This window comes from Rhipicephalus sanguineus, chromosome 10 (assembly GCF_013339695.2).
Source record: "Rhipicephalus sanguineus isolate Rsan-2018 chromosome 10, BIME_Rsan_1.4, whole genome shotgun sequence".
Taxonomy (NCBI): domain Eukaryota; kingdom Metazoa; phylum Arthropoda; class Arachnida; order Ixodida; family Ixodidae; genus Rhipicephalus; species Rhipicephalus sanguineus.
Window position 1 is genome coordinate 59,464,820 of NC_051185.1, and position 72,089 is coordinate 59,536,908.

The 72,089-nt window shown below is 47.0% G+C and overlaps 2 protein-coding genes across 2 annotated transcripts; both read left to right on the forward strand.

Moving 5' to 3' along the window:
* The first annotated feature begins 23,236 nt into the window (after positions 1 to 23,236).
* Positions 23,237 to 28,889, forward strand: LOC125760250 (uncharacterized). Its single transcript, XM_049420089.1, has 2 exons — positions 23,237 to 24,091; positions 28,617 to 28,889. The coding sequence occupies exons 1-2, from the start codon at positions 23,237 to 23,239 to the stop codon at positions 28,887 to 28,889; spliced, it is 1,128 nt and encodes a 375-aa protein (XP_049276046.1).
* A 5,181-nt stretch (positions 28,890 to 34,070) lies between these two features.
* LOC125760251 (endothelin-converting enzyme 2-like) lies at positions 34,071 to 45,670 on the forward strand. The gene is made up of 6 exons (XM_049420090.1): positions 34,071 to 34,195; positions 35,334 to 35,616; positions 40,223 to 40,384; positions 41,377 to 41,604; positions 43,086 to 43,427; positions 44,141 to 45,670. Exons 1-6 carry the CDS (start codon positions 34,071 to 34,073, stop codon positions 45,668 to 45,670), a joined length of 2,670 nt encoding a protein of 889 aa, XP_049276047.1.
* The last annotated feature ends 26,419 nt before the right edge of the window (positions 45,671 to 72,089 follow it).

Here is a 72,089-nt window from a genome sequence, read left to right on the forward strand (position 1 = left end):
ATAGAATTAGTTTATATGTTACTTTTAGGTAACAGCTGTCACGCGTTTGTCTTCCAAACGCCACTAGCGACCATGCGTTGAGGAGAAGCCGACACTCAGGCCAATTTATGCATTTCTCGAGGCCACCGCTGCAGCGAACTGGATTGACACTAGTCATCGACAGTCAAGTTAACCACCGGTCTTCGACACGCCGAAGACGTCGATCAGCGACACGGTAGGCATGTCGCCTGCAAAAACAGAGTGCGGCTTCGCCGCATAGCTGTGGTTGGTAGCCAGATTCACGCGCAACTCTGCTGACTGAATGTAGCATAGTTCAGCACGCACTCGCGTGGTCGCTAAACTTTTGCGGTCGACTGTACGTACACGGGTGATGGAAAGAAACGCGAACAGCGCGGAGCGCTCTCCAGATCACGCTCTGAACTTGACGGCAATAAAGAGATACTAGATGGTTCTGGATTGTATCATGGATGACTCGGCTTTTGATCACCATCCAGGCTACAACCGCTTGAAAATGAGTGCGAAACAGCAGCGAATGCAGATGCCGCATGTTCGCGTTTCTTTCTATACCCTCTGTACAGTCGGTGCGTCCTTATGAATGAAAACACTTTTGGGAAAAAAATCACATTATGTTTGGCGCAGGAAATACTGAAGAATTATACTGGTAAAATATGTAATCATGCTGATGAGTTAATGAGAGCGTCTTAATAACGGCACTACTTGTAAGAAGAGCGCTGTGCCATTATCAGTATTTCAGTACAGCTTCCTTTTGAATAGCTCCGTAAAAAGCACGCAATTCCCATTACTTTTTTTTTGCCAATTCTAAAGGCGTCGTCCTTATTACTCCTTTGCGACACGCCTTGTGATGGACATGCCATAAATGCGTGAAATTGACGTAACTTGACGCCAAAGTTCTAGACACCCAATTTAAAGCTGGTGAAAGAGTTGGAATGAATTATTTAGTATTTTGTAGCACTTGCTTGTATCTATAGAGTAATCAATTATCTAATTATTGTGCCGTCAGTCATGCCATATTTCCTCATAACGCGAATTGAACGGCCCGCTCAAGTTTCATGCGACAGTTATCTGATGGCGGCAAGCATTCCTAAAAAGGAAAAAAAAACATATATATATATATTACTGTAAATTCCTGTCGAAACGCCCCACGTCCCGCGTCTCGTGACACAGCACTTTCTTCAACAAAGCGATCGTGTGTAGCAAGAAGAAGAAGAAGAACAAAACTTTATTTTGAGGGAAGGGGTATAGAAAGGGGTACTGAGGAGCATGTCGGTTTTGGCCCCAAGTCCAGGGCCCCACTGGTTTGCGCCACTCGCCTAACTTGACTCAGAAGCGCTAATTGCACCTCTGGGTCCGAGCTGGCAAGTTGTGCCTCCCACTGCTCCAAACTTCCTACAATTTTGTTGCCTAAAAATGAGTAAGCAGCGTGGAGAGTTGGGCTAGTTGGTACGAGTTCATTTGTCTTGCCTTTCTTCGTGTCCCGTCGTATTGCGCAGTTTCGACCAGCCTAAAAATGAGTTAAAATTCGCTGGCTTTCGGTCACAGTCCCAATAGATGTGATATAAAGTTAGCAAACCGCCGCACCACGGACAAGCATCCCGGTACAACGTGGGGTATATTTTACTGAGCCGCGATAAATTTGAAAAGACTCCCGTCCGCACCTTGCGGAGATCCGTAGCGTCTTCCCCTTCAAGCAATTTATGCTGGTAAGCGAGAATGCCTTTTGGGGCCATTAAATCGAACCCCATTTAATGGCCCCAAAAGACATTCTCGCTTACCAGCGGAGCACACGACAAAAATATAGTGTAGCAAGAGATTTTACCCAGAAGTGGTATATAAATGAACTTCAGGTAACACGAATGTTTAGTTTACCGTTAAGCCCGGCGTTCGTGGTATCTTCCTTGCCAATAGTGCGCGATGCGTCCCGGTGGTACAGTATTTAGGGTGCTCGCTTGCTGACCCGAAGGTCGCGGGTTTGATCCCGGATGCGGCGATCGCATTTCGATGGAGGCGAAATGCTAGAGGGTCGTGTACTTAGATTTAGGTGCACGTTAAGGAACACCGGATGGTCAAAATTTCCGGAGCCCTCCACTACGGCGTCCATCATAATGACATCGTGGTTTTAGGATGTAAAACCTCAGAGATTACATTATTTGCCAACAGTTCACGGAAATTACAAAACGAAGTCGCGTCTCCAAATGAGGAAGCCGTGTCGCAAAGGGTTCCCTTCTGCCAAACTGAAGCTACACCCAACATATTTCGCCTCATATGTCACTCTTCCTTCATTAACATACGCGCGCCGCCAACGGACATGTAATAAGAAAGAGAAGAAGGACCTTTCTCCAGAAGGCTGACAAACCCCATCTTAGGTTCCCATTTACTGTGCGCTGCTGTCAGATCCTGAGAGCTTCTATATCCCGAACGGTCTCCTGTAATCCGAACCTCCCTTGCGACTTCTAGCTTCGTATTCATCAATGTCAGGCGCAGGATCTTTTTTTTACTCCCTATTTCCGCTGCGGTTCCGAGCAATCCATCCCGTGTCTTTGGCTAAAGTCGACGCAAGCCGTCACAGCAGGGACACAGAGTAAGGACAGGAGAGGGCTTGCGTCAGGAAACGGATCGGTGGGCTTATTCTGACCAATACTAATAGCACCACTGCTGTATTATAGCGGAACGTAGTTTGATTGGAAATACGAGCTCTGGGGTGCCATTCTAGACATTGCTGAATTCCGCCATTACCCGCCACAGTGGTCTAGTAGTTATGGTGCTCGACTGCTGACCCGCAAGTCACGGGATCGAATCCCTGCCGCGCCGGCCGCATTTTCGATGGAGGCGAAAATCCTCAGAGGCCCGTGTACTTAGATTTAGGTGCACGTTAAAGAATCCCAGGTGGTCGAAATTTCCGGAGCCCTCCACTACGGCGTCTCTCATAATCATATCGTGGTTTTGGGACGTAAAACCGCAGATATTATTATTACAGTGATATAACGATGTGGCAGGAACCCCTGTGTGTGTGCATGACGAAAGAACATGCATGTGGTGCTTTGATAAGATCAATGTGACATCGCCATCCTCGAGTCCCATCGTGCTAGTGCTCCAACAGGGCGGTTTCAGTGACGTCAATGCAAGCCATCTATAGGCTGCGATATCAACTACAGGCCGGAGCATTTATTTGGACGTTATGTTCCCAGACAAAGCGAGAACATAGCTTTCCCGAGCACTTCGGGTACCGAGAACGTTTGCTGTTTGGTGTACTAACCTCGAAGCATCGGCGAGTTCCGTTTCGGCGACTTCTGAAAATAAACATGGAAATAAAGGAGTGCACCAGAGAATCATTTTCTTTCTTTTTTTTTTTGCGCACGTGCCCAGAATGTTTTCTTACTTGAAGTAAAGTCGTTTTTACTGCACAGGAAACATTTGCGTTACTTTTAAGCAAAAGGGTTTCTGCGCATAAACGAGCGCTTATCAAAAAATGACAAGAAAAGAATAGAAATCAGAGTGAGTGAGAATAAACACCTTTAGCGGAGGGCCAAGAGGTGGCCTTGGTCTTGATACTCTGGTTCATGACGCCTTGAATAACTTATCAATTTACCACACAAAATAATCAGTCCCACAAACAAGATCGCTGCCTAGGACTCGTCAACAGTAATTACAGTTAAAAAACAAAGGTTAAAAGGTGCCTAAAGGAAATACAGTTAAAGATATCGAAAGCTCACGTCGGTACAAAGCAAAATAGTGCGCAATAACTTGATAGAATGCAAGGGGATCCGGAGAAGTTGTACCGCAGTGATAATGAATATTAGACACTTGATATTCGGCATGCCAGAACCGCGATATATAAAATTAAATCAAAAGCACTGAGATGAAAATTTGTACAAAACAGCCACAGTGACCACATTAGGTTGTGACAAAAGTGACATCTTCGGGACAGAAACAGTTAGCGAGTGGAAACGAAGCATTGGCCAAGAATATGTTTACCTAGGACAATTACTACCAGGGGGAGCCTAATCACGAAAAGGAAGTTCACCAAAGAACAAGAATGGGCTGAAGCGTATTCGGCAGGCATTCCCAAATAATCGCAAGTAATCTGCCGCTGTCATTAAAGCGAAAAGTACACAACCACTGTATACTGCCAGTTTGAACATATGGGGCTGAAACCTGGAGGACAGCAAAGAAACTAGAGGAAATGTTAGGGACCACGCAGTGGGACAGATAATGGTAGGAGTAACATTAAGAGATCGGAAGACAGCAGATTGGATCAGGGAACAAACAGGGGCAGTAAATGTCCTAGTTGACATCAAGCGAAAGAAATGGACCTGGGCTGGCCACGCGATGCGTAGGACAGACATGTGGACAGTAAGAGCAACTGAATGACAACCGAGGGATGGGAAACGCAGTCGAGGTAGGCAGAGAGTCAGATGCAGTGACGAAATTAAAGCCAAGAGAACAGACTTTTGGGCTGGTTGATTTGTGGCGTTCATTGAATCCAGTGCTGGGCGGTATCGAAGATACGTGTATCTTAGATACTATCTTAGATACTCTATGTGTATCTTGTATCTGTATCGCGATACTTCTCGAAAAACGAGTATCTGTATCTGTATTTCCAATATATTCGATAATGTATCGTGTATCTTAAGATACAAGATACTTCTATCGCTACACAACCGTGCGAAACAATAATCGCTGGCCAAGCTCCGCTTCTCAAGCTGGTACTGGTGCCACTAAGCCATCTGAATAAGTCTTAGGGCAGTGAGGCAATTTTATTTTTCCGCCAGAGTAGCCCAGTAAGGGCAGAAAATGAGGAAGACAAGCGCGCGGACGTGCACGCCCAGCCCACGTACTTTTTGTTTGCTCGATTTCTTTTCTTTTTAGTTGCGCCAATGCCGTGACACTTGCTCTTAGCCACTGTCCTGCGCCGCGTCTATCGCGCAAATTCTGATGTTGCTACAGTGTCGTTATTGAAGATTCTCTCGCGTCTTGCGTCTTGCTCCGTAACTAAATGTGATGCGTGCAAAAATGGGGTTCCTCTGCGTCGCGTGTGTTTTACATATCAACGATTTGAAGGATCTCGTGGATGTAAGTTTGACTTGCATGCCATGAATTAACTGATATGCAAATAAGAATCTAACAACGTTAGCACCACTGGTACTGATGCTAGATCTGAAAGAGCAAGCGTTTACCTAACAGAAAATATCTTCGCGTACCGTGTTTTTCACTTCTTGCTACATTTATTCAAAGAATTTATGAAATCATAATTTTATTATTAGCACAAGTGCTTTCTTAGCCGTCATTTTGCATCCCTTTCATTACCTAAGTCTGTGCAGTGTTTTTCCGGTCTGGTCACTGCAGTATGTCTTTTGTAACGCACTCCCAAAATAAGATCTCTGCTTTATTGTTCTATCTATCTACTTTATTTCCACTACTGTTTCCACAGTTACACGTTGCCAAGGCGATGTTGAAAACAAGTATATAATTATGTGGGCGTACCTTGAGTAAACAGTACAAAACATTCTGCTTACCGATTAGGAAAATAGCGAAATTGAGTTTGCAATATATTATTGGAAATCATTAGGAGCCATCTTAAAGATGTTAGGAAGGGGATTCGAGAAACTTCGTTTTTCTGAATGCTCTGTTTTGCTCATGAGCATCCCAACGAGCCGTTTCAGGCAATTTTCCATAGGCACTGAATTTTCTATTGTCTCAACATTTAAGATGACAATACTTCATGCTCACAGCTATTAAGGGCGCCGTCTGCATTGTGTTTCTGTACTCATTCAATGTGAATGTTTGATACACAACCACCTCTCTATTTAACTTATATTTGTTTTCCTGTTTTAGGCTTTCTTAAATATTTTTCGCATTACTAATCGCCACGTAATGGGAGCTACAAGTGGCAATAGCGCGAATAGCAGTGGTGTCCTGCGACGCTTTGTGGAACTATACAATACGTCTGAGACGTTTCTGTGTTGCACGTGTTCTCTCGTTGAAGAAAAATTGCTAAAAGATTGCACGTTATTGAGTATATCAACAAAGAATCCTTTACGCTGGCAGATAAGTAGAATATGAAAATTCATTGCAGTTTTATGTCATCTACGTATACACCAGGGGTCTCAATCTGAGCTTATAGCCAGCGGGCCGCAGTCGCGAACTTTAGTTGCAAGGTCCGGGAGAGTGAAGATGGTGGGAGAGAGTTTGAACAAAATGACATATGAAAGGAAGCCTTTCCTATATCTCATATATAGATCATTTCAGAAGGCGATTTGGAGTCAGGACTCGAGAAACATCGATACCGATGTACAGAATGAGTGATATCTGGACGCTGATTCTCAAATATAAAGTTTTTGTTCCACGGTTATGTTTTAGTACATGGTGATCACATGTTCCTGACGAAAGGAATGCTTGAGACCAGTCATGCCTGTGCAGCTCACGAACATACTTATTTAGAAAATAAAAACAAATGAGACGAAGACAGTCATGTGTGCGGGCCGGGCCGCTAGCGAAAGGTCTCAAACCCCTAGTATACACCATGCGTCACCCCCCCTCCCTCCCCCCCCCCCCCCCAAAAAAAAAAAGAAAAATTTCGCTACCAGCGTCGTTGCTGCTGTACACCTGTCCGGATATACGGTATTTTGCAAGCTGTCTTTTACAGATAAGGGAAAAGTCCTCACCGGTATTTGCGCCGTCGTGCGAAGGCTTCTTTTGAAGTTACTGCGTTTATATGGCAACCTGCTAGATGGTTGGCAAGCTGTGCAAAGCAAGTACCGCTGTCAGCGAAGTGTAGAAAGAGTTGTCCTGTGAGGAAGCTAAAACAAACCCCGATAAGTTGTTTTGGAAGGAAACTAATGTTTCCTTCCGAAAACTAATGCTTTGAGCAAGAAGGGCAAGATGTTTGAGATACTAGCAGACATTTCATTCAAGTGAAACAAAATAGGTCACAGCAAAGACATTTTCGTGCATAGGCGTTTGCTGCTGCATTATATGAATCTATAACAACAAATTTGAGAATGTATCGAAGTATCTTAAGATACAATTGCCAAGTATCGTATCGGATACAATTTTTGCGGCAGTATCTTGTATCTGTATCTCCAATACTTCTTGCCTGAGTACCTTGTATCGTATCGCGATACAATTTCAAAGTATCTTTGCCCAGCCCTGATTGAAGCCATACACAGTAAACCACTTTACACCCTTAAAGGGGGTTTTGCCGTGTCTATAACGAACACCTTTACACCCTAGGGAAAGGGTGTTTTCACGTATCAAAAAACCCATACTATAGCGTGTTGCCACTGGCCTAACACCCTTATCATGGAGTGTTTCCAATTACCTAAACACCATTATCACTGAAAAATGTCAAAAATAAAATCTACCAGTCAGGGAACACGAAATTACAGATGACATCAGCATAGAAGGTGCACGCACGCGCCAAACCGCACACACAACAGAGCGCATTGTAAAATACCACTTGGACGGAGTGCTCGTGCTGCACAGCCTTACACTGACCATCTGGTATATATAGCCATAGTATCCTAAGCCACCATTCAGTGCCGGTGGAGATATTCGTGTTCCGTATAAATGAACATTAAACATTAAGAGAATAGGCGTAAATTTATGGTACGCTTGTAGATAGCCCCAAAAGAGACATATCTTTTAATCTTAACTCGCCTAAGATCCAACGACATTTAAATTAGCGAGTCCTAGTTATCATCTGGCATGCTGTGGTATGCATGGGTGTTTCGATAACCCATAACACCCGTAACTCCTAAAGGGTGTTTAGTTGGAGCATTACCCCTTAAAGGCTATTTTGGGGAAGAAAAAACCCTTACACCCTAATTTTTGCAAATTTTGGTTAGGCAAAAGGATGTTTTGCTTGCTTGAAACCCCCTTAAGGGTGCAAAGTGGTTTACAGTGTAGCGCTGGAAAGACAGGGACGTTTTGTCTTCTACCTCGGTCTCTGTCTTTTCAACGCTATGGCTTCAATGAAATTAATGCGTTCGCAATGATAAAATAGAATCGGCTTGCACAGGACAGGATAACCAGGAGCTCACTGGGAGAGGTCACCGTCCTGTAGTGTAGCTAAATCGGCTGAACATGATGATTTTGATATCTGGGGCAACTTTATATTGAAATGAAGCCGACAATAACTATCTAGAAAATTGTCAACCTATGGCTTTCTCCCATATAAGCACGGGTCACGGAGCCGTCGTTCACGCCCTTGTATCTCATCCGCTGTTTGAGTATCGCGAAATTAATTGAAAGTCTCAGTGTAAACACGTAACCTGGAAGATTCCCGTGTGTTTACCAAGCTCGAGCGAACCTCGTTTTGTCGAACGACGAGGCACCCATGACGAGGCAGCATAAAGTAACGCTAACAACGACGGGCGGGCACTGACAAGCGTCGATGACCCCGCACAGTGGCGGCGCTTCACCTTTACATGAAAAGCGGCAGAGACGAGACTGGTAGCATACGGGTATGGGAAAGACGCGCGAGGGACGCTTCGGCATAGACAATAACTCAACACCACTGCTATAATGAAGACGGACAAGCCTCTCCGGTTTCTCGGGTTATTGAGTTTAATGTAAAGGTCGTTATCTTCAATACTTGTTTGCATAGGCGTGCGAAGAGTTCACCGACAGGGGGGGGGGGGGGGGGGGCAAATTTGTCGCAGCCTCCGCATTGTTTAGTAGAGTCCGAAAGAGATCATGGTTCGCAATGGATGCAAAAACGAAAGTGAAGCGGTGACGTGCTTCTCACGACGGCTTGTCTTTGGTCCCCGACTTCGCGAGTGTAAAGGTGGCAACTATAGTCCTTGAAAGGCCAAATATCAGGGGTGCTCGGCCGGCATTACCGTCAAAAACCTGCTTGGCCATGACCCCTAACTTCAAACAATGACGGGACAGATCAGATTGAGTAAAGGTACGAAACATACATCACGCCTCCTCTTAATGATTAGGGGAGATCACCCCACCCCCATCCACCCTCACTGTGCGCGCGCCTATGCTTGCTTGTATATTTTCTGCATAAGTGGAGAGGTACCATTAGGCGCTGCAGCGGACCTTTTACAAATCCCAGCTTTCAGAAGCCCGTAAAAGAAACCTCATCAAAACCTTCCTCTGTGACTCCAGACTGGAATAACGACCCAAAGGATGGTAGGAGAGGCCAGGCGACTTGGTAAACTACGAGATGATACCATACTTTTGCGAGACATTGCGGGACCCTACGGCCGCCCCTGACACATGACACGCGCACAAAACAGCAAACGAACCATTCAGAGATGGTACTGAGTACTAAATTCTCCGATATATCTGGCGTTAGTGTTCGCATCTTTAGCTTGGCTATATGTTGCTCTCTTCAAACGATGGAGGCCGGCCCCTGCGCTGTGCCTTGCAAAAGAACAGGCGCAATGCGGCTGCGCTGAAGTAGAGACGATACTTTGCGTTGTTCGCTGTAACTTCCGGGCGCGCGCTCTTGAGCAATTACTGCCGCAGGGAGCTCTACAATAAAGTCACATCTGCTCAGTTGCTATGCGGTCTGCTGGTATGCTCAACGTCGACATTTTTCTAGTCACGGCCGCAGTGACTATATTTCTACGTGAACGAAATCCGAGAACCTTCTTGCGTTTAGGTTTTCTTGTACGTCAGGAAACCACGACGTGATCAAAATTATTTCGGAGCTTTTGACTACTACGATGTTTCTCATAAAAAACAAGTAAGAGCTTAACCAGAGTCAGCGATCTTTTGTGACGGAGCGAACTTCGAGACAATGTCGTTTCGACTTCTAGTATGACGGATGCAGTAGAGATCTACATCGAACGTATGGAGGATCAAAGCGTGGGTTCGGTCTAACTGGTAATCCCATGACGTGAACCTAACGTTAGGTGGAAGTTAGAGCTTGTGCGTTTCGCGTCTTTTTGTCCCTGGTGTGAATTCTGCGCTTAAGAAGACCACAGAAACGGAGGGCATTTTTCTGTTATACTAAACATCAGTTCGTTCCTGCAAAGTTCAAAGACGCCTCTTTGTCGAACGAACGAGAGAGAGAGAATAAGAGTGACACGGTTTCTTATAAATTGGCCTAAGACGACTCGAAAGCGAAAGCCACCTTCTTTGCTTTTTCCTTCGCAGTCACTTGTATTTGACTGCGAAAAAAGAGTGGTTTTGCATTGCTTCCGGGATAGAAGGGACCGAAAGCTTCACTGTAAAAAATTGTTGTAAATTTACAAATAAAATACATGAAATTTCTGTACCGCGAAAGAAACTTTCTGTAAATGTGCCATGAAGGAAATCTGTTAAAACCAGAAACCGAAATTTTCTGTTATTTGTGACCTTCAGCAAAACAAACGACTCAAAATTGAACCTCCACAGTTTTAAGTACCTGAAAGATTACAAATGTCCATGAAATAACATTTCATGTTTTTCTGGTTTCTCGTACAATGCTATCTTGATTGATTAATATTCAGAGACTTTTCTGCGGTTCTACGTTCATTCCTCGCGGGCCCCTACATTTACAAGATGGCTACCGCTCACGTCGAAGCGCGGCTACGCACGGCTGCAGTGTAAAGCGCGGCTACGGCACCCTCCTGCTCCTGCATTTTGTGCGTCTGTCATTGAAAGGTGGGTGGTTTGCTTCTAACTAGAGTTCCTTACAGCAAGGTCTCGTTGTTATGCCTGCCCGCTTTCGAAATTCGCTCTCGCGTAGTTTCTAATTCAGCTTTGCGTCGGCAGCGCGCGCGACCACAACGTTGTGCGAGAGCCGGAATTCCTGCCATGCTTTGGTAGAAATACTGATGAGGCTTTGTAAGTGGTGCTTGAGGGAACGCCTGCTGTTGTACCACATTTATTTCTTTGCTGGTAGCGGCAGCGTTTGTCAAAGTATGCGAATTTGTACTTGGACGGTTGCAGAGCGCTTACTACAGCGTTCGCCGCGCACTTCATGTGCGTTCTCTGCGGGCAGTCATTAACGAGGTTTCGCTGTGCAGAATAATGAGAGGTATTTGTTCACCTTACCCGCTTTGTTTCTTTATTACATAAAACCTTTGTATTCTGTGTTTCTGCACGTATCTTTTTCTTGTAGCTTGGCCCGACTTTCTCTAAAAACTAATGGAGTGCGTATAACTCATCTCAGCTAACCGAGCGACGTTATATAATTCTTTTTTTAAATGAAAGTGCAAACGTTGCTTTTTTGTGTGTTTATCTACGTGTAATAGGTAGCTTTCTCCTGCATAGTGAACATGGCCCTGAGCAATGACGTTGTGGCTTGGTGTATGGCGTTTTGTGTTTTGTAGTGGTCATTGCATGAGCGCCCGTCCTGTCTTGTGTTTCTTCTTCTGTGTGAATGTGAATTTGGCGCGAAGTTGACTATTTAATTCATTGCATGATAAGTTCTTCTTGGTTGCATAATGCTATGTATTTTGAACATTGCTGGCGGGAACGTGCGAACGCATAGCTTCTGGGCGTAGTATCATTGGATGACCTTCCTTACGAAGCATTAAGTTCCTGGTGGAAGATAGATAACCTAGGTAAACCTAGTTTACCGAATGGACGTGTGGGGCACATCCACTCGGTAAACTGATACCTCGAGTGACTAGCCAATGGGACACGGGCTTGACGTGTACACGCGCTTCCTTGCGTCATCGCATTCCGCCTGCGTTGCGGTGGAGCACGGCTTCTCCTGGGTAGGAGAAACTCGGCGCGTTTCGGATTGGCGTGATCCCTGCTGGAGCTCATGTTAGATACGCGTTTGTTATCCGTGGTTTACACGCAACGGCATGAAGCCGTGAAGACCTCTTGAAAGTGGGCTCAAGTGCGCTCGTAGTACAGGCGGTGAATCGTGGCACATGCCACATTTGATCTCTCAGTGGAGCACCAATGCCGACGCCGCTGTTCTAGCCGTTCGTGAAGGCTTATTGTGGACATCGATCGTGACTACCGTTAAAGAATCCCGGTTTCCGGAGAGGCGGACTTTGTTTTTCGTGGCGTATTGAAGGGCGAATGAATCTTTCGTTGGCTCTCGCCCGTTTTGTTCACCAGTGCTTGGCGGCAGTAGTTATTAGACTTCCATCGTCGAATAAAAGTACCGATACAACTTTTGAATAACGCAACCAAGTTACGAGATGTGTTCGTCGCTGAATGCGATTTTTTTTTAGCTCCGTGAGGCGCACGTTCTGTCGCGCGTGAGGTTTAGGGCAACGTTACTAGAACAAACTCAGTTTAAAAGCTCCGCCGGAGAGGCGGTCCGCGTGGCGGTCGCGAGAACTAGTGGCGCTGCAGTCACGTCTAGCTCCCGCGGCTGGCGCTTGTTGTGATCGGCGCCGCCGATGTACGAGCGCACGTGGATTACAGCGTCGTCTGCGCTTTGTTAGCTCGTCATTTTTGCGACTGTTCTTGACCAGGCTTAGCGTCTTGTACGAAGATACGTGCATGATGTATGGAGCGTAACGAGGACGAAGAGATTCACGGTGCGGTATGCAGACTTGTTTTGCGCCGGGCTGCAAGAACGGCTACCGCAACGACGACTCCGCTTCACGACACTTCTTCGGACCTCCAAGACCCACGCCATTCAAGCTTTGCATGGCAAAGATAGAAAGCTTACTGCGAAAGGCAAGGTCTGTGTCGTTCATTTTGAGAGTGACGACATTGTAAAGCACTATCGTCGTGTCGTTGCGGGACAAGAAGTTTTGATCCCACGTGGAAAGTGGGAACTCGCGTCCGGTGCCGTGCCGCGCTTGTTCCCAGCACTTCCACCCCACATTTCAAAGCCAAAATGTTCGGGGTTTAGGCGCAAATCCCCCCCCAAAACGCACGGCGTCCCGCGAAAGCCCGGTGCCCAGTTTGGAGGAGCCGCCAGAAATATAACAGCAAACCGACAGGCAGGCGATTACCTACGCTACCGAGACTGAGAGTTGCATCACACTGACATTCGATCAGTTGTCAGCTGTCGCTATGCGTTCAAAGCAGTGGATTTTCGAGAGATTTTACGACGAGCTATCGAACAAGATGTGCGGAATATTTTACACTCGCCGGCTCGGGAACGGGCTGCGCAGCGCAAAAATTTGACACGGTACACATAGAAAAGACGAGGACCAGCGCTGGTCCTCGTCTTTCCTATGTGTACCGTGTCAATTTTTTTGCGCTGAGCAGTTTAATAATGGAATAATATAATAATAATATCTGGGGTTTAACGTCCCAAAACCAGGATATGATTATGAGAGACGCCGTAGTGGAGTGCTCCGGAAATTTCGACCACCTGGGGTTCTTTAACGTGCACCTAAATCTAAGTACACGGGCCTCCGACATTTTCGCCTCCATCGAAAATGCAGCCGCCGCGGCCGGGATTCGATCCCGCGACCTTCGGGTCAGCATTCGAGCGCCATAACCACTAGACCACCGTGGCGGGGCAATAATGGAATACCAACTAGCCCAATCCCACAGTTTGCTTCGGGAACGGAGACTTACTTGTGCAAAAGATAATTGTAGTTGACGAGCAGTTTAACTGCTTTGTGAACGGCTACAGCACGAAACGCAAACGGCTGTCGTACAGTGTAAGAAGTGCTGCGGGCATGAAACATCTGCTCGGTGAAGTTGAAAAACTGAAGTTGAATACTGACGACTCTTCTAGCGACAGAGTACGCGCGAATAACTGCTCGGTGCTCACATCACGGCCGATCTGTTCGATTTGTTTAAGGCACCGTAGAAGGATGCGACGTATAAAGATGAGACACCGAAAATACAACTATCCGCCGAAAAAATTGCTCAGAGACGACATCTATTCGATATAATCGCACACTGAGATTTCATTTACCGAGTTCTCGTAAAATTTTCCGATTTTGGGTCAGTATCCCTTTAACCGTCACGAAAGCGTGTCTTGTAAACATTGCAAAGCATTGGTGATGTTTTTCGAGAAAGTTTTCTTCAATAAATTGTAGACAACACGAGTACTGTTTTTCTAGAACGTTTTTGTATCTCGAGTAAGTACGCTTCTTTGTATACTATAAAGGCTTTTACAAACGTGTTGGGTTGTTCTTGGTCTAGATAAGACGGCAGCGGCTAAAATTGTGGTGGTAGTTATAAAAATTACGCTGAAAACCCTCATTCGCTTAAAAACTCCTATGCTTGGAAGTTAAGCGCAACGTAGACAGCTCAAATATTGTCACAGGGTCGTGACATCGACGAAGGCAGCAGTCAGCAGGTCCGAGATAAAACTCTTTACTTGGCCGAGCTTGTGGCCGGGAAACAAAGTCAAACTAGAGCAATAGACTGATAGCGGCGAACAGAGCGTCGATCAGCTGACAAGCAGTCAAGGGCGTCGGCTTTTATACAGGCGCTATCGAACTTTCCAGCGATATCGCTGGTGGCGGCGTTATCTCTCGACAAAGCTGGAACATTCGTGTGCGGCGCGCAATCTTACCAAAACGATCTACTACAATCGCGAAGCTTCTGGAACACTGCTTCGCGGACAGCGTTGATAACCGTCCTTGCTGGTCAAACCCGAATACATCAAAATAAAACAAGTGGGCGTGGCAATATAGACCGAACATCGAGTCTTAGCCAATCAATGAACAGCGCACGCGGGCCAATGCATACAGACGACCTTATGCATATCCACCTAAGTATCCACCTAACTAGTACAATAAGAAAGTTGCCGCGCAGTTGCCGCGAGCAACTGCGCGGCGGACCGCAGCGTTATGCCGTGGCAGCAGACGACGCGCCGATAGTGGCGCAAGACGGAACTGCAGCGCCGCTAGTTCTCGCGACCGCCGTTCGGACCACCCTCCTCCGCTGGCGGAGATACGGAGCTTTGAAACTGAGTTTGTTCTAGTAACGTTGGTTTAGGGCGTCTGAAAAAAAAAAGACGCGTACACGTTTTGGTCGACAGGTTTAGAAGGACATCCGTTGTATACCTCCGTCCTATCGACATGTAGGCTACAAAAAGAGCAGCTTGGCAGATAACAGCGGTTCCCGAACTGCTCAGACGACTGGCATATGACGGATTGGTCTGTGTGTTTAGCCAGCTATGCTACCGCGACAGATGTGCCTTGTTTATTTGATGGCGCTGTTTCCTGCCAAATGACGCCATGCGAAACAAACTGTAATTACGCTAATATTGTCACTGAAAAAATAACATCTACTCCTTTAAGTGCATCACTCCTTAAATGAAGCGAATTGCTCATTAGAAATGTTCTGCGATTTGTAAACATTTACAATATTCTATAGATCTTGAACATATGTATTGTGTTGCTCTTTTGCGGAGAAGCAAATTTCACGCCATGTAGTTTACAGCACGTAATAGTCAAGAATTGGCGTACCAGGGTGAGGGTTCAACCCCCCCCCCCCCAATTAATTGTTAGGTTTTGCATGTGTAAATATGCACGCACGAACATACATAAAGAGCGGTTGAACCCCTCTCCCGAAAAGAATTTTTGGCTACGGCCCTGCAGGCAGGTGCAACTCGTCTTCTGGCCCAATGGCTTAGCCCAACTCGAACGAGTTTTTCAGTAAAAATAAAAACCAATTGACACTCTGCTTTTCATAAAACGAAGGACATTTTGCTCAATCTCAGGTTGCAAGTTTTCCCAGATTGATACAGATCATTGGACAAATTTCCCCACCACGTGCCCTTTATAAATGGATTCCTGGTAACGAAAAAGTGTGACGGAAATCGCAACTTGGTGGCTCGTTAGCCCAAATAATGAAATAGTCGACGCGAAGCAACCGTCATTGCGAACGTCATTGCGCATGCATTGTTGATTCCTTGCGTAAACACTTTCTGCAATGGAGGTTCACTGAGCGCGCCCACGTGCTCAGGTGTTATTCGTATGCATGCTTAGCCTCACGTCCGTGCAAATGCGAATGCCTTTAAAGGCTTTTTGAAAGCATTAGGAATACGTTTCAATTAGTTATAGCATTTAATGTTAAAGATTCATTCTCGCTGAATTGGCAAAAATGTTTGTTACAGTCAGGCATTAGCCTCCTTTCCTTTCTTCTTATCGCTTTACAGAAGTGCTTACCGTTATAACAGACTTTTCTGTTTCTTTCGGTAATTACAGTTTTTTATTTATTTCAGCGATGCATGCCTGCAGTCTCTGTGGTACCACTAAGGCGACTGTGCCACGTTTATGAAGTGTGCCGCACTGCACAAAAACATGAATGCATTCTGCATGAAGTGCCCATTGGAACAGTACAGAAAAGTGTTCCGAGAATTCCTTCTCTGAGCTAGTGCTACGAGATACCGAGGACGAAACTAGGACTGTAAAGAAAACGAAGAGTCCAAAAGGATTTATATCGTTGTGTGTCATGGAAGCCCAAATTACCAGCGCTAAGACACAACATATTGGATCACACTAAGTTGGCACTGGTGCTATAGTGCCCTAAGGTGCTGCTGCATCTTCAGCTACCAGAAGGTAAGGGGATTATTTGACAGTGGCCTGCTCCTCAAATTGTTCGCTGCTTTAATTTACCTTCTATTATTAAGAGCATTTATTTATTTTTATTTCATATCACATCTACAATGTCTGTAGTTCAATAAAAATATTGTCTAACTTTTTAATTGTCTTCGTATGCTTGTTTGAACTCCAGGGTACAGGAGTTTTAATGACTACTTATCGTATAATTAACTTCATAACTTTTATTATTGCAGGCAAGTACAAGTGAAGATCACGTCGGAGATGTGCCGTGCTCCCCTTTCATCATTGCCAAAGGTATTTCTATGGATATTTGCAATATATTGCTGAATATTTCCAAACAGGAAATATTTTGTTCCAGGAGAGAACTTTCTGACTGCCGGGGTATTTACCATCTGTATTGATACCCATGCTGTGATCGAATCCACCACACGGTGCCAGGCATTCAAGTTGATGCTCTTTACACACTTCGCCTTTACTATTGAATACCGCAAGGAGGTCAGCCTAACCCTGGAGTTCACACAAAGGTAAGACTTAATGTGATTTTTCTGACTTTTTGGACAAGATTCATGCAACTAACTTAGATCAAGCCACATTAGATAGTACAAAAGTAGACAAGTACTGGGGAATTTCCAATATCTGATACTACACTCCCACTTGGCTAAGCCAGTGAGGGTTCTGATGGAAGGAATGACCAAATAGAAATGTTCAGCTTAAGTGTAAAACTGTCTACGGGAATTCGGAGCTGTCATAAAAGATTTTAAATAATGATAGTATATAGAACGGTTGACGTGTGAAGTATTTCTAATCACTGTTTAATGAGGAATATCGAAGGGGCACCAAGTAACATGAAAATTTTCATTATTTTAAATAAGAGCTAGCACTTTTTTATGCAGTTCTGCTGCCGGAGCAAGGTGTGTGTACGGGCTAGTTGGTATACCATAATTGTGAGCACAACGCAGAAAGAGAAAGAGACACAATAAACAAAGGACCGACGAGGATTGGTGCAGTCAAGCGAGAATTCCCTGTAAGCAAAGTGGGCACAGATTGCATGAGCGACACGTCTAGTAAGTTTATTTGGCATCTATAGCTACACACGACTTTTAGGGGCGAAGCTCCTTAAGGCGGCACCCGTTCGTCCCTCGTAGTCGTAGTAGTAGTCGTAGTGCGTAACCATTCTTACGCTTTGACCTCCAAGGTGGTGCCGGTGGGAGATTTTTCCTGTGCGTTGTTGAACAATAAAAAATTCGCAGCGTGCGCGTTAACTAAAAGCCGAATTCTTCTGTCTCTCATTCCCCATTAGCAGCCATTGGCATGTTCCAGTAGGAAACGTTAGTAGAAGTAGAAGTGTAAGTTTTAGCTAAAAGCCGACTTCTTCTGTCTCTCATTCCCATTAGCAGCCATTGTTTACCTCCAAGGTAGTGCCTGGTGAGATTTCTCCTGTGCGTGATTAAACAATAAAAATTTTGTTCAAAACGCCGTTGATTGATGAAATAAACCAACGAAAGACGCCAGATGTTTTGTAAAAGCAAAACGAAAGAACGCCAGATGTTTCTAAAGCAAAATGAAAAGACGCCAGCTGCTTAACGAAAGACGCCAGATGTTTTCTAAAGCAATGGTTTTCTAAACAATGAAAATTCACAGCGTACATGTAAAATTAAAGTGAGCTGCAAGTCGTCATAACTCATCGAACCTTTAGTATAAACGTGCCCGATCTCACGTCGGTGATGATGTACTGGGCAGAATTCACGGAAGATTCACGGTTTACCGATGAACCTCCGCAGCTTCGCCCACTCATCATCATTCACTCCGTGGATATGCTGTGATTTTTTCATATCTCTTATTGTTTGCAATGGAGAACATGCGCACGCATGCGCTTTAGGATGAGTATATTCTTTCCCTGATTGTCTGGGGCAATGCCATAAAATCTGTGGTGAAAATTGTGCCCGTGGTGTACCGTCATCCACTTTGTCCGGGTCTATCGCGCTACAATGGTTTCAGTGTAATTTTTAGCAGATCTAAATTGTGAAACCAATAGTGCCTACCATCCAATCATGCGTGTGCACTTAGAAAAGTAGGTTAGCTCGGAGGTGTTTTCTGGTCCCAGCAAGCACATGCATTGTTTAATAACGCCTTTGTTTTGTTTATAAGCATGGTAGCTTTGTTTTGACTTTGGGCTATGCGCGCACAATGTCACAAAGCTCATACATGGTGGAAGCTGTTGAAGGTGATGACCTTCAGCGGCACTCCGCAAGTTCACATAAAACTCGCTTGTTACATTCAGACGGACAAACGATCAGTTGCCGACCAATTTTTCGGCGACAAAATGATCATCACGTGGGTGTGGTGGTCTTGCTCGCGGAGGTACGTAATAAGGGATAAGTTGAGAAAACGTTTCGGCTTAATACACGGGGTCTTGGGCCGCGGTCTCATTGTGAACGATGAACTTAATGATAGGAATCGTGCCTTTTACTCTTATGCAAAATAGGTACTGGACTTGCACATTCATCAAGAAAAAGAAAACGCATTGATATAATAGTCATTTGTTTATTTTTTCTTGATACTCTCGATAATTTTGCGCTCGGTTAATTCAGACGTATTTCCGGGCCCGTGAAATCTGAATTAATGAGCCCTTACTGTATTTGGGTGAGTGTTTAAAAGCACATGAACCTTGCTCTGTGAGGAGCGTTATTTTCTTTCAAGTCCTTAGATTGCAATAAATGACATTGTATGAACGATAATGTACTTTTATAGAAATGAATCTCCATCTGGATCATGAGGTTTTTTTTTTCTTTTAACTGATTCCACACAGCACACCTTAAAGAGGCAATGCGAGAGTTTTTTGAGCGCTCTACCAACATAATCAATGTTGTTCTCAATGTGGCCAATTATGTTCAGCATAATCATGCAACAGCCTGGTGCACATAAAAATATCATTATTCGTTTTAAGGGCAGCCGCCGCACTCAACCCTGACAGAGGGAGCAAGGTCGAGAAGTCAAGGAAGCAGCGCTGCCTCACACCACAAATGACCAACTTAAAGCTCTGCGAGACTATGAATGCTAAGTGTTTCAACGAAAAATTTGGAGTGTCATTATGAATATACCGTATTTACTTGAATCTAAGCCGATTTTTTTTTCGAAAAAATGATGTGCGAAAGTGGGGGGAGGGGGAGTGTCGGCTTATATTCGAGTAGAATGATTAAGCTTTTTTTTTTCTGGCCTTGCTCATTTCGCGGGTCGGCTTATAATCGGGGCCGGCCTAGATTCGAGTAAATACGGTATATCTACACATTTTCCAAACCAGTTGGAATCTACGGTGAAAACATGTACGCAGTTTTCATTATTTTGAAGCTGTTTACATGCAGCATTTCCTGTGCTTAAATAAAGATTTGTTTCTTTTATCATGAAAGGAGAATCTACTGATACGTGCCTGTTTTTATTGCGTTATTTACTAGAGTGCTGGAAGCAACACCTCGTGGGTGTAGCTCCAAGAAGTTCACGATGTCCGCTGCGGTAGTACAGTGGCTCCGGTGCTCGGCTGCTTACCCTTAAGTCGCGGGTCCGACCCCGGCCGTGGCGGTGGGATTTCGACGGAGGCGAAATGCTAGAGGCCCGTGTACTGTGCGACGTCAGCCCACGTTAGAAACACCAGATGGTCGAAATTTCGGAAGCTCTCCACTACGATGGGCCTCATAATCATATCCTGGTTTTGGCTCGTAAAACCCCAGATATTATTTCTAAACATTATAATATATTTTGATTATGCAAACGCAATATAGTGGTATTTTTGCCATTGCATTTGGCTAAACAAAATATTTTTGCGTATCGCTTGTGCATGTGACATAACTACTTTTTAGTACTGAGGATTGCTTTTCTATGACAATATATATAGGCTGATCTTTATGCATAAAAAAATATGTTCCCGAATTAAAATGCAGTAATGAAATAGCAGGAAGGCAGTAACAGAAAACACAGCCTTTGTTACTCGATATCCGAACTTGTACTTATAGATAACGTTTCTGTAAACGAAAACGGACACTATTAGCGAAATAACAGAAAAATGAAAACAGAAAACAGTTTTTTTCAGTGTCTGGAAAGTGAAACATGTTTTTAAACATAAAATTTCTGTACTGTAAAAGAGAAAATAACAGTGAAATAACAGAAAGAAGACAAACAGAAAACCAAGTTTTTTCTGTAACGGAAAACTGAACATTGTGTTTATGCAGAAACCTTCTGTAAAGCAAAACAAAAAAAAATCTGTTAAAACACAGAAAACTTCAAAATAGAAAACATAGCTTTACAGAAATTTTGTGGCAAGAGAGCTGCCAGACAATTTCTGTTTTTTTTTTCACAAAATATATTTTACAGTGTTCTACACCTCACCTGGTTTTGCACTGCCTTTGTGATCTCTCTATACAGCGTTACTGTAAAAAAAGTAAAAAAAGAAAAGAAAAAAACCTCACAGGGTCCCTTATGCGTTCTCCTAAGACGACTCGAAGGCGAAAGCCTTCTTCTTTTTCGTCTCCGTCGATGTATTGATCCTACCCCACATCCGAAAGCTTTCTGCACCTAATGTGGTTTTGCACTGCCTCCAGGATCGGCCCACCTTTGACCAGACGACAATTCCATATGCGGCGACATGTGACGTCACGATGACGTCACAAAGTCTGACGGCCTGTGTCGTGATTATGACGTCATGTGGTGACGTCATCACATGATTTCTCGCTTCATTCGCGTTGCTGCCGATGATGGCGGTCACTATTCGCGTTTCATGAGTCGTCTAAGGCTTTCGCCTGAATACAGAAAAAAGGAGGGTGCTCACTTTGTCCATTTTGCTACGCCACATCACGGATTAGAGAGAGAAAGAGAGAGAGAGAGAAAGTTTGATTGCAGATGATGCTCAAGAATGATGCAACGCTTCTCCTAGTTGAAGTAAGTTTATGTGGTTGCGGGGTGAATTTGTGGTGCTTGATGGCGGTCACTTTCTCCACTTATCCCAGTGCCTGTCCTGGGTCAAAAAGGAGACGCAAATAAACGAAGAAGAGAAGACTCTTGCGACAGCGTGTCCTCTCCCTTTTTCTTTGCTGTCTCGCCTAAGTTCTCAAAGACGACCCTTAGCTCTGGGTCCCAGGGGTGTCGTCGGCTGCGCCGAGGTCGTCCCTCATATGCGTAACGCAAGTTGCACACGCGTGTCGTAACGCTATACTTGCAGCCTTTTCTGGACCTCGGACGCAATTTGGCTACGTCTAACGCATGAATAAAGAAAAAAAAGCACGAAAAACACTCGAATGTCACCGATGCCTCTTATTCTCCGCGAAGCAGCACGTTCCGGGAGTGACGAATAACTGTTCCCGCGAGGACGAAGTTTCGGATGAGCTCTCAAGATAAGTCATCTAACAACCTCGAGGGACTCATCCCCGCTGTAGTCTAATATCAAGTGTAATCATACACCGACGGAAGAGGCGTAAGCCATGTAAGGAAAATGTTCAAGAATGTCGAGCGCTTGCCCAAGTATACATGACAGGGAATGTTTCGAAAGCTTTGGATTTGTGTGTGGTGTTCAGATACGTATACAGCCTACTGAACCTCTACCGCTCCGTCTATCGTACTCTCCATCAGGTCGCCATCCTCCGTTTGCCTCGGGCGCTCCTTCGTTCCCGGGGAAAGCAACAGGTCAAGAAACAACTTCGAAAGAAAGCAAACGGGGGGTGAGACAAGCAGCCGGAAAGAATAAAAAATAGATGACCGCTTGCTCACACATATTGATCTTCGTTCAGACAAAGGAGGATTTTAAAAATTGCATTTGTTTTACATCCCCCTTGGTTCAGATTAAATTGAGGACGACGCAGTGAGCGATGGAAAGGAAAATGATAGGTGTGTAACCTTAAGAGACAGGAAGAGAGCAGAGTGGGTCAGGGCAGGGGCGTAGCCAGGGGGGGGGGGTTCAAACCCCCTCCGAAATTTTTCAGTTTTGCTTGCGTATATATACACGCGCACATACAAACGCACGCACGGACATACATAAAGTATAGTTGAACCCCCCCCCCCCCCCGAAAAAAATTTCTGGCTACGCCCCTGGGTCAGGGAACAAACGGGGGTTAAGGATATCATAGTTGAAATCAAGAAGAAGAAATGGATATGAGCCGGGCACGTAGCATGTCGGCAGGATAACCGCTGGTCATTAAGGGTAACTGACTGGATTTCAAGAGATGGCAAAAGCGTGAGGGGGAGACAGAAAATTAGGTAGGTCTTTGAGATTAAGAATTTTGTAGGTATAACGTGGCAGCAGAAAGCACAGCACCGGGTTGATTGGCGGAACATGGGAGAGGCCTTTGCGCTACAGTGGGTGTGGACAGGCTGATGATGATGATGACGACGGTTCAGACAAGTGCCAATCTGAGCAAATGAAGTGTAACTATCTTGAACGAAAATTAAGGCTTTACTACGAGTAGCCCTTAATCGAAAAATTGTATGTTTTGCTGATTGGGTATAAAGTAGGATGGCATAATGTTATGCAAAGTGCAGCGCCACGCTTTAGGCAGATTTATGTGCGTTGCGAAAACCAGCACGCGTCATAGGCACGCGCGTGAATGAAGAAGACGACAGTAGCGTCGAAGTCGCCGCAATATTCCGCTGATTCTGGGTTCGTTGACAACATTCAACGCTTGGTCGTTTTGCAGAAGGGCAGTCAGGAAAGTTGCGGACACCGAAGCCGCTGCAAGTTCCCTTTCAAGAGGGTGCTTCACCTTAGTTAGACATTGTCAGCGAGACCAATGTAGATAGAGGGAGAGACGTATACAACCTGAGATACGCCGGACGGCTCAAGGATGACGTCAAGGAAGGACTCGGGTACGGCTGGCAAGAACGACAACGCCGTTCCATCTACCACTAGCAAGTTATCCCAGTCGTTGTCGACAAGCCAGCCCGGGTCGTCAGCTTGGGTCCCCTTGTACGCAGCGGAAGACGGTCACGACCAACTGCAGGACCAGAACGGCCCCTCTGTACCAGGAGAAGTTCCTTTCCGTGAAAACCTAAGGTCTGCGAAGTCGGCGGAGCCACCGATAACACATTCCAGTAGACCTGCCCAGCCCAGTGACAGCAGATCCAGCGATTTCGGCTCTCCGGCTACAGGGGGACCAAAGCACTCGGTACGACCAAACAGATTTAAGAAGGGTGACGGCAGTGAACGAGACGACACCGTCGTCACAACCACGGTCACTACGTCTGCGAGAGACGACACAGTGGTCGCGGAACCAAGCTCTACAACGACCGCAGTCGACCCATCCGAATTCGGTGGAGCTTCAACACCTGCGGACAGTTTAGGTCGACAAGCTCGCGCCACTAGGACCGGTTCCCACGGTGCAAATCCGAAACCGTCACGACGTGGTCCTCCGCAAGACGGTCCCGACAGCGCCGCTGGAAAACATCTGAAGTCGAAGCACGGGCTCGTCGATACAGTCACACGTCCTTACGATGCGGTGACTCCAGCAAATGAACCAGAATCGAGTACGAACGTACTTGGCACTGGTCGTTTGGAACTGCCTTCTTCTCGGAATAGGGCGTCAACAAGTTCCAGCGAACCTCGTCACCACGAACAAGAAGTCCGAAACACAAGTGCCGCGGCAGTGGTCAGGGACTCGCAGATTCCAAGCATGAATGGCGGCGACAACCCGCCCGCAGGTGTACGTGTTATCACAGATGGTCAGCAAGCCTCGGGTGAAGCGAAGTGCTCCTCTGACGCGACAAGTACTATGTTTTTGACCGGAAAAACAACGACCACGCCCTCGCCTCCAGTGGGTACCAAGCGTCAGAGTTCGAATGCGCGATTACCCGCGGGTATCGCCAAAAGCCGCCATAGTGCGGGTGGCGTCTCGAGGAAGTCAATGAAGAAACTGAGTGACACCGCCTCTCCACACGGCACCTTGGAAAAACACGAGTCGATGACTCCTGAATCGGGGACACCTGCGTTGATGACACCTGCGTTGATGACACCTGCGTTGACGACACCTGCGTTGACGACACCTACATCGAAGTCTCCGGATGCATCACCTTCACTGGTCAGTATGCGAAGATGTGAACGTTTGTCGTGCGATAACCTGAGGGTGGGCTTCCAGTGCCTATCAGCTTTTGATTGGTCGTAATATGACCGTAGTAGATAAAAAAAAATGTATGCTTGCTCCTCGATATATTTTCAAACTATAAGCTTGTGAGGCGCCTCAGTAATTAGCGTAGAAACGTTTGAGTCGTGTTAGACCATTTTTCTCAGAAATAATAGGGAAAAAAAGGGTACGAAATTCCTGCTGTGCAATCGCGATAGAGTGTGCGAACATTAGGACTATTTTTTTTTTGCCTACACCTGGTCGCACAAGTGTAGGTAGTGTAGAAAGTTGCCTTTTTTTTTTCATTCCGTGCCAAAAGAAAAGTGTGGCAACACTCATCTTTACGAATCCATTTTTAATAGCAGGAATGTAGCATGGAAACTTTAGTTTCTATACCCCAGTTTCGGTGAGTAAAGGAAGATGAGGACGAATGAACAGACGTGCGTTACGAACGCGCGGCGCCATTTCGTCTGCGACTGATGGTGCTGCCGGCATGCGCATGAGGCGACGACGGTGAAGCTTTGACGAGAGGGCGACAGCGAAGTCCTGATACGACCGCGAGTCACTAAGAGAAGGCGACCGTATCAGCAAGGAATACAGAACTTGTTGCGGATGACTCGAAAGCGTCTTTCGAATAAGTTGACCTATTCATGTTTGTAAAAATCAGCGCGAACAGGGCGGAGCACAGTACGAGCGTTGACAGCGCTCCTACTGTGTCCTCGTCTTGTCCTCCGTCCTGTTCTCGCTGATATTTACAAATATGCATCGTTTCCTACTAACAGCCGCAAAAGAGGGAATATTTCGGCTCGTTCTGGCACTTTGAACTGGAGGGCACTTAACATATACTTTTCAGGATTCTCAAGTTTCGGGAATGTTAACACTGGGCACCTGTGCAAAACTGGGCGCTTCCGCTGTACTTTACGGTGTTATGTAAGCGTAACACGTACGTACTTCTGAAATTTATCGCCCTGGCCTTGAGGCTTTATTAGGTTCAAGGTTATAGAACATGTAAAAAACTGGCTTTCTGGGAAACAAAAAAAGTTAAACATGGTGGAACCGCATTGAGCAACAGTGTGGGAAGGGCTTTAAATAGCGATCACTGCTGTAAATAGTGAAAACGACATTTGTGGCTTCGGGGCTCTTTCAATGCACCTAAAGAGGAGTTGTGCCTGAATGGGTGGAGCAGGATGAAAACGACAGCTCTTTCGCAATTTAAACATTCGGTGTCCAAGTACGGAAAGGTGCCTTTGTGCGACTTTGAAGGGCTTGACAGGGAGAAGCCGTAGAACAACGGAAGCCGGTAAGAATCCAGAAGGGGTCGGCAGGCATCTAATAAAAGTTCTCCGCTCACTCAACACCAAACACCAAAAAGAGGCAAACATCACAGTTTCAAATAATTGTAGATTTGAAGCCCCGACATCGGAGCTACGCCCACTCATACGCGTGCTGTAATTCTTCCATCGATGAGGTACAGGAACGAAATAGGGTCGTTTGCTTGACTTTGTGGGTTACGTTGCTATGCGATTCGTGATGCGAATCAAGCCGCCCCGTTAAAAGCGTTTGTTTGGCTGCTGAGTCTTTTGTTGTTGCTCAAGTTTCTTCTGGCACAGATATACCGACAGAAAGAAAAATATATAAACACCGAAGGAAGCCTCTTGCCTCAAAATGGGATGTACTGCCAGTAAACAATGCGCACTTATATATCAAGGCGCTTCAGACAGCACTGAAGGAAGATCATGGTGCTTAAGTGAGGAGTGATATATAGTCTAGGCTTCCATGTACCTGCGGCTCATTGACGGCGTTTTACTTGCTGGTCGCTACCGCGCAATGCTATCGAAGATAAGCCATACGAACCAAAAGTGTGTATTTATTCAGTGACAGAAGGCGCATGAGCGTGCTGCAGTGACCGAGATAGTCAATCGAAAATTGGAAGTTCGGCTGAAGGCGTAGCAGGGTTTATAGTGTTTAATCAATTCAATCGAATGAGAAGAAAAAAAAGATGGCTTTCATCTTCGAGACGTCTTAGGCAAATACATAAGAGACCGTGCTTCTTAAGCCTGTAAAAACTCCACTATAAGCTTTTCTGCCTCCGAACCTGTTTGGTCGTCTTCCTTGCGGGTGGCCTCCACAGTTCAGGTTTTCATGTGACCTCTGGCCACCCTCTTCGTTCTGTTCACTGACTGACTGTTCATCAGGCTTGAGGCTGGTCATTTAGGTATCCGAGTGCACCCACTTGTGGAGGGTGAAGCGGCGAATGCTGACGTTTCGGTTGGATTCCCACACTATGTGGCACGGGGTGTATGACTCGTGGAAGAATTGGCAGTAGTGGTATTCCTAATGTGTGGGGTGAATGAGGTCCTATGTCGTACTCTTTGGGACATGGTTTCTGATTTCCCAATGTTCCGTGTCCTTTTACAGCGAATCTATGCATGTCTATAATCTGGCGGATCGCGTCCTTATACAAAATACGCGTAGAACAACAATTTTCGGCGCCCCTAGTCCCCTCGCCACCGCTGCCTCTTTCACAGTGTCGCAATACTCGGCGATGTCACGGCAGCGTATCGTTCCCTCGGAGTAAAAAAATCACAGCATATCCACGGGGTGAATGATGATGAGTGGGGCGAAGCTACGGAGGGAATCGCCTGTAAACCGTGAAACTCTTCCGTGAAATGCGCCCAGTACATAATATAAAGAGTGTGAAACGTCGTGTGTATATTAAACATCAAACTTTTATTGTACTGTTGGTTTACGTGGTCCCTTCATTATCACTTGTGATCGGTGAAATGCAAGGAAGAAGTCCGCTCCCGAGCGAAAGAGCGCCAAGAGCGACCGCATTCCCCGCTCGCCCTGTGCGAATTAAAGGCAAGGCTAGAGGGAAGACAGGACGCGCGTTCCACGACGCGAGGTCGGTAGCATGCCCAACGAAAGCCAACGGAACGCGATCGTGCAAGTGCTCCGGCTTCGCATCGCCTCATGGTTCCATTTAGCGTCCCAAACCAAACATATTGCTCAAGGTGTGCCTTGCGTTTTTCGTAGAAATAATTTCTTTATCATGTACATTAAGACGAAAAGTTGAAAGCTCACTAGAGTGTATCGCCCGCAAAGTATGTCTTTTAGTGTGATTTAACTCTCGTACGGCAGGGTCCTCGCGCCGTTGCCGGTCCACCTCGCCCGTTGACGATCGGGCGAGGTGGCTAAATACAACTACTACTACTACACTTTAAGAAAAACATCTGGCGTTCTTTCGTTCTGCTTTTACAAAACATCTGGCGTCTTTCGTTGGTTTATTTCATCAATCAACGGCGTTTTGAACAAAATTTTTATTGTTTAATCACGCACAGGAGAAATCTCACCAGGCACTACCTTGGAGGTAAACAATGGCTGCTAATGGCAATGAGAGACAGAAGAAGTCGGCTTTTAGCTAACACTTACACTTCTACTTCTACTAACGTTTCCTATTGGAACATGCCAATGGCTGCTAATGGGGAATGAGAGACAGAAGAATTCGGCTTTTAGTTAACGCGCACGCTGCGAATTTTTTATTGTTCAACAACGCACAGGAGAAATCTCCCACCGGCACCACCTTGGAGGTCAAAGCGTAAGACTTGTTACTCACTACTACGATCACGACGACTACGAGGGACGAACGGGTGCCGCCTTAAGGAGCTTCGCCCCTAAAACAGCGGGAATGGAAGGAGCGCCAACGCGCACAGAAGCGCGAATGGGCGCGAAAACGACGTGATCCCGCTGTCGCAGAACGTGCAGCCGCAGCCGCTGGCTTCTATTTTCTTTGTCGTGAAAGAGCTCTGAATTATTTCGAGAAGTGCGGGTGTGGCAGGCGAGACATTCTCACGCTTGTGATGTGCGCCCGATGTCGATGTGCTAGTATATGCTGAGCTTGCTATACGAAGATTTAACCTGGGGTGTATGTTGTCGGGCTTCAGTGTGACCCATTGAGCTTCTATTCGCATACCTATTTTTTCATATGTCCAGAATGTTGCGAAGGCTTCTTTTTTTCTGTCAGCGCGTTTTCATCGCTGATTCAAGCTTATATATAGCGTAATTCTTGTAATGTGGCTCGTCACCAGCGGTCATTCTTAAATTGCAGGTGACGCTGACTCCGCGACCGAGTTCGGCCGGTCCGACCGCCGCGAAGCACGCTTCCAGGGGTCGCCCGCCGAAAGCCGAACCCGACAAATCCGAACGCAGTCCTCAAGCGAGGAGGAAGTCCCAGAGGCTGCAGAGCCCCAGCCGCGGCCCAGATGTGCCAGCTGCTCCGCTTGGCGAGCTTCGAGCTAAGACGACAAAGGCCACTCGAGCAACTGGAGACGCCCTCGACAATGAAACGAAGGAGGAGGCCGGCATGACGTTGTCAGTATAACCACAGAACACTTATACTACCATTTACAGAAGGGAAACTGTACCTTTGACAGTGCAACGGAAATAAGGGTAGCGGTGGCGTTGTGAACTAAAGTATCCGACAAAGAGATGGCGCTGCGAAAACTATCATCATCATTGCGCTGGAGCAATATGGCTGCCGCATTGCTGGCGGGTGCGGGCGGTCGCGGTGCGCGCCCGCTGGTTCTGGGCGTTTATTCACTGCTGCCCGGGGGTTGTATTCGCGCGCGCGGCAGCCTATCGTTACTACAAATATTTCCGTTACGTCGCCAGGTGACCGAACGGCCTCAACTGGCAAAAAACACGCCAAGCAAGTAAGCTTACATTGTTTATTGGCAATCGTGAATGTAGCAGTATACATGTAAACAAGCAGCACTGTCAGTTACAGAGTTGAACAATACATACAAGAAACAGAAATTGCCAGCTGAAACTGAGCAACTCTATGTCTCTTGGCTCGTTCAGCATACCTCTTATAGTACGCAGAACGAAGCGTCAGACGATACTATTTACGATGGGTGACCCTTGCACAGTACTTGCGTACAGTGCTGCCCGTCCTCTTTCTCACTTACACATGCGCGTTTGACGATTTGAGCGGTAATAAACAAACAGCATCAAAGCTCGCAAAAGATGCAGTGCCAGTAAGATTAGCTTCAGCCCGACGTACTATTTTGACAACACATTGGCGAGAGCCACTCGGCGCTGAAAAAAAAAAAGTGAAACCACACTGTTGTGCTAGCTATTCTTGTACATAACCTGTTCTCGTTATTGTGCTCAATATCCTTGTGTTCGTGCCTGCGCGCCGATCTTTTTACGATGAATTCCGACCATTTAGCTCAACTTTCAGTTCAGCTAAGCTCGTGTGTTCTGGGAAAACACCATTTACGGTATCACGTTGAAAAGGAAACTTGGTTCATGTTTCAAAAGAGGTTGCAGTGACAAACACTTCAGTTGAGTAACTGTTGGCGAATAAGGAAAGCCTTAGCCTGAATCCAACATTTCAGCAAGTGAACATTCCTGTAAAGGTTGTCACGGAAGACAAGTTTCGAGAAGTGAGCTACCCTTGCTCGCCCACTGTTTATCAACTGACGTATGTGATAGCGGATGTCCTGCGCGTGTTCCTGAAAGCACTCATTTATAAATAAAAAAGAACTGATGTACCAGTGGACAGCACCGACAATAGACTGCACATCATATGGGCGCGCACTATAGAGACATGTGGAACAGTAGTATACTAGACAGCTAGGAAGTGCTGGAAGTAATTGTAACAATGTTGGAAAAATAGGCAGTGAGTAATCATTTCTGTCAAATGTGTATAATTACCTTCTTTGTTTAATTGCTATGTTTCGCACTGAAAAATAAATAAATTAGTCAATTTTTTCTGGTGCCAATGGTGCATAGTCGTGAAAGACACTACTTAAACGACGGACGATTGCAGAAGCTGAATTTACATTTTCATTCTTCACTACCTCCTAATTGTCTGCCTCACTCTAAACACGGGTGTCACACAAAACTAATAAGGCGGCAATAGGGGCTAGATGGCATGTCTTCATGCTTGTGATGCGCTGCAGGTAGACACGGACAAGAAAAAACGAGGACAGCACAAGGTGTTGCGCATCACCCTGTGTTGTTCTCGTTTTTTCTGGTCCGTGTCTACCTGCAGCGCATCACAAGCATGAACACAAAACTAACCTTTTTTGGACATATAGCTCACGCCAATATCAACGAAATAGCAGTTATTACACATTCAAATCTTTAACATGCACAAACACTGGCCAACTCTATTGAACTCTGATTGTATCTATTGAGTGCACTCATTTATTTTTCTGTTAAAAATAAACATACTTTTAAAAACTCCGTGTCATGTGTCAGGTCTGTTATCTAGAACAAATATTATTTGCTACTTGTCTGTGGTTCCACTTCACATACAAAACAAATTGCTTGCACAAATGCAACGGTGCTGTACCCTCTTTTCTGGATGTGTCTGTTTACATATCATCCCATTAATGTATTGGCGAAGTTCATTGAATAAAACTAAAGACTAAATTTTCAAATGCTTTACAAATTCAACAGCCTGTTTCATAGAACACTGCCCAAAATGTCCTTATGCACATGCTTCTATTCTCCTGCTCCCATCATCAAACGTTATTTATTCCAGAGTAGCGACCCGGAAACTATTCTCCAGGTGACCACTACACGAAATGCCTTGTTTAATGAAGGCACGAGTGTTTGCACACCAGTTTTCTATTTCAGAACCTTCACAATGTCCCTCCCTACAAGCAATCGGTACACATAACTCTTTGTTTCAGCACTACTGTAGCTTTCCCTGCCATTGCTTTGCAACAGCCTCCACAATTGCAGCAAACTATATTCACTGGGAAAAACAAGTGCTGCTAAATATGCACTACTACTGGCCCACTTGCTACCAAGTTACATGTGATACTCTATGCAAAGTTTCACACGTAGATTAAAGTACAGTATGTGCACCCCATCACATGCACTATCCAAGAAATTTGAAGCCAGCACATTTCCTCTAAACTGAATAATTCATGAAGCAAGACGCAATAATTTGTGGACCCAATTTTGTACTGCTTCAACATACCGTACACTATCACTGCTTTTCAGTATAAGGCTTGCATTTGTCCGCCTGGTAAACTTTGGTGGTGGATAGGCGACTCTTGAGCTTCTTACGACTTGGTGTGGGTAGCTTGGAAACCAATGATCTCTCTTTTGTCCAGTTTTCTGAGAAGAAAAAAAATTGAGTCATGAGAAAAAGCAAGAAAGAAATGATGAAAGAAAAAAGAATTGGTTCAATAAGTAAAGTGTCCACAACCATACCTTGTGAGGATTTGGGACGACGAATTTACTTTCAGTAGTGGAACATCCTCTGCTGACTTGAGGTAGGTTCAGAGATAAAGCATCCGAGCGTGTGCTGATATGAGCAGTTTCTTGGAGGCTGTGGTTGGGTTGGAAGAGGAAAAAATAATGATTACTATGGTAGAAGCGTGAGTGGATTGTGATTCATGTCTGAGAAGAATGTATATGAGAGCACTGCATGAGAAAAATAGTGTGCACATAACATTGCTTTGTTTGTGAATTTGTTTTAGTGGTGACCTTCAGTGGACCGTGTCTGACCAAGCCTCAATTAGAGGATACTAAGTTAGTTAATTTCCCAACTCTATAAACTACATGGTATGTGCAAATGTAATATGTATGATTGTAAACTTACGAAAATGTATAAATGCATATACATACTATAAGTTCACTTGGCTCTACCATGCATTGGACTTATGAGCATTTATCTCAGAAGACTAATTTGTACAGAAATAGGTAAAACTTATGCTGTGATCTGAGTTACAAAGTTTAGCAGTAAAGATGTTTTTTGCAAAAGTGAGAACGAAGTAAATAATCTTAGAAAATGTCATTGTAATCCACAAGCGGTGCATCCGATCAGCTGGACGAGTCGTAAAACCTTTTGAAATGACAAAAACCGTAGCGCATGCAAAAAAAAAGCTATGTTCAAATGCAAAGCAGTGCATTTTCACCCACCGGTGCGCACACCCACATGGTGCATGGTTATTCCGTTTTCGTAGGTAGTCTCCGAGCTCCTTGCTGGCATTGAATTTTCACGCTGGCAGCCGGTGAAGCGCCGCAGCTGACGTGATTCACAGGCTTTAGACACGTTCGCTTTGTGGCAGCGGCATGTAAAATTTGGCGCACAAACTCGCATTGCTATATCAAAACTGATTTAAAACGGAGCTGCGTAACGCCGATCAAAGCAAGCGACCGCGGTACAATTTGAATGAAATAACCGACCGAAGCGCAATCGATGCCAATGGGCTGCTGCTTTTCGAGCGTCAATGTAATCTCAATACTTGTCCTCAAACAATTAAGCTCTTGTATTAACTCTAGAAGTAACATAAAAACTGGTCCCTACTAGCTGTATGCAAAATGACACGGTAACTAAGCTTTTAACAATCTTCTGATACATTCTGAAATAAAATTTTTGGCCGCGTTGAGCGCCCCTAACACGGAAAATGGGAACTAACTTATCCGACCGCTAAAAGAGGAGTCAGTAGCTCCACTCTCCGCGCATATCGATGGAACTCGCCGCGGTTGATTTTTTCGCCCTCTGCGGCGATCGCTGGAACTTGAGACTTTCCGGGGCCTGGTATAACGATCAAACTTCGTGGATAACTAGGCAAACGACGCCTAAAGTTGGGCTATTTCAGAAATTTCCGTTAAGAGCGGGCTACAGAAAAAGAACACGAGGACGGGGACACTAGCAACTCGTTCACTGAATTGTTCAGTTCTGCTATGCACTTAAAAAAAATTACACCATCTCCCGCTAAAGGAAACCATGTGTGGATGCGAAGCAGCAGGGAGATGGTTCGCTTGAGCGGGAGATGGTGCAATTTCTTTTTCTTGCGTTCTCGAGCCTGTTGCCTTCCTCGGGCGTAGAATCAGCACTGTCTTCCAGTCTCCATCCAGCTCCCGCTGCGTGAAACTGCCGGCGTCCGAGGTATTCGACTCCCGCAAAGTCGCAAGATCATTTGCGTCTGCCTCTCTGCATTCGATGCCATTGGTGTCGTCGTGGGATTCTTCAGCGAGGGAAGGAGAGTACGAGCGCCCCGCGTCTAGGGCCACAGAAGCAGAGGCGGCCATCGGCCGCTCGTGCCACGTGAAGACGCCGGAGGCGTCGCTGCTGCCTACTCGTCGCAGGAGAGAATGAGGCGCGCGATAGGGGGGAGCGTAGGAGAGAAGAGATAAGGGGAGGGGACGCGCATGCGCTGGCGCCCATCGCGGCGTTGCGCAGGAGAGAATGAGGTGCGCGAGAGAGGGGAGAGCGTAGGAGAGGAGAAAGAGGGGGAGGGGACGCGCATGCGCAGTGGAGTGCGGACGCCACCGCCGGACACAGCCCCGAGCAAAAGCTGCTTCGCATCTAAAAGGGGGCATAGGACCATGTTGAGAGGCCATTGCCCTGCAGTGGGCGTAGTCGGGCTGATGATGATAATGACAATAACCATTGGGGTTCAACGTCTCAAAACCACGATATGATTATGAGGGGCGCCGTAGTCAAAGACTCCGGATATTTCTACCACCTGGGGTTCTTTAACGTGCACCTAACGTTCACAGGCCTCCAGAATTTTTGCCTACATCGAAAATAATGCGGCCGCGGCCGGAATTACATCCCGCGGGGCTGCTGCTGATGAAGATGATGCTCCGCACTAGTGTGCTCATGCGCTACCTGGGAAATCGTGGTTTTCATCCATTTCGATGGCTAACAGTCCTGTATAGACGCCGGCAAAGGTTTTAAAGGGCTCCTGCATCGTTTTTGTGAGTATACTCGTACGCTGACCTCCGTATCGGAGTTTACTGGCTCACGAATCGATCGCCGCGAAAATCTTTTGATCCCGTCAAGAACGAGCGGAGTTACAGGGATTTGCCGCACGCTTTACGTGCATTGTCTCTTCTTTCGTCCCGACGAGCGCATTGAAAGCTACGCAGGGAGAGTTGACACGGCGAAAGAAGTTACGTCAGCGCGCGTCATGACCTTGAGCGCACCTCATGAAACGCGATCGCTCTCTCCCGGGGTAATTGCGGTGCACAGTAGTGTGGTTACTGTGTAATTTCAGCGCAGTACACAGCGTGGCGCCCGGCACTTGAACTTATTTGAACATTTCCTCGGTGCCGAAGGGTAAAATGATTTGCCGAAACTGGTGTTATTGTAAGTCTTCTAAAGCGGCGTAGAGCACCAAGTCGGGCTATAGTTGGTTTAAATTCATAATGAGGACTAAAACTGCGCTAAATACACAAAGACGAGGAAACTGCGCGAGCCCTGTTTTCCTCGTCTTTGTGTTTGTGTTTTTAGTGCAGTTTTAGTCAGCTTCTAAAGCGCCCTGACCTTTCACAGCAATTACAGCCGTGTCTAGAAGTGACAGCCGTATATACATAAAACACAAGGTAGGTGCCTTGAAAACCTCTCGCCGCAACTCCTTCAAGCTCATGCTCACGATTAACGCCAAAAGCATGCAGTTGAGACTAAAGGTTCGTTCATACCTGCGACTAGTACCGATCGCGCGAACATTTGTGAATGACGACCAAAAATCGGCTCAAAGCGACCTATGTTCACATCTGCGTGCGACTTGTACTCGTCGCCACACAGAATTCACGTCTGCTCACGTACGCCTCGCATTGCCATTGCCGCGTAAAATAAGCTGACATGCTGTTCCTGCGTACCTGATTGGTTCACACGTTTGCGACTGCAGTCGCGCAACTGAAAAATCGAGCAGCGAACGACTGAGCCAAGGCAGTCGCTTTGCGACCAAAGTGGCCATTTGCGACTAGTGGCTTTGCGACTAACTTGGTTGCGTGACCATTGCTAGTCGCAGCTGTGAACGAGCCTGAACTCTCTTTTGCTTTTGCGCAGGATTGGGGCAACGACGGGGTCTCCGACTGCAGCCCATCCTCCCCAAGAGCATTCGTCAAACGAATTGCCCGGACGTGGAGCCACGGCCGCGGCTTCTAGCCAATCCATAGCCACGATCGGTTCTACCGTCACAGACGGCTCCTGCCTACCGGACCCGCTGCCCGGAGAAACGGATGGGGGCCACGAGAAGCCGATGGACAGCGCCGAGAAACTCGGCGGACCTCCGCCGGAAACCGGAAGCCCTGAATTCCAGGAGCGGAGCCCTTCGCCGACAGCAAAAGGCGTAAGGCGTGTGAGCAGCCTTCCGAGTGGGCTGTCGTCTCCAAGTCGCGCGGCGTCGATAGATATGGTATGGGGCGTTTGCCCATGCAAACTCCGTGCGCTACGCAGCAGAAACGCTTCGTTTCTAACTGTTAACTTCTTGGTCGTTAGGACCTTACATGCTTAGCGGAATCGTCACCCCCATTTCTTAGTGGCACGATCACCGAGTGGCACTCTTGTTTCTCTTCCAAGCACTTCCGGTCGAGCACTTACTTCCGGTTTTCCGCGTATTCAGAAAAAGTGTTCTAAAAATTAAGGCTAGTACGAAATAGAAAGTTTGAATCAAATTCAGCGTTATGTTGGGCACATATGATATCGGATCGCAAGTTTACTTAATATAAGGGACAATGAACACTCAGTGTAATTAATAAAAATTAATTTTGAAACAGTATTCGCGATGCGCAGCGCCTATAGGGGCGCCACTGAAAGCCGCGTAGCGGCGGCCGTTGGAACCGCACGCGGGACGCGTAACGAACGCCTCCTTTCACTGCAAGCATGACGGAAGTGCGCGCGTGCGATTTGCCGCTTGTGCGCGTCCCTGACAATTACTTTTGCGGCGATAGTGTGCGCAAAGGAGCCGCGCTTTATAATAGTGGACATGTGTCCGATGTAACAGCTGTGTGGGACGACACTGTCACTATACGCGCCAAGTGTTTGCCACAGACAAGCGTCAACAAGCTTCCTTACGAAGTGGAGCTCATCATAAGTACACCGCTTTCTTTACAACGTCCCGATCACTAATGCCTGCATGCGTTGACGCATGAACCAACGTTTTTTCTCGACACAGTAGTTCCGTTTACGTGCCATGTGTTTATATAGTAGATTTTGAGGGAGCGCTGTCGCGCCGGCGCATGGATTTCACGGGTGCGGCCACGCGAAGGGTCAGCGTTGGTAAAACTTTGAAACCAGCACGATAAACTTGCGAAAAAATATCTTGGCAGCTTGCGCTAGTGGCGCGGGACTGAGTCACTGCGGAGCTGGTGGTCGCCTAGCTTGTCATAGCAGCTTGGCTACGTATTTGCTGGGTGTCTTCAGAGAAGAACGTCGGTGCATGTCCGTCGACCCCCTGTAATTTCGCTGAAAAAAATATATTTTGTTGTCTTCACGAATACGTGTAGCTCTTGGCAGCAATTTGTTCCGGAACAAAATTTTTGTCAGAATGAGATGCATCCAGAGACTCTACGGCGATCTGTTTGAAGCGGTTGAAACAGTTCTGGCACAAAATGTCGGTTTCTCTGATGGATGAGGCTTCTTCTGGCGTGCGCCTTCAGGAGGAGTGGCGTCTTAGCCGCGCCAGACAGACAGATGGGGCAGAAGGGGCAGATTTTGCGCCCCCCCCCCCCCCCCTCTTAGGCAAATAGGAAAGCCCCCACGCCCCGTGAGCACGCCTATGGCCCCACTCATAACACAGCTTGTGTAAAGCGAGTGAGTATTAGTGGGATACATCAAGGGTGTTTTTTATTAGCATGAAGTCATGTTACGAGGCATTCAAAGGGAGGTTGAATCGGTTGAATGTCCTGTCAAAAGCCTTCAGTGCGAACAGGTGGCATGTTTTACAGCCAATATGCATACAGTTGAGGCGAGCGCACAGCGAACATTCTGCACCGGTGATCGCATTCCAGTGCCATCAATAGGTAGAATGCAGCCGATTTCGTACAGCACACGTGTGATTCCACGGCGCTTTTTAAAGGAGCCGTCACCTGCCCTACATTCTCTCGCATTGCGCTTCGCGCCATTCGTTCTTCAAGTGAGCCAAGGTATCGCGTCTCATCAGTAATAACAACCTCATGTGCATTGTAGCGTCTACAATGCAGGCGAGGCGACCAAATGTAAACGTAGTAGCGTTCGCTGAAGACGTAGCGACATAAATGGAGAAATAAAAACACGGTAATCGTTCTAACACTGCCTAAACAAAGCGCGATTGCTTACCTTTTGCGTCGGACAGCCGCAATCCACCGTCGCCGTCGCTCTCGCTCATGAAATAGCACCGGAAACGTGTAGAAGTGCGTTCCTGGCGAGTTTTTGTACGTGTTTGAGCAGCCGACAACGCAGCAGTTGTTTCTCGACATCGCTGAAGCCCGAGAGAGTCGTTAAATCACGTTGAAAAACACAAACATCCGTGCACTCGCGTAGACGCTCGCTGAAACACTGTTCGCCGGGTCCCGCGAGCGCTTCCGAGCCATGGCGGCAGATGGCGTGGTCGGCGCTTTGCGCATCGCCTATACGGTTTTCTTGTGAGCAGCTTGAAGTCCCTGAAGTATATAAAGTAGCGCCAACTTCGTCTCTTCTCCTCTGTATCCTCTCTAAGCAGCTGCAACAGCGCCTCTAGGGTGTCCACTGGGAAACCCTACATTTTTCTCGATGTAGTGAAAAAAGATTCTTTCTGTTGTCACATCCGTTTTTGCTATAAATGACACAGCAGGTCGGTATTTGAAGCATGCAGAGCCACCGCACAAAGACGCAAGCGCGGTTGACCACACACCGTGCACCGTTCAAGTAAACAACCCAGAAGCGCACGAAAAAGATTGCGGCTGCCATAAGCGTGCGCAGCGTTCCCCTTCAGGGAGGGTGAAGGTTCTTCGCAGCGCTCACCCTCCCAATTATGTCAATGCATGGCGCTGACATTGCGCCCCCCCCCCCGAATCGCAGCGCCCCCCCTCCCTATTGTGTTAATGTATGGGGCTGACTTTGCGCGCCCCTCTCTTACCTGAATAGGGGGGCGGCCGCCCCCCCCCCCCCTCTGCCCCCCTGTGCGCACGCCTATGGCGGCTGCACAACCTTCGAATAAGCTAGTGCGTCACGCTTGAAAACTAGCCATTTCTTAGCGCCGCCAGCTTGCAGTGGTGCTGCCATCAGAAGCGAGCACTTTCATGTACTCACAGATTACGTACCGTAGATTTTTACACTTTCGGATACCGCTAAAGTATGCCACTTCCCTCTATTTTCATTAAATTGTCGTATTAATCGTTATTCTTTCGAATTATTTATTTCGTGGATCTTTCTAACTGTGTCGCTCCGAACCGCAGCGCCCTCGTGCGCCCTAGCGGAAGAATTGCACAAGCCCCCTTTTCCGGTAACGAGCCGTTGTCCCGCTATCTTCGCACCTCAACTAACTTCGTTTACAATGTACAAAACGCACGAGAGAGGAGGTGCCTGTACACTGGCGGGAATGGCGCCACATTGGTTATTCTTCAAAGACTTTAGAGCGGCTGGGATCGTTGCGGCACCTGCCGGAGCAGATCTCAACTACGTGCTCCTTTCTACGTGGCCTCCGAGATCCACTTCGGCAACGAGACGAAGCACAAAGTTAACACAAGGAATACATCAGGGCGCGCGAACGCCGATGTGCGAGTTCTACTACCAGACACCGTAGTCAAGGATTAGGATAACCTCCAATTTTTGTATTAAAACATATTACCGAAGTACTTGTTAAAAGGCACTCAGTACAAGCGAAAATATTACGAACGCTATATTCGCATTGCCCATCGGCCTTCAATTTGCTCTGCTCCGATGAAGCGAGTCGGCGCCGGTCACGGCAAATACTGACCTTGAAGCCGTGTCGAAACACTTGCACATTTGTGCTGAAAAGTACCCTATCATCATTAATCACAGCTAGGCCGCTGCTGTCTCTTCGTGCCATCCTACACCTGGTAGAGATAAAAAACAACTCGCAGCTGCCATAACGCGCACTCTACATTCAACAGCGGACGACATTTTGTACCTGTGTTATAGCTCTATGCTTATATCTACGATCCCTGGAAACGTGTCGGCTACGCAACAAAAGTGGTGCTTATCTGCATACTCGACCAGATCCACAGGTTGGAATATATTAATGGTGCTACGGCCTCTGCCGCGCGTGAAAAGGTTCCTGAATCTCTTTTCCATGTAATCGTCGAATGACCTCAGTACCGGAGTTTATCGCTTCACTGATCAATCGCCGCAATATTTTTTTAGAATCCGTCGAGAACAAGCGGAGTTACAAGCGTTTGTCGCGCGCTTTAAGCTATTTCTCTCTTCATTCGTCCCGACGAGAGTGCTGGAAGCTACACAGGGGGGATAACAAAGGTAGAAAGAAGCTACGTGAGCGCATGTCGCGACCTTGAGCGCTCGTCATGAAACGCGTTTGCTCATACCTCCTGTGTGATTCCAGTGAGCAGCAGTGTCCCTACAGTGTAAGTATAGCGCACGACAGAGCGCGCCGGCGACACGTGGCGGCAGCCCGTGGCAAGAAGCGCATATGATCCAAACGCCGCTCTCGGTTTATGTCAGCTATCGGCCAATAGCAGGAACCTGCTGCATGACGCCATATAGCAGGCGCCGCCAGCTCCGGGGTGAGTGAGGACGGACCGGTGTATGAAGAGAAAGCGCTTGAGAAAGTGGCAACTTCGCTCCCCGCTTGTAAACTGTCCTTGTGGCGCACGAGTGCAAAATTTGACTGAGGTGTTCAAAGCAGTGCCTACTGTCCGCACGATACATTTTCTCACCAAGCCCGAGGGGTGGTTCATGACCCCTTTAAGTTCCAGGGTATTCACTGACAGAGATACCCTTCGCCTCTGTCCCACTTCCAGTTGCTGTTCCATCCGCACGAGTCTGAGCCGGTGGTGAGCGCGTCGCCCGTGAGCAGCACACCGCTGTGCACGCCCGCGAGAACTGCGACTGGCCATCAGACTTCGACGTCGAGGAGGCTGTCCCAGCCCCTGTGCGAACTCGGGAAGTTCAGGCTGGACAGCGTGAGTTGCGCAGTTCCATCACCGTCCGCAACACACACGTTCACTCTGCACCTGTGGTAGTACAGTACTATACAGTACTACACACGTTCACTCTACACCTATGGTAGTGCAGATAATATAACCCTCTGCTGAGCGTACTTGCACCTCCAAAAAGCCGGAGTGCACAACTGTATACAGTCATATAGTGGCAATGGCCAGTGTGGTTGCGTAGCTGGCGATACTTAAGTACAGTGACCCTGGGCAAGCCTGTTAGCTACTTGTGAGCGAGCCTTCGCATGAACCATTCATAGCAAGCGCGGTATTTGTATACGTTAGAAAGTATTAACAGCGCATACAAGAATAGTAAATGGAACAGAACCAAGGGCGTCAAAGAACGTTCCAGTCAAGTCGCAGTATTATCGAAGCGCAATTGATAAATGAGCTGGGTGAAATGTGTTAGTGCCTCCCCTATAGCACTTTAGAATCAAGAATTTGATTATATAGCGGAGCTTTAGGGCAAAGGTGACTGTACGTTTGAAGCATGTCAGATAATGTGGCAGTGATGTGCGTGCCTTTTCCTGCCTTGTTCCCTCTTCCTCGCATCGTATATTTGTACCTTAAGAAAACATCTATCCATACCAACTTGACCAAGCTTCAACTCTTTCAAGCTACGTTTGTATATGATTTCATTAGGGAGTTTCCTAGTTATTAAACTGCAACAATATTGACGCAGTACTGGGCATAGCTAACCAAAAATAGACAGCACGTATCGTCTCCAAACGATAAACTTATGGACGCTTGAAATCCATGCTTTTTCATGCCGCTCACAAATCAAGGAAAAAAAAACAGTACATATACAACGGGGCTATCGCGCCCATAAGCAATCCCGAGGGTCTCGTTTACCACTGTACTAAACTACCCCGAGAACATGCATCATGAGCGACCCACAGGCCAACTGAGTGATCGATTCAAGTAATCACAGTATTTCTTTGTCTATCTCTCGATCCTTGCAGGGCACGCTTGCCTCGGCGTCTGGCGTGCACAGCACGCCCATGCAGATCACGCTCCGCGAAACTCTTGGTGACCGGAAAGAGTGGATCGTGTCCTTCATAGTCGCGTTTGTGGTCATTGCAATGATCGTGACCTTTATATTGAGGTACACCCCGGTCGCGAAGACGCAACCTACAGGTCGCTGCCATACTCCAGCCTGTTTCAGATACGCTGGCCATATCTTGCTGCAGGTGAGGAGGGATATATTTATACGACACATTCGCTGTTCTATGGGAAGCTACTTTTACACGTTCAATCAATTTTAAACGTCTTGTTTGGGGGGGGGGGGGTGCTTCCATCCCTTGTAAAGTCGTTTTCACCTCATGGCGCCCGCGCATCGTAGTTAGCGCTGCAACCCTAGCTGCCGCCGAGGGTTGGCGCCGCCTAACTGGAGCGAGGTTGCGCGGAGTCATGAGGAGGGGAGATTATCCTCTTTTGGGGCTTGGCTTGGCCGTGGACGGTCGGCTCTCGGGGGAGGTCAGCAGGTGCAACACCGCAGCTCGTTACCCCTGACGCTTGCGGTGAGTCGAACGCTGGCGACGCCGCGTTCGTGGTACATTGTATGTGGTGTGTTCTTTGTGTGTGTGTTATTCGGCATTTTATTGGGTTATTTGTAGTGTTACTAGTAAGATTCGGCTGACGGGCTCGCAGTTATTTAAAAGCTATTAACAAATGTCCACGTTTTCGTTTGCACAGTGGTGCACACTGTCTGCGTTGGTTCCAAGAGCGGCTCTATTCCGAGACCTCACACATAGCAACGCCAAATTTTGGGCGAGTTGGCGGGGCATAATGAACCACAGCGCAACTGAGGCAAGGACGGCAAGAAGGACGAACGGCGCCTTGTTCGTCCTTCTTGTCGTCCTTCTCTCGGTATTTGCACTGTGATTTAACAACTTTTTATAGCTCCTAGCTGTGCTGTGATTACATATTCCTATCCGCAGCGCAACATGACGTCCATCAGCACACGTAGTCTTTCTTCTCATTCATTGCAATTTACCTCGTGAAACGAATTCACAACATTTTTTGCACTTGAAGTAGAGAAAGCTGCGCTGCTCGAGCCAAAGTCCTACACGTTTGGTTGTATACATACTCGTAATTGTCTAGTGTAACGAGTTTGATTTCGGACCATAGCTCGGGATCTAGCCCGCGACTTTCCGGTCGGCAGCAGAGCACCGTTACCACTGTTCACCCGTAGTGCCGCGGACCAAGCGAATGCAAGTGAAACATACCTGCAAGAATGCAACGTTTTAAATGTTTTTTCGAACGTTGGTGGGGCTTTATATAAGAAATTAAGCCACGCAGATACGTGCACAAGACAAGGCATCCATACATATCAGACACGGCATTTGTGTTATGTTTCTTCTGTCCGCTTCGGTGGTAGAATGGTAACGATGATCAGCTGCTGAACCGTGCCGCTGGTACGTGCCCGGCCGTGGCGGTCGCATATCGGCGGCATAACGCTGGAGGCCCGTGTGCTGTTCGATGTCGGTAGACGTTAAATAACACGTCCTGGTTGAAATTCCTGGAGCCCTGCACTACGGCGTGCCTCAATCATATCGTGGTTTTGGCATGTAAAGCCCCAGATACTATTATGTTGTCGTGCCTCTCTTTCGTGTCCGCGTGTGCATGCGTTGCGTACTTCCATAAAAAATTCGCGGGATAATCGTTACAGACGCACTCTGATACGATCCTCCAACCCTATCGTCAAGTGAACCGGTCTCTGGATCCCTGCCAAGACTTCAGCGCCTACGTGTGCTCGGCCTGGAACCCTCCTGTGACCAGAGCGGACTACGCCACGTCCAGCGTCACGCATCTCATCCGCGCTTGGTTCGAGGCCTTACGCGACCTCCTGGACGAGGCCTCGAAGCGCGGATTCACGGTCGCAAGCGGGCCGGCGGTCATGCTGCAGGCTTGCTTTAGCCACCGCGTTAGTCCCGGCTTACCGGGCATCCGAGAGCTACGAGACTTGATGGCCTCCCTTCACCTCCGCTGGCCCGACCCACCCGTCGATGAAGTCAGCCCAATTGGAGTCATACTGCGCCTTTCCCACGTTTTGGGAGTGCGTACTCAACATGTCATGCCGTGGCGAGAGGAGTGATTTTATAAACGCGAAACAAAAATGACTGGGTCCAGTCACCGAACTCTTGCGAAACAATTCTTGTATAGATCGCGATTATATATATGGAGGGGTTTTAGGCAGAATCTATGTACTTTGTTTAGAAGCGCCAACGAAAATGTTCTGGTTCTACCAGGCAAAGCCAACGCTGTAGGTGTGAGCTTCAGTGATCAACAGCTATGAGTACTTAGTGCAGAATCTGTACCAACGACAAAGAGATATGCTTCGATGAACCAATGCTTCGATGAGTAAAGAAGCTCGTTTATTGACAATTTAGATTGCACTGGTGCTTGTTATTTGTACATTGCGCGTGTAGGTCACTGTTCATTTATTGTTGATAATAATGTGGGATACTTTGATACGCTATAGTGTGTTCTACACCTTTCTAGCACAGGGTACACCAAAATGTTCGTATTGATTTGTCTAAAGAAAGCTTTATACGTAAGGATTTCTCTTAAAGAAAACCGTACTTAAACAATGTTCCGCAGGGCACGTAACCTGAAGTTGTAAGGTAGACTTGGTGAGCGCTAGACACATTAAAGCATGCTCATTTCGATCCCTAGCGCCCATAAGACAGCCTTCCGAATTATCGCTCGCGTTTATTCATATAGAGCCCCGTAGTGCAGGTGAGGACCTGGCTTACCATCCGCGTGTACCGGCGCAGCGCCAACCACACCCGCACCGTGCACCTCGGCCCAGCTGACTCGGTCAGCTTCTTCGTCAAACACCACAGACGCGTGATGAGTTCAAAAGCCTACGGACGTATGTGGCTTGCATTCTATACACTGTTCCAGAAGTTCGGTAACACTAACACCAGCATTGCGCCAAGCGCCAACGCCATACAGAGTTCCGAGAGAATGCAGAACTTCGTTCTAGAGCACATCTTCAGCGCCAAGCCGAAGGCAATGACTCGTTCTGCCTGTTTTTCCGTGTCCCACCTGGGTAGGTACACGGCAAACATCTCTTCCGATGAGTGGGTCACCGAGATAGACAAGGCGATTCCCGGCGCCCAGGTGCTTGCCTCGGACAGCATCAGCGTGAGCGACCTCGCGGTCCTTGAAGCTATCGACGCCATTTTTCGTTCCTACACTCGTTCCGAGATCATGGATTACCTGGGCTGGCAGTTCGCGCAGCTCTACGGGCCCGTGATCGACGCGGATTTGGGCAACGCGTACTTCGGCGACAGGGAACGTGCCGTCATTTACCTGCGTCACGTGTGCGGCAGACTCGTCGAGGTCGCGTATCCGGGCCTGTCGTCGGCGCTCTACTATCTCACGGGCCTGGACGAACCGGCTCGGAGCGCCGTCAGGGCGACCCTGGAGGGCGTCGTCAATGCCACGGCCACGCTTATCGAAGGCGCCTCGTGGTTGGACGAACCGACGAAGTCCGCGGTCGCAACCAAGATCAGAAGCGTCAAAGTCGAGCTCTGGCCCCCTACGTGGATCCTAGAGAAGGAAGCCCTGACCCGGGTCTACTCTCACTTCCCGATCAACGCGACGTCGCTAACGGGCTTCTTCAGAGAGTCGAGAGAGGCGATGACGGAACTCGCCGAGTCCGATCCCGACTTCGAAGAGGTGCTCTGGACTCCTCTGAGCGGCTCGATGCCTTACCTAAGCTACGACGGGGCGCTCAACGAGGTGTCCATATCGGCGGGAGCAGTCCGGTTTCCTCTCTTTGTTCCCGGCGGCACAGCTGCGATGAACCATGGAGGTCTGGGTTCCTCGTTCGCGCGGCAGTTGGTCCGTTCTCTGGACAGCCGCACGGTGACGTCTGAAGGACGGTGCGTGAGGGGCGACGACGGTGCCTTGACCTCGTTCACGGCGGCGCTTCACCAGAGGCCTTCGTGCCTCGTTCCGGTCGACAACGGCAGCTCCTTCCTGGAAGTGGCGGCCCTGGAAACCGCCCACGCCGCCTTGGTCAACAGCGGCGCGCGCAACGACAGGCGTATCGTCGAAGAGTTCTCCAACGAGCAGATATTCTACATCGCGTTCTGCTACTTCGGATGCGGCCCTCGCGGGGGCCACCGCGACTTCTTCAACGATTGCAACATGGCGCTTCAGCACTACACGCCTTTTGCGGAGGCCTTTGGTTGTTCCATCGGATCTCCCATGAACCCCAATGGCACCTGTCGCTTGTTTTGATTCGTATTGCACTCTCTTTAAATACCCGCAGCTGCTAATGCTTTTTTTTTCGAACCAGACAATGATGTGTTCTCGATTACTTCTTCGCATTAGATTCGCTTATCCGGTGGTGTTCGTAGTTCTTCAATGTACTCACTGCAAATGAAAATATCTGGAATCTATGAAATCAGAAGTCCTATGTCGTCGTCGCTGAAAAGCTGAAAGGCTACACCCATGAGACACGAACTTCGCTGACGAGAGCATGCGACCTGCCACCGCTGAAGCACCCTGTACCATAAGCCTAGACGCGTTATTCGTTTCCTACAGTAATCAGTAGAAGACTACATGTATGTTGCGCTCCTGTTATAGTATTTTCGTGTCAGGCGCTATAAAACGTGCTTCTGTGTTGACATTTGTCCAGTCGGGGCCTGAGTGAGAGGGCTTTTGCATATGAGACTGGACGAAATATCTGCGCCTTTTATATACCGGCGTTTTCCGAAACCTTTCTGGCTGACGGTAACGTCCTAATATAGAAATCCGGCAACGTAAGCTGGTCGTTCTGACGATTTTTCGCAAGTGCTTACATTACTGTGTGCATTACTGCACCTCTGTAATGAAAGGATTCCGGCCAAAAGTGTAACTACTAGCTTAATAAATGGAAATTTGCACTGCTGCTGTTCAATATGGCAGATGCGCACATAACTACTAACGCGGAATGCACAAACACGCCATATAGGTTCAGTGTCGCTGCATGGCACATGTGTATTGTGAACTGTGGCAGTCGGGCTTTCTTTTGTTTTCCTCTCATTTGCCTCGTCATTCCCTTCCCTAAGGGTAGGGTGGCAAGCTGGACAAACTCTAGTTAACATCCCTACGTTCTCTTTCTTTTTCTCGTTCAGGTTAATATAAAAAAACCATTAGAATACCCTTCGTGGACCCTTTCTACTTTCTAATGCCTCATAATGTATTATGCATTACCATTACGATGTGATGCATAACATGTGACGTGGCATGATGTGACGTTACATCAGCGACTGATCCTTTTAAAGCTACCCTTTTATTGGTAGGATTTAAGGGACAGAAAAAAGCCTTAAACCCCATGTTTTCACAGCATTATCTTAAGACAGTATTGACAGAGAAAGGTATATTTAAGCCACCATTCTATATGTCGCGCAGAAGGTACCATGCCTTGAAACTTTTAGAGACGATGTCCTGCGATATTCATTTTATTGTCGAATCACAAGGGACTCGAATGCTGTCTTCCGCGAGATGATGTACGTGTATAGTTCAAAGGTTAATTTTGCAACGCTTTGAGTGCTGGAATTGAAAAGCAATTTGTTTAGTGATTTATATACCACCTTGCTGTAACGCTCCAAGGCGACTCAAGTATCAAGTAAAAATTTTGGCAGGGTTTACACTCTTGTAACGCAAGAAGGCGAAAGCCTGGCGGCACTCATGCCAGACAAATGAACCGCAGCGAATAGGTACATATTTTTTCATTAAATCGACCCACTGAACGCCTTTTAAATGCGAAGCATTTCTTAGCGAACTTCTGCGACTTTGACCGTATCTATCTATCTATCTATCTATCTATCTATCTATCTATCTATCTATCTATCTATCTATCTATCTATCTATCTATCTATCTATCTATCTATCTATCTATCTATCTATCTATCTATCTATCTATCTATCTATCTATCTATCTATCTATCTATCTATCTATCTATCTATCTATCTATCTATCTATCTATCTATCTATCTATCTATCTATCTATCTATCTATCTATCTATCTATCTATCTATCTATCTATCTATCTATCTATCTATCTATCTATCTATCTATCTAGCCAGCCGCCTACGACTTCGTGCTCTCCTGGCCGTTTCGTTAATCGGATGTATACTAAAATTGGTATGGGATAACATGATCGTATTTCGAACATAAACGACACGTCATGACATGAAAATCATGACATGCATGTCATGAACAGCATGATTTACATTCCACGGCCTTAGGGCTCTTGCGGTCGTTCCGTTAATTTATTAAATACCTAAATTGGTATGGTATGACAAGAGTTCATGACGAACATCATGACAGGTCCTAACGTGCAAATCATGACACGCATGTCATGTGCAGCATGATTTACATGACATGATCTCGGGCCGCTCGCGGCCATTCAAATGAATGGACATATACGAAAACTGGTATGACGAGACATTTCTGTATGACGAACATAACTGACACGCGGTAACACGAAAATTATGACATGAATCTCATGTACGAGATGATTGCATGCCATGCTCATGGCGCACTCGAGGCCGTTTCGCTAGATCGATATACACCAAAACTGGCATTGCGCGCTGTTACTGCATCAAGAACGTAACTGTTGGTAACATGAAAACCATGACATGCATGTCATGTATGTCATGCGTTACGTGCCACGCTATGGTGCATTCGCGGCCGTTTCGCTAGCTTGACATACACCAAAATTGGTATTGCGCGACGCGACTATATGACGAACGTAAAAGAGAGGTGGTAACATGAAAATCATGTCATGCAAGTCTTGTACGACATGGTTTGCTCATGGTGCATTCGCGGCCGTTTCGCTAGCTTGACATATACCAAAATTGGTATTGCGCGACGCGACTGTATGACGAACGTAAAAGAGAGGTGGTAACATGAAAATCATGACATGCAAGTCATGTACGACATGAACTGCTCATGGTGCGCTCGCGGCCGTTTCGCTAGATTGATATGCACCAAAATTGGTATTGCACGATGTTACTGTATGAAGAACATGAATAACAGTTGGTAACATGAACACCATGACATGCATGTCGTGTATGTCATGATATACATGCCACGCTCATGGTGCATTCGTGGCCGTTTCGCTAGCTTGATATACACCAAAATTGGTATTGCGCGACGCGACTGCATGATGAACGTAAACGAGAGGTGGTAACATGAAAATAATGACATGCAAGTCATGTACAACATCATTTGCTCATGGTGCATTCGCGGCCGTTTCGCTAGCTTGATATACACCAAAATTGGTATTGCGCGACGCGACTGTATCACAGCCATAAATGCCAGGTGGAATCTTGAAAGTCATGATATACATATCATTTCCGGCATGATTTACATGCCACACTCATTGTCCGATCGCAGCCGTTTCTCTAGATCGATATACACCAAAATTTGTATTGCGCGACGCGACTGTATGACGAATATAAGTGACAGGTGCTAATATGAAAATCATGATATGCATGTCATGTATTGCATGATTTACATGTCACACTCATGATGCACTCGCGGCCATTTCGCTCGTTTGATATACACCAAAATTGGTATTGCGCGATGTGGCTGTATGACGAACATAAATGACAGGTCCTAACATGCGAACCATGTTATGCATGTCATGTACGGTATGATTTACATGACATTGTCATGGTGCGCTTCCGGCCGTTTTGTTAACTGGATATATACGAAGACTGGTATGGCCTGACACGAGTGCGTGATGAACATAAACGACAGGTCATGCATTGAGACGTATATTCTGGTATGCACATTAGCATGGCATATACCAGATTGTGGATGCATGCGTGCATGGCATGCATGGATATATGGTGAACTTGATGGCATGGCATGAATGATTTCATTTGGCTCAAAGTCAGACAAGGCGATGTATGCAGCTCTTTGCTGGCTGCTTCGCATTACATCGCTTCCCAGAGTGCGTGGGATCTGCCGGATTTTTTTTGTCTTTGCATTTTTCAAAGGTGTGCAGAGCTAAGCGAAGTACCCGACACGCATGTGTACGTCACCCTCCCCCTCTCCTCCTCGAAATCTTTACGTTTTGCATGTTATATACGCACACATACAAATGTACGCACGAACATAAATTAACGGTGACTGGACCCCTCCCCCACAAAAAAAAATTCTGGCTACGTTCCTGCTACATAGCAATGTCTCCACGTGCGTTGGCCGTTCGCAAGCTGAAGACGAGAAGTTATAAGCTATACTCTGTTTTGGCTTTCATGAACGAGTGCTTGCAGGTCCAGGTTCAAAGCCTCACTTCAGGCAACCGGGTTAGAGCTGTGCAAACGACGTTCACACCTCAATGCTCGTTTTTCCTACGTGACAGGCGCCACAAAAATGTGTTCCAACAGGTGCTGTTGGAAAATATGCCCATTGTGACCTTTAAACAGAGAAAGATTGTGGCTATCATGCTACGCACACACGCGCACACGCACGCAGAGCACGCCACACACACACACACACACACACACACACACACGCACACACACACACACACACACACACACACACACACACACACACACAGGCGCGCGCGCTCCGGCGTATACGCTTTTCGCAGCTGTCCAAAGTAAATAGTACCATTCAAAAGTGGTGATGGAGATTTCAGAATTCCATAGCATAAAACCTCGGCGAATCAAACACACGTTGAGCTTTATGTTTACGAAGCGCTTGGGACCTGCGTCTCATTTCTTGTCGCGAGGCGAACATCGCCTCCAGCGCTAGATGCTCGAGAATATCATTCGAGCCAAGCTGATATTCTCACTGCGTCAATGCCTGTATTGCTATGTCTTACCTGTTTGGCGCATCGACAGCCACGCCAAATAGATTAGGATGTTGCTTTTCTCGGGGGTTTCAGCACTGAAACATAGAGGAAACAGGAGAACGAACACTTTTTCCCCACTGTGAAGCATCCCACTATACTCTCTACTTTGTTGCGTTATTTGGACGCGCAGATGGTGAGTAGAGATGAGTAGAGGCCGGATTTTTAGACATTAAGAAAGCTCGTTTTAGGCGCCAAAAATATGTAGGAAAAACGTCGTTTTAGGGCGCCAACGTCGTAAGTATAGGCACAAAAATGTTTTTACATAAATGCAAATAATTTCAAACGAAGACATGTGCGACCTGCATCTACGACAATAAAACAAAAATCATGTTTATGATGGCACAAACGCGCCAACAGCCGTGCAATTGTCTCACAAAATTGCTGGACAGTACACTGGGTTAATTCAACAAGCACGCTGCTCGCATTCATGTTAAATGACCACTGTCGCTTAGTCTTATATAGTGAAACATGCATGAAAAAAAATACTTGAAAGCAGGGAATACTGATTTGAAAAACACCACTTTTCTTCTGCCTGATGCAATTAAATGAAGACACAGCAACACCAGACAAATTATCAGTTAAACAGACGGCGATTTATGGATAGATTAACGTGTTCTTACATGAGGACTGTTAGGTACAACTCCGGTAATTTTGTCATATTCAATACATTATCCGAATTGTACAGTGAAGTCACGACATTGTCCAATACACTGCCGCCCATTTGAAGTACAGAATTTTGAAGAAATCTGTTTCGAGAGGGCGCACAATGTAGTCCAAGGTTCACTGTGAAAATTATGGAAACAATTGCAAACTACCACCATCTCCATATTTATGTATTCAAAATTTTGCCGCTAGTCACCGAGAGTGAGCTTGTACGCTGCGAAGGAACGCTCGACGTCGACAGATGTTATTGGAGCGTAGTTGTACTTGGGAGCATTCGATCGCTTAACCGACACTGGGATCCTAGAGTGCTCTCCAGGAAGGACTCCTGAAACTTCTTTGACGACGGAAAATTCCTCGTTTTCAAAGACCAACGCGTAACTTCGCGCGGGCCTCTAAGACTATACTGCTCCTTCAGGAACAGCGCCGATTCTTTGCTGTGCGGGGAGAATTAGCGCAATGTTCGCAATTAGTCTCTCGCGAGCTTTTAAGTTTCTTGAGAGTGTTTGCAAGGAACGCAAAATTGGCGCACAAGCTGGCGCGGTCTTCTTGGATGATATCCACAGAGAGTACAGATTGAGCCTTCCTGACTGCAACACTCTCGTCACCTGAAAATCTGTTAATACGACCCTGTGGTCCGAAAAGTAACAGTTGTAATACTCAACAGATTTTAGCCGCCTTCCCTTACGTGTGACGAGGGGCTCTGGCGGAAGGGGTATGCCCGGCTACTTGTTGAACGAGCGCACGCGAGAGGGTGCCTTTTCAGGCACACGGCCTTGGCTGTCGTTTTCCAGTCGTTTTCCGAGAGTTGGTTGAACTATAGGAGTAGGTTAAGCCCCATAAAGTTCCGAACAGTCAATGTTGCCCGGTAACGTAAATAACGGTTTCAAACTGCACTCGAAAGAGAAACTTGATGCTAGATAGTGTTCATATAGGCGCCGATTTTGAAAGTAGGCATTTGTAGGTATTTATAGGCTACTAGGCACAGGCGCCAAAATAGACATTTATAGCCACTACAAAAACACTATAAAAGTCGTCCTTAACGCCTAATGCATGCTCATACATGAAAGTGGAGCGATGGGAGCGCAAGGAACAAAATAGGCGTTTGCCTAAAATCCGGTCGCTAATGAGTATCAGGGAGCATACGAGTTTTTTAATAGTACACTAGAGGGAAATTTGGCGCTAGTGCCTACGGGAGCAGCAACGCATTGCGCTTCAGCCTGCGTGGAAATGATAGGTATTACGCGGATTTGCCTAATCTTCGTTCTTTCGGCTCCGTGTGGCTTCCTGTGACCTGCAGCCGCTTTGTCGCAAGACGAAGTCCAGCAAAAGTTCAGCAGTCCCACTCCACCGCCTTACCCACTCAAATCAGCTCAGGAGGTTCACACCGAGCGGTTCTATTATCCGAAACAAAAGCCAAAATACAACGATAAACAGAGGCACAAGTGCTTTCGAAGCCACAAGCACGAAAACTAGGCAAATCCATATGCTACCCATCATTGCCATGGTGGCTGAACGATAATAATAATATCTGGGGTTTAACGTCGCAAAACCACGATATGATTAAGAGAGGGCTCCGGAAATTTAGACCACCTGGGGTTCTTTAACGTGCACCTAAATCTAAGTACAGGGGCCTCAAACATTTTCGCCCTCATCGAAAATGCAGCCGCCGCGTCCTGGATTCGATGCCGCGACATTCGGGTCAGCAGTCGAGCGCCATAACCACTAGACCACCGTGGCGGGGCATGGCTGAACGATCACTGCGCCACAGTTCCCTCTAGTAAATATTGAAGGAAACTCTGTGGCTGGGCGGTAACGTTTCTCACATTTCAACCCCGGCTAGTGTTGTAAACTTACGCCCACAACTCAGCAGAAAAAGCAAAACGCCAGAAATAAATTACCGCGCGAAGCATCGAGGCACGCCTGAAGCAATATTCTCGACTGAATATTTCATCTGAAGTGCCACTACACCCGAAGGAAGCTGTTGGTTCGCTATTTCGGCGAGTGCCATCAGTGTCGCTATAAACACCGAAACAAGGGCGCCCTATTCTGCGCCTTGTTTATTCGTCAACACGATATTCGGGTCTGTTGTCGTAAAAACTCAATTTGGCATAAGTGATGAAAACACATTCACACAAAAGCAAAACGCACGCTATCGCTTCTATATTTTCTAACAGGGAAGCTCTTGTAGTTGGCTGTAGTTTGTCTCGTGTTGCAATAAGTATCGTCATCGTGCAGGCGCGCGCTCTCTTTGTCGTCTTCCTCATCTCCCCTAACACGTGCGCCCGTCATCATGCCGGCGCGTGCACTCCAGCTGCGGCGATATCTCCTGCGTCGGATGCAATAAATCGTATGGCCGAGGGAACGTGTACAGATAGAGGCTGAAATAAAGGGCTAGAAAGAGACAGAAAGAGGGAGAGAGATAGGCGCAGAAAGTAAGAAAGGAAAGAGATAGAAAGACAGAGAAAGAAGTAAAGAGATGTATAAATAGATATTAAGAGGAAGCGAAAAATAGAGAGAGAGGGAGAGAGAGAGAAGGAACAAAAAGACGAGGGGAACGTTGCGTAAAATCACGCAACTCTAGCCACGTGACATGTTCCCACCACAATCACGTGACACTAGTCCCGTGACGTAAAATTCCGTACCACTTATCACGTGACATGTTCCCGGCAAAAACACGTAACACTAGTCATGTGACAGGTCTTCGCCAAAATCACCTAACATTAGTCACGTGACATGTTCCCGCCAAACCCATGTCGTTTAAGCGAGGAAGGGACACGGGCTTAGGACAGCCGAGCGCTCGCTCTGCTGTTGCTTGCAGCCTTGCACCTCAATGTGCAGGCTAGCTTCGCTGCTAGTTAGTTAGTTAGTTAAAAGACTTGATTTGTTTATCCGGTGGACGACGATCCTAGCCCCGTGAAGGGAGGATCATCACGATGCGGCACAGTCTTCGCACCACTAGAGCGGAGCTCTCCTAATTTTTTCCTCACAGGGACGTGTCTGATACCGAGCTCCGCTAAGGATTCACCGGCATCATTTTTCGTTACGGAAGAAAAGCACGCTAGTTTTAAAGGCGATAGTCTTTCTTGGGGAACTTGAACGCAGAAATTTTGGTCTGTCTGTCTCTCTGTTTGTCTGCCTGTCACCCGATTCAGCCACACGGCCAAAGTTTAACCACTCTCTGAACGCCCATCCATCTTGAACTGGTACGGCCGTTCATACTTGTGAGCATTTTCGGTCAAAAAGCAAATATTACGCATATCTGAGGCGCAACATCAATACCTAAGTACTGGGTGCTGTGTTCCTTTACTAGAAAATACATAGGTAAGTAATTCTAAAGACCATAATGTTTCTTAGGCTGCGCTGAAAATGCTAGTGTTTCTTAGGCTGCGCTGAAAATGCGAAGCTATGAGCCAGATGCGACGGTTCAACATACAGGAGGAGGACTCGTGTAGTACGGCCGGTACAAGACTATCGTCTTTAGACGACATTTGCAGCGAAGCACGCAGATACGCGGCCAATATTTTTTTAGCATACGGTAAGAAGTGCGTTAACACACTGCCGATTTTCGTCTTGATTTACGCCCGGTTCCACGTCACTTCCTGTTTCAGTCTTTCCGAGATATGCAGGCCCCTGAGAGAAGCTCGGCCAGAAATGATCGTTCCGCACAATGTCTCCCGTTAGAAAGTGCTTGTTAGCTTCAGCAGTTTTCATGAACACCGTGTGCGCTGCGCCTTCAACATCAATAAACCTGCTTCATTTTCTTTTTTAAATTATGTGTTGTTCAGGCGACGTTAGCGCTTTTATATAGCGCCGGCGACTCCTTTCCACAGGTGATAGAATTTCGGAAAAACAACACACGATACAGTCCAGTCACAAAACACTATAGTTCATATAAAATGCAGTCACACAAACACTCTATATGCCGAAAGCAACACTGACATTGGCGAAGTCCAGTCGAAGGTACAAAGAATAAGTTTACACATGAAGCGACACATAACGCGACGCGGTAGGTCAAATTATAAGCATAAAATCAGCCAAAAAGATTTTCTCAACAATTTCCAAGTACACCACTCGCGTCTGGAAACTTGTTTGTTGCTAATTTGTTTCTTTGAAAGCTTGGACTGTGAAACAATGAAACCTACAGCTCATGTGTCTGTGTTTGCTGATACCTGTCGACAGACTTGGAGCGCTTCAGTCAACGCCGTTGACTTACACAACTCAAAACGACGCGTTCCTGATCGGAAAGTTTCCAAGAAGTTTAAGGATATTCCCATGCAATATTCGCGCCCTCCTTTCGCCTTCTCTTTTACAACAGACTGGAGCAACTCAGTCCTTCGCAAACAGTTTGAGAGAATTAAGCCACTAGTGGAAGTTGTTCGCAGTGGCACTCAATTTCGTGCAGAGTATACAACTTTCCGCTTGCGCCGCTGCCGTATAGTACATGTTTGTCTGCATTTTTTTCGCGCAAACGCGCTCTCAAGTTAGCAAATAAGCTTTCCCGCGTCCACAAGTTGTCGGCAAGTTGTCAGTGAGTGTGCTTCGACTGTACTGTATGCTGTGTCTTTTGCGTACTTTCATGTTTGCGCCGAGACAACGTGATGGGCAGTAGACTATTTGCACTCAGCCTTCGCTTTAACATATACACAATTCAACAGTATTGTTTATATGCCTAAACGTCTAGCTGCAGTTGCGCGGCGTCGGTGCTAATAAAAGCACTTCGCCTTTCCTTAACACTGCGCGCAATAAACAGACCGCTTCATATGCACGAACCAGGTAGGATAGAAAGGAACAGGATGACGTCATTGTCTGCTTTGTTTTTTAACGACGATAGTCTTCCTTGGGGAACTTAAACGCAGAAATTTTGGTCTGTCTTTCTGTCTGTCTGTCTTTCTGTTTGTCGGCACGTCCCTCGATTCAGCCACTCGGCCAAAGTTGAACCACTTGCCCAAGGGCCAGCCGTCTTGAACTGGTACGGCTGTTCATACTTGTGAACGTTGTCGATCAAAAAGTAAATATCATGCATATCTGAGGTGCAACATCACTAGGTAAGTATTAGGTGGCGTGTTCCTTTAATAGAAAATGCATACATACGTAATTTTAAGGACCCTAGTTTCTAAGCTGCGCTGAAAAATTGCACAAGAATGAAAGCTTGAGCGAGTTGGTATGCGTTCATCTTTGTTGAAACAGCGCTCACTAGACGACGACGAAGTAAAAGAAGGCACAGGACAGGCGCTGCCTGTCGTGTGCCTTCTTTTACTTCGTCGTCGTCTAGTGAGCGCTGTTTCAACAAAGCTGAAAATGCGACTGCGCTGAAATTTGCCTTCCTCCGTGCCCTTCGCACGAGCTCATTGTTGTGTTTCGGTTTCGGTTCTGCATTGCACTGTACGAATGCCATGGGTTGGTGTTGAAAACTTTAGTTTTGAGAAGGCCAAGAAGGTGAAAAAAATATTTAAAAATGAAAAGCAGCGTTGTGGGCGGCCTTCAGGCTGCCGGTTGTGGGCGCCGCTCTGGCGTTCCTGTTTTACCCAGGCGACGTGTAAATAAAAGAGAATGTGGAGAGTACTCGTTGAGTGCGGACGTTTCTCTGCTTCAGCGCTTCGCGCCAAACCGCGTTTTCGGGCTGGCTGGCGTCCCCGCCGGTCGCGTTGGTCACCGCCGGTCTTCGCCTGCTGCTGCGCCGGGACTACCAGCACGCAACACAGCACTCATGTTTCCCGACGTATTGCCACATGGCGTCCATATCTCACACAGCGCCTCTTCTATCGTCTTTACACGACATTTGCAGCGAAGCACGCAGATACGCAGCCAATTTTTGAGTCCGTTTGTCTTGCATTAATTCCACGCAGTGAGTGAAAGCACGATGTACCTTAAAATCTGGAAGTGACTCTAATCCGTGACTAAGGTATCTGACACTCGCACCTGGTGTATTCCCACACCTGGCATCGCATCTGGTCCTGGGGTGCTATGCAGGATGGCACGAGCTTCTCGGGCACACGAGTTTGCTCCGAGCCTGCCCTACCGCGGTCATGATAGGAAGACAGTGCGGAGCGCACGATAGTAGCGTTGATAAAAACGGCTACAAGAAGGAGCATGGCGTCACAAACGCATGTGCGGCATCTACGGCGGTTTTCAAAGAAACACCACGGGCGAACGAGTCAAATTAACGCCGCCACTCAGTCAGCATGTCAACAGTGCAGCGACGTCAGCGTCACTGTCGCATCATCTTTTTGCCAACTGAACATCGAGTTCATGGGCGTTTGTCCTCTTTCGGGTGAAGGTGAAATGAACTTTATTTGGTCCTGGAGAACCCCGATCAGACAACTCCCGAAGGGGGGTCCGCCGCAGTTGCTGGCCGCGCCCACGCCGGTACTGGAAGACCGTGGCCCTCCGCCCGTTCGCAGGCCTCCTGGACTGCCGACAGCTGGACTGATAGCTCGTGGTTTTTAAAAGCCCTCTCCCAGTCCTCTTCTGTGCTGACCTTTGCGCTAAATAACGCCGGGCACTGCCAGAGCATATGAGCGAGTGTGCAGTTATCCGCCCCACAGCTAGGACATCCTGGATTTATGCCTTCAGCAAAGTGGCTAAACGTGCTGCGAGACGGGAAGGAACCTGCCTGCAGCATCCGGAGAACCGACGACTGCGGCCTAGTAAGCTTGGAATGCAAGAGGGGGTATCGCCGCCTTGACAGTTGATAGTGCGAAGTAACTTCGTTGAAGGTGCCAAGTGGATCCCTGAAGCTCTCCGTGAAGCCGCCTCCGGACCCGCCCGCACCGCCGCGGCACGTGATTTCTCGCGCACGGTTATGGGCAAGTTCGTTGACGTTTGGAACTGTCGTATGAACCCCTGAGCCCATGTGGGCCGGGAACCAGGTAATTGTGTGAAAGCCTTCTACACCCCTCGAACTGAGAATAGCGGCAGCCTCTCTTGAGACCTCCGGACCCGCCCGCCCCTCCGCGGCACGTGATTTCTCGCGCACGGTTATGGGCAAGTTCGTTGACGTTGGGAACTGTCGGATGAACGCCTGAGCCCATGTGGCCCGGGTACCAGGTAATTGTATGAAAGCCTCCTACACCCCTCGAACTGAGAATAGCGGCAGCCTCTCTTGAGACCACACCCGAAGCGAAGGCCCGGAGAGCAGCCCTCGAGTCGGTGAATATCTCAGGACGCGAAGGATTCTTCATAGCTAGAGCTATCGCTACCTGCTCTGCTACGGAGGCAGACAACTTCCTAACGGAAGCTGCGTTTAGTACGCGACCGCGATGATCAACAACCACGGCCGCAAAGCTGTCCGAGCGGCCATACTGCGCCGCATCGACGAAAGCCACCTTTCCCGGGGATTTAGCTACGAAGTCAAGCAGAGACTTGGCCCGTGCCGTTCGCCGGCCAACATTGTACCGCGGATGGACGTTACGCGGGAAGGGTTCCACCTCATATGTACCCTTCATTGTTTGTGATAAAAGTATCTTCTGTTCCGCACTGCCCATATGATGACATCCAAGCGACTGTAGGAGACGCGGCCCAGCCTTGGTGGAGGAGAGCCGCGCGACCTGAGCTAGTTGCTGTGCCTCAATCACCTCCGAGAGGGTGTTGTGCATGCCCAGGTTCATGAGCCTGTCCGTGCCGGTACTCATGGGGAGTCCTAGCACCCTTTTAATACTTTTCCTCATTAAAGTGTCGAGTTTATCCTCCTCGCGTTTAGACCAACTTAGAGATGATGCGACGTAAATAATATGGCTCTACCACGCGTTCCTCTTTCGGGTAAGTTCTTTCGTTCCACCTGCAGCATGGAAATTTCCACTCTCGAAGGCAACAAGGGCGCACACGCAGCACTCTCGTGCAGCTCGTTTCGCTTCTCTCGAATATTATAGATAAATAAATATACAGGTTACGGCAACTTACATTACACGACTGAACATTTTTCTGCAGTATCGAATCGGCAGAAGCAATGTCTCTACAAACAAGTAAACACTCACGTTTCTCGCCGCAAATGCCACCAGGGGCACTTGCTTCATGGCTGTGAGTGCTACGTCGCGAGCGCGGTGAAATTGAATGCGAGACATCGTATCCACGTGATGATATAGCCTTTAGTTCTTCGTGCGTGTGTCATAGTCTGTGCGAATATGCTAATAGATGAATCGTGCCACTCGCTGGCGTTGTGGCCTGAGAACTCCTCCTCGACAATAGCAAATGCGGTCAGCGGACCCGATCTTCGCCGCGGGCGTCTGTCAATCAAACTGATTGACGCGCGAACTCGGGCACAAATTCTTTGCTTTTGAAAAGGCCTCAGTTCAACTCATGACTGTCATCGTGCCGGTGTGCCTGTCAAGCGGTTCATGCGGTGGACGATAAGCAGAGCTTGTTTGCATATGAAATAATTTGGTCAGCTTGCACTACTCGTGCAAGGCTGGAGCCATCGTAGGGGATTTTGATCGCCTAGCTTCTTTCAGCTTTTACGTGGCTCGTCTACTCAGTCTGCTCGGTCTGCTTCGGAGTGAAGACCACGTCAGTTCGGTCTCAATTTTGATGGTAATAATTAGCTAGGTCTTAATTAAAATGACATAGTTCTCCCTTTTAATTGGTAATGTTCTAATCAACACGTCATGAATTACTCAAATTTAATCGGCAAGGTTTTAATTAGTATAAAGCTAACTAGCATAGCCCTAATGAGCGCGATCCTAGTTAGCGTGGTTTCAGTGAGTAAGGTCCTAATTTGCTCGGCTTTAGTTAGCGCACCCCTAATTACCATCGCGCTAATTAACATAGTCCTAATTAGCTTGGTCTTAGCACTACACGGCTTCATTACCATGGTCTTAGTAAGATGTGGCTTACTTAGCTCGGTCTTAGCATGACATGGTTTAATTAGCTTGATTATAGCATGTCCTGACTTAATTAGCTAGATATACCGCCCAGCCAAATAGCTAATCAGCCCGGCGCTCGTGCTTGGGGAGCGAGCAGACGATGAGTAAGAGGGCGAAGAGGGCGCGCTCCGTACCGAGCAACGCTCTAGAACGTACAGGCCGACCATGATGAGTATACACGTGGCCTCAGCGATTAGCTCCGGCCGCGGTGTTGTAAGCAGGGTGTCGGAACGAATTGTTTTTCGTCTTGGTTTTAGTTTCGTTCCACCGCAAAAAGTTCCGTTCCGTTTCTGTTCCGGATCGAAAAAAAAAAAACGTGCCGTAACGGTTCGTAACGTTTTTTTTTTTTGTATGCAAAAATTCCAAGTAAATAATCATGAAAAACATTGGATTTGTGGTGTAGTTACTTGCCCTCCTCTTAAGCAAGTGGGACAAAGGTACAACACGTTCTTCAGAGGAGTGGAAATAACTGTACCACGAATTCCTACCAACTAGCACAAACCAGTATTAATTTCAGTCATAATATTTATTTTCTCAAAAGAAAAACACGAATTTTTTTAGTGGGCTCAATGCTTTGTTTCAAGGGAGTGAGCACGATCTCAGAAGCAGCACGCCATTGGGTGTACTCTCTGATGGGCGAGACCGCTGTTCTGAGAGAAAGGTAGCCAGGCCTGCGCGGAATACGCAGCACAGTCATAGCGAAAGCTGGAAGAGCGGACTTTGTAGAGCCCATTGTAGAGTCTCTTGGGGCACCTAATACAAGTACACATGCAAGGTACCTACTACGCCACAAATCATCACAATTTTTCTGAAGTAGCGAAGATCCCACTATGCCATTTTTCGTCATTCTTCGGAGAATCGTGGTACCCGCTACACATCTGTAAGGCATTAGAGCACTTTGTGCTGTGGCTGATGATGATGAAGTATTATGGCTGGACACTTTGCAGTGGGTGGGAAGCAGTGTTGCGTAATGGGCGCCTCCATTCCATTCCAATTCCATTCCGGGAAATTTGAACTTGCCGCGATTCCATTCCTTTCAGTTCCTCGGAATGAGAAAACTTAGCCCATTGAATGGCCGGGCAGTTCAATCCCATTCATGTAATTTCTCAAAGTAGGAAAGGCATCTTGATAGTTTTATCGAGTTAAGCAAGAAAGACCCATAAAGCTGATGTCATCAGATGTATTAAGAACTGCAAAAGTACGCAAAACACGTTACCAAGGTCGAGGGATAGTATAGCTTGGTGACATATCTCGTGCAGTACAACCGCCCTACTAATTGCCATAGGGGCAGTTCTCCCGCTACCTATAGTATTTGCATGGTCAGCGTGTTTGAACGAATGGTGGTGCTTTAATATTATTTAGGCTTAAATGTGCTAATGCTAAAATGACGACAAAGCGTATTTTTTTGCTGACAAAAGTAGTATTCAAGAAGGCTAAGCAGTTTTGCCACGCGTCTGGAGCGGTCGGGAATATGGAGAAAACTAATATTTGGTTATTGGAGAAGAAAACCCTCTAGATCTGCTGGTATTAATTAGAACAGTGCACCGCTCGGGCACCTTGTGCCTTTGCATCCAATACGGAACGCTGAGCCGCAGTGCTTGTCAGCACTCACGCTTGTCAAGCGCGCCTTGCAAGCATGGATGGAGTGAGGAGAACTTTCTGTGTTCACCTGTGCGCAGGTATGCAATGTCTTCCTTGTCGCAGAGGTTATTTACGTGTGTCAGGTACTAAACTGCTGTGAATAAGTAAAAGATCAGGCTGTGCATAAAGTTCATTCTAAAAAGACAGGGCGTGCAAACACGGACACAAGAAAGATGTCAGGACACCACAAACGCCGACTAACAACTGAAGAGACGCACAACGGCTGAAAAGAAAGAAGGCACGAAAGCTTATCTGCGCATGCCCATGCAACAGGTGAACCTATCAATGCGGCACGCGTGGTGGTCTACGTGGAAGAAAACTGTTAAGGCATTTGATTTCATGTTTATGCAAGTTAATCGACGGTTGGCTCACGCATGCGCTACCACTATTCTCGATATGCCAAGCTTCAATCATCAGGCGCGTTTCTTCATTTCTATGCCGGTACAATACTGCGCATTCATCAAATTTTGGCGTGCACTTACAATCTCGACAATGTAAAGATAGATTAGAAGGTGAGCCTCCTGTTAGCGATCTCTTATGTTCCAACAATCTCTGGTTGATGCATCTGCCCGTCTGTCGTACGTAGAAGCGGCCGCAGCTGAAAGGGATCTTATACACCACACTCGTACGGCAATCAGTGAATTTTTTGGTGTGTTTTACGAAACAAATATCGGTCCGCTTCTTGTCTTTTACTCCCTCATTCTTCCTCTGCACAGCGGCACAAATCTTACCTAGCTTATTGGCAGCCGTGAAAACAACATTAACGCCGTATCTGCTTCCTACTTTCTTTAGCCTGTGAGATACGTGATGAATGTACGGTATACCTACCACACATTTCTTCCTATCGCTTTCTGCAACCATGCTCGGACTTAACACAATAGACTTCTTTAAACGTTCAGCGACCGTGGCCACTGCATCACGAGGATACCCTACATCTAAAAGACGTGTAACCTGTGCGTTAAAGCTATCACTCATTTTGTGCTCACACGACTTGGTGAGGGCTGACTTAAGGCAAGACATGGCGATGCCGTTTTTTACAACTTTCGAGTGCTTTGACGAAAAATTTAACAGCGGTTTCGAAGATCTAGGAGAATACTGCCAACACACGTGGTTCTTCTGGAACGTTAAGAAAATGTCTAGAAATTGTATTCCATTATTCTGAGGGACCTCTTTAGTAAAGCGCAGCCCTCCTCCATTTAATTCAAATTTTTCGCTCACAGAAGTTACCACCTTTTCAAAGTCCTCACCACTACAAAAAATCAAGTAATCGTCCACATAACGAAAAACCTTAATAACCGAATTACCTAAGGCGCCTTCAAAAGATTGTCAATCTTGCTAAGGTATAAATCACTAAGAACTAAGAAATTTTTCGTCAAAGCACTCGAAAGTTGTAAAAAACGGCATCGCCATGTCTTGCCTTAAGTCAGCCCTCACCAAGTCGTGTGAGCACAAAATGAGTGATAGCTTTAACGCACAGGTTACACGTCTTTTAGATGTAGGGTATCCTCGTGATGAACTGGCCACGGTCGCTGAACGTTTAAAGAAGTCTATTGTGTTAAGTCCGAGCATGGTTGCAGAAAGCGATAGGAAGAAACGTGTGGTAGGTATACCGTACATTCATCACGTATCTCACAGGCTAAAGAAAGTAGGAAGCAGATACGGCGTTAATGTTGTTTTCACGGCTGCCAATAAGCTAGGTAAGATTTGTGCCGCTGTGCAGAGGAAGAATGAGGGAGTAAAAGACAAGAAGCGGACCGATATTTCTTTCGTAAAACACACCAAAAAATTCACTGATTGCCGTACGAGTGCGGTGTATAAGATCCCTTTCAGCTGCGACCGCTTCTACGTAGGACAGACGGGCAGATGCATCAACCAGAGATTGTTGGAACATAAGAGATCGCTAACAGGAGGCTCACCTTCTAATCTATCTTTACATTGTCGAGATTGTAAGTGCACGCCAAAGTTTGATGAATGCGCAGTATTGTACCGGCATAGAAATGAAGAAACGCGCCTGATGATTGAAGCTTGGCATATCGAGAATAGTGGTAGTGCATGCGTGAGCCAACCGTCGATTAACTTGCATAAACGTGAAATCAGATGCCTAAACAGTTTTCTTCCACGTAGACCACCACGCGTGCCGGATTGATAGGTTCGCCTGTTGCATGGGCATGCGCAGATAAGCTTTCGTGCCTTCTTTCTTTTCAGCTGTTGTGCGTCTCTTCAGTTGTTAGTCGGCGTTTGTGGTGTCCTGACTTCTTTCTTGTGTCCGTGTTTGCACGCCCTGTCTTTTCAGAATGAATTTACCAACTAGCTTAGCTCTCTGGTATTCTAAGTGCATAAAGTATTCGCTACTTTCGTGTGGGGGTATCAATGGGAACCAACGCGCAGAAATAATGTTTTCTCCCTTCTGCATCTGCTGGGATAGTGCATTTGTACACTAACTTATGCCTCGGTCTGTACTAGGCGCGTTGCTTAAAAATGTACCGTGCTTGTTTTAGCCAAGCCATTTTAAAAATACTGCTTTATTTTTAATTTGGACGCTCTGACTTACTAAGGTTTCAAGTTTGAAAAACAGCACGTAGACGAAAACGTGCTCTGTTTTCGGAAAAAGACGCAATTCTATTCCCATTCCATTCCGTGCAAAAGGCGCTTAATTTCATTCTCATTCCATTCTCCCAAGCGTTGTCCCCATTCCATTCCGGGATTGGAAAAATGTGGAATCATTCCGGAGTCATTCCAATTCTGGTAGGGCAACCTCGCAACACTGGTGGGAAGCATTAAAGCAGGGCTTAAGGTCTCCCTTCATTGGAGGGGGAGCCCTCAGAGGCCGGCGACATATATAAATACATACACACATACATACAGCCCCTCCTTAAGAAATGTAAGGGGGGCCGCCCCCCCCCCCCCCCCCCCCCCCCCCGAGCTCCCCCTGACATCAAGCCCTGCATTAAAGCACACACTTGTGCTTCAGACAATGCGCTTTAGCATTGTCTGATGACTGGATGTTATTTTCCTCTTCTGCCACGCTATATTACATATGGTAATGCGATTCCTTGCCCGACATGCCTGTATAGAGTGTTTTTGTGAAGGAGTTCAAGCACCAGCGTGGCACTCTGGTGGAAGACTCGACTGCCACACAGAGGGCGCGCGTTAAAATCCCATCCAATCCTAGAACTTTGTTTCTCATTTAATTTTTGCTTATGTCACGTGATAACGGTCACGGACACCGGCGGCGGCGTACAAGTATGGTGCCAAAGTCAGCTGTTGTGATCTCATAACAGCTTTCGCTGTAACAAACTTCAGCGCCGACAATGCCCTCTCCACTTTGGCCGGCGTGAGAGGCGCGCGAAAGTCAACTTGCGTTAATATAAACATCTCTGGTTGCCATTGTTTGCGTTTTTCGCACAATTTCCACATATCTTTGCTTTGGAATTCCTGCCTGAGGTACGCGCTAATACTGCACCCTGAGATATGTATAACTGCTCACGTTGCATGAGCACAGTTGTTCCGGATTGCGAAGTTTTCTCGTGAACCGAAAAACGATTGAAAAATTTCGATTTCACACCGGAACGAAATAATAGATAAAGTTTCGGTGAAGTTTTCGTTCCGGTCAATAATATAGTTTTTTTCGTTTTTCGTTTTCGATTTTCGTTCCGTTCCGACACCGTGGTTGTAAGGCACTCGGCCGGAAGTAATCTCAGAGGCCACGGTGCTGATTATTCTAAAAGATACTTACTGCAAACATTAAACGCCTGATAAGCAATTTAAACAGCCCGTACATCTGAAAAATATCGTTATTAAAGTTTTCGGACACTTTTTTGGCACGGGTGCTCTTCTGCACTCAGTGGAACGACAAACAAGTGAAAGAAGATCCCACTGGTTTGAAGACACCACCCAAGTTTGTCAACCGCCCTTGACATGACGCCACGTTTCATCGTAACCAATGAAACGCCGCGCACGCTCACGGATGGATTTGACATTTTCGTACTGTTAGCTCGTTCAAAAGGGAGTGTCACCAGAGCTCGGAAGGTTACCGAGTTTCGCCAAACTGGGGCCATCCTGCATAGCACCCCAGGCTGGTGTACTCCCTGGGTTTACTTTTAAATGCGAATGCATTTCTTAGTCGGGGCATGTCAGCCGTCTGTCGGTGTCCGCGCGCCGGAAGGTGTTACCTCTCCGCTCTCACTCCCTCTCCCATAGCGACAGCTGCGGGCGCGTGCGCTTATCCTCGCCCCTAGCAACCGGAGCAGGTGATGCGGGCGGAGTAGCGGAGAGTGAGTGGAGAGGAGGAGCGCGCTCTGGCGTGTGAGGGCGCTCGCATCGGGGGAGCTTGGCGGAGCTCCCGCGCGTGTGGAGAAAGTGTAGGAGAGGGTAGGTGCAGTGCTTCGCCGCTCCTTCTCTCGCCGTTCGCTCTCTCTCCTCCCTGCGCCCCACTCTCCCGTCCGCTCGCTCCCACGTATATATAAATGGAGTGAAGCGATTATTACGCCGTGTACTCTCGGCGCAAGAAATGCATTCGCATTTCCTCACGATTCCCTTCGGGGAGGTGGGGGCATTTTTGCTTCTTCGCGCTGCCGAAGCGGATCTCGGAGGCCCCGTAGAAAGAACGTGGCCTCCGAGATTAGCCGGCGGCTGATATCGGAGGCCATGGAAAGAAGAGCGTGGTTTAGATCTGCTCCGCCAGGGGCCGCAACGATCCCAGCTGCACTGGCGGCTCTTTCAATAAACTCATCCAATTAACTTTTATTAATTATCCCGACAGTTAATTAGCCCTTATCTTAAGTAAACTTATGCTTTGACATCATATGCAACCGAGAGATCTCTTAACTTGAAACATAACCATCGATTTCGTACCAGTTTTGTATTTTTAAAAAACCTTTTCTGAATATTCGGAAAACCGGAAGCAGGTGCTCAACCGGAAGTGCTTGGAAGAATATTCAGTCTCACTTTTTGTTCGTGCCGCTAAAAAGAATCTTTGCACGGTGGTGCATAGGAGTGCTATTTTAGCATCACCATGATGGAAGGATATTTTGTTACCTCGGACGTTCCGTGTATTTGGCGTCAAATTATCCTTTTCGGCGGCTAAATCAACAGAAGGCACCAAGTGCCTAACGTATTTAAGATAAATTCAGTACCCTTGCGCTATCGGGAAATGTGGTCAAGCGAACCTTAGCGTGCGCACCCCTGACTTAATGCGTCTTCATCGCATTACGCAAAGCATCCTCTTAACTTTTTCCTTCCTCAAGGCCGTGAATTGTACCTCCATCCATGTGATTAGCAGCGGAACACTTCAATTGCTACCGGCAACAACGACGGTCACGCGTTCATATCCAGGCAACAATGAAATGTGGCAACGTGAAATTACATGTGACCTCGATAAAAGATTAGATTGTCTCATCAGAAACGGCTGATCATCGACAAGCCGACGATCGGGAGAGCGTCAATTCTTGGAAAACGACGCACACAAACACGCATGTGATAGGCGCACCTCTGAGGGCCTCATTTCTGTACACTCGCCGGCGCCGGGTTTTTCGCATACAACGCCGCCGCCGTCGTTACTGAAAACTGTAACTCGTAACAAGGTTCGTTTGAAAAAGATTGCCTCAAAAATAAGGTTGTATCACATTCCTCATATTCTTCGACATGGCATCGAACAAAACAGATCCATAGCAAATCCGGCTCTCCAATATTTTTGTAACGAAAGAAAGTAGCGGGGAGGATGCCGGGAGACCGATCATGCGCCATTTTACCCTTTTGTTGTGTGTGTGTGTGTTTGAGGGGGGGGGGGCGGTTCGTGCTATTCAACAGTACTATCAAATCCATACACGTGGGTACGTTTGAACGCACGCACGTTCACACGCACTAAACATTAGAGTACTTGCACTTTCTTTATTTCTAAGAAAGGTCGGGCGGTGACATATGCCGGCGAGTTCAGCAGCTCGAAAGCTGTCGGGTGTAAATAGTATAACACACCAAGAATGTCTGCCTGTTCTAATAAAAGCGTTGCAATGCGAAACACAACGAACCCAATAAAACAATCTCGAACAATGTTTCTTTACTCTAACCGGCCTGGTCGTGTGCAGACAATATGAGCTCGCATTCCAGCGAAACTTGGACGGCTACTCTCATTTCTAAGCCTTTCTTACACGAGATTGAAAGTGCTTCCTTTAAATTCTCGGGCTTGTACCTCTTTGATGTCGATGGTATTCGCGTCCATTCGACTGTGACATCCCGTTCGTAAGTTTGGTCCGAATTAAGTTCATTTACACACAAAAAAAATACTTTGACGCGCGAATTTATAAAGTTCAGCTCCACAGTGCTACGTCCAACGCCCTAATTGAACTATCGCGATCCTGAGATCACTCAGGAGCGTAATGTGACAAGCTATGCAGCCGTCTTTCAATGTCGTTATAGCGTCATTACCGTATGAACCATGAGTACAGCTTATAGCTTAGAATAAGCGCGGCTTATAATTGTCTGACGATACGCACGCACTAAACAGTTGCCAGTGTATCCATGGTATGCAGTTAATGCGCGTATCAAAATATACCGTATATATTCTAATCTAAGCCGATGTTATCGTTTTTCGAAAAAACGATGTGCGAAACGGGGGGAGGGGGTCGGCTTAGATTCGAGTACAATGATTAAGCTTTTTTTTTTTTTCTGGCCTTGCGAATTTCGAGGGTCGGCTTAGAATCGGGGCCGGCCTAGATTCGAGTAAATACGGTATAACGCTTAAAAAAACTGGTTTCGAACAGGCAGAACATCTGCGACGTCACAAAAACAGTATCGGATACAGTAAATTTAATAATAACAATTATTGCAGTTTTACGTCCCAAAACTACGGTATGATTATGAGAGACGCCCGTAGTGGAGGGCTCCGGAAAAATTGACCAGCTGGTGTTCTTTAACGAGCACCTAAATCTAAGTACATGGGCCTCAAGAATTTCGCCTCCATCGAAATACGCCCGGGATTCGAACCCGTGACCTCATATACAGTAAATTTCAAGAGCGAGATTAATTAAACAATTTTGCCTCCTCCTAGACCTAGCATAGCTGCCGAATTCGAAAGGTTCTTGACATTAAAAAAATATATTTTGCGCATAAAATTTAGCGCTATTTAGGAGCATTCGTGCCTGCTTACTCAAAGTAGAACACACCGTCATCCGGTAGTGGTCGTAGTGCTGGTTGTGGTGCTGGTGCTCGTGATGATCGTGTTGCCACAGGCGGCGTGTAGCCTGACAGACCTGGCCGGCAATTGCTGCACCTGAGCGCCTCACCATGTCGCCAGTCCCTCGAAGAAGAATGGGCGCGTAATTCAAGCAGCAAGCATTCCACCGCAAGCACCTGCACAATAGTTTCCAGCCAGGGTTTGTAAGATTGAGCGCGCTGGCTGTTCGATTCCCGGCCACAGCGGCCACATTTCGATGGTGGTGAAAAAAAAATGGAGTCAAAAGACCCTTTTTCTCAGAGAGTGCAAAGTAGGCTATTGATCAGTTTTGAAAGGAACCCCAACTAGGAATCTATTACAGAGGGATGAAAAGCCCCCGTACACACAATGCTGGCACTGGATGACATTGACTAATGTTGGATAATTGACGGCCATTATTAGATAGTGCTATCTAACTGTTTGGCAATGTTGGTCACAGCTGACCAGTACGGGGTAACACTCTCGAATTGCGATGTAATAAAATAATTTATGTGCACTACTATGGCCGTGCCTCATTTCAGTGAAATGTTTTCGGCAACACGATAGCTCACCTCCTAAAATTTCGCCGCACTTGTGTTTTGTCAAAACTACAATGCACTAACTTCATTTGGATTTATTTCAATATGTATTTCTCTAAACTATTACATCACCTCTGTTACGGCCGATCCCACAGGATCACTTGCGTCAGTGAACTGAGGAACCAAACAAACAACCAAATTCGCTATGTCGTGCCATATTCTCCGCGCACTGCACCGGCTGGCAGCATGCGCTGCCCTTGAGAGAACAGCTGCGTGCGCCAATGCCGCGTTCCAAAAAAAAAAAAACCGCAAAAAAACCGCCGGAAATCAAGCCATTCAGCTGCTCTATGCTGCGAAGCTGTCGCACGTGGCGGTGGTTACTGGCGCATATGATCTCTTGCGCACCACAGTTCGAGTTTGCAGTCGCTGCCTACGCCTTAGTTTTGGGAACACACTTTGAACAATGAGCGCGTTCCACATAACAATGGAGTGTCCTACTAAATTTAGTAGGACGAGCGCTGGCGCCGCCTCCTCCCCTCCCTCTTGCACTGGTAATTACGGTTACTTTACAAGGACTCGACTAATGACGAGGCCTAAGTCTGCCGCACATGTTATTTGGAGCATGCGTTCGTGATTGTGACTTCAAACATTCGCACGACCTTACGTAACACAGTACACTCTTAATGGAATCCTGGTTAAATGCTGGCTATATTCAGGAAACCAGACGAAACATTTCCGGTTTCCTGGATATAACATACACTTGAAGCGGGACCTGATTAAGAGTGCACTCTTTAATTCATTCGTGTATGTTGCGAAGCAACCAAGCCATTCGATGCAATGGTGCTACATTCGAAGCATTAGAGGTCCTGTAATGCATGGTGGGCGAAAAAACACCCGGAACACTTGTACACAGCCGACAAATGCCTTGCTTAACACTGTTTTAAGGCGACAGCGTTAAAGAGAGCGTGGCGCAGAAAATGCGGTGTCAGTATTGGCGGCGTTGTCCGTGAGTGAATAGTAATGTCAGGAAATATATATGTAGATGTAGATGTAGATCCTGTACAGCTGGCTCACACCCACTCAGGCGGATTGGCCAAGAATCGGGTAGCTTAGAAAAAAATTATTTAAAAACTAGTAATGAGAATAAATCTCACACAGTTTTTTATGCGAAGGCGTCAGCTATCTTTTTCTTCTGAGTCGATTCAATTGGTCCCCCCCCCCCCCCCCCAGAAATCTTTCTGTACCCAACGCGGTTTTTCACTGCCTCCTGGGTCGGAAGCAGGGCTAGGCAGAGATACTCAGAAAAGTATTCCGGAATGCAGATATCGAAATAAATATGCTAGAAGCCTAAAGTACAGATAATGAGACACATTTGTCCTTGACGTAAAGGGATATTTCGGAGATACTTTTGCAAGAAGAGGAATAAAGTATTCCGGAATGCAGATACAAGAATATGAATGCTATAATACCTTTTTCTTTCTTTTTTTTTCAGGGACGCTGATGCTCGGCAAAGACACTTAAGTGCAGCGTAATATTGTGAATAATGTTGCAACCAGTGTGTCAGAAGGGAACAAAAGCCAAAACGAAAAACGAAAAAAAAAGAACACGATATTTTTGACAGGAATGAAAACGCAACCGAAACTTTATCTATTTCGTTCCGAAGTGACACCGAAATTTTTAAAATCGTTTTTCGGTTCACGAGAGAACTTGGCAAACCGGAACAACTGAGGTCATGCAACGTGATCATTTATGCATATCTCAAGGTACAGTATTAGCGCGTACTTGAGGGAAGAATTCCAAAGCAAAGATATGCTGAAATTGTGCGAAAAACGAAAACAGTGGCAACCAGAGATGTTTATAATAACACAAGTGGACTTTTGCGCACCTGTCACGCAGGCCAACGTGGAGAGGGCATGGTCGACGCTGAAGTTTGTTACAGCGAAAGCTGTTATGAGATCCCAACAGCCGATTTTGGCGCCATAGTTGCCCGTCGCCGCCGGTGTCCGTAACCGCTATCGCGTAAAATAAGAAAAAAAAATGAAATGAGAAACTTTTTATGATCGGATGGGATTTTAACCCGCGCTTTTGCGTGGCAGTCGAGTATTCCACCACAGTGCCACGCTGGTGCTTGTAACACCTTCACAAAAATAGTCTATAGAGGTGCCATGTCGCGGGCAAGGAATCGCATTAACATATGTAATATAGCGTGGCACAATAGTAAAATAACAACCTGGCGTCACACAATGCGAACTGCGCAACGAGTCGGTCGTTGAATGTCTCCAATCCGTTACAAAGGTGTAATAGTAGCGCAAGAAAAGACGAGGACAAGAAAGTGAACACCACAAGCGCTTGAATCAGCGCCACAAGCGCCATTATGAATCAGTACCAACTAGCTAGCCTTTCCGTTTTGCTTCGTTACAAAGGGCTCAGCCATAATTCTTCATCGTCATCAGCCACAGCACAAAGTGCACATAATGCCTTACAGATGTGTAGGAGGTACCACGACTCTCCGAAGAATGACGAAATATGGCAAGGTGGGTGCTTCGCTACTTCACAAAAATTACGATGATTTATGGCGTAGTGGGTACCTTGCATGTGTACTTGTATTAGTTGCCCCAAGACAGTCTACGACGGGCTCTAGAAAGGCCGCTCTGCCAGCTTTCGCTGTGACTGTGCTGCGTGTTCGGCGCAGTCCTGGCGTTTTTTTTTTATTGCGATAGCAATTCTATGGACAGTCTCGACGGGTTTTTGCGTCGCCGTTGCCGTCGCCGCCATGTCCCTCCGGTATGAAGTCCAAATTGATAAGATCCCCCAACGAATTGTATGTTCTACCGCGGGTAAAAGCGCGCGCGGGGGCGACGAACGCGGCCGAAGCAGAGATCAAACGAGCCGTCCCATTTCTGTCGCTCG

Coding starts and splice junctions, on each gene's coding strand:
- LOC125760251 (XM_049420090.1), top strand. CDS start 34,071: ATGCGGCCGCGGCCGGAATTACATCCCGCGGGGCTGCTGCTGATGAAG. Junction 34,196..35,333: donor TTTCGATGGCTAACAGTCCT/GTATAGACGCCG, acceptor GCTTTTGCGCAG/GATTGGGGCAACGACGGGGT. Junction 35,617..40,222: donor CTTCGCCGACAGCAAAAGGC/GTAAGGCGTGTG, acceptor TCCCACTTCCAG/TTGCTGTTCCATCCGCACGA.
- LOC125760250 (XM_049420089.1), top strand. CDS start 23,237: ATGACGTCAAGGAAGGACTCGGGTACGGCTGGCAAGAACGACAACGCC. Junction 24,092..28,616: donor GCGACAACCCGCCCGCAGGT/GTACGTGTTATC, acceptor CTTAAATTGCAG/GTGACGCTGACTCCGCGACC.